Here is a 72,089-nt window from a genome sequence, read left to right on the forward strand (position 1 = left end):
AAGACAGAACGGCCCTGGGGCTGCCAGCAAGACACGGAAGAAGCATCTGATCCCAGGGACTCGAGCGAGCCCCATGGAATATCCCTTTGAACAGAGCCTGGTGCCGCAGGAGGATTTAAACAGAGCTGGGCCGAGGGCAGCCAGCAGGCAGATATGCGTGCACCGTGGGAAGACCCACAGAGCGTCCCCCACGCCATTTGGGGGTGTCACAGGAGACAGGACTCAGTCCGTCAGGGGAGGGTTGCAGGGGACCCTGAGTGTTGAAACTCTCCCCTCCTTCTCCAAACTGGAGGTCGGAGGTCAGAGACCACCATCCCACTCCGAGTCGAGCAGCACAGTGCTTCAAAGATATTTTTAAATATGCTATCAATATATAGTCACTGGAAATTATAAATTAAGATTGGGACTTCTGCCTTTCCTCAAAAAAAAATTTTTTAAAGTGTGGCCCCATGGAGATCCCTCACTGTCAGCCTGACCAGAGTCAGCGGCAGCCCTGGACTGCCCCTCCCCCAGCCTGCCCTCGGAGCCTGGTTCCTGCAGGTCAATCACTGCAGTCCCTGGCATTCCCTACTGTCACCCACCAGCACACCCACAGGGGGCCTGCTTTCCCCTTGCATCCCGCTTCACTGGGGTTCCTGCCCAGGCCCGAAGACATTTGGGGTAACCCAATCACAAACACCACCTGGGTGGGGGGAGCCTTTATCTCCCTCTGCTGACCCCCTTGCTGGCCCCGGAGTCGTGATCTGGAACATGCTACATCTTTTTTTTTTTTAATTTAAATTCAATTAATCAACGTATAAAGTACTATTTGTTTTAGGGGTACAGGTCTGTGATTCATCTTACATAACACCCAGTGCTCATTACAACAGGTAGCCTCCCCAGTGTCCCTCACTTGGACATCCCATCCCTCCATTCCCGTCCCCTCCAGCAATTCTGTTTGTTTCCTGAGATTCAGTCTCTATGGTTTGCCTCCCTCTGGTTTTGTCCTGTTTCATTTTTCCCTCTCTTCCCCTACGTTCCTCTGCCTTGTTTCTTAAATTCCACATATCCGCAAGATCATGTAATTTTTCTCTGACTGCCTTATTTTGCTCAGCATAACACCCTCTAGTTCCAGACACGTCATTGCAAATGGCAAGATTCACTTTTCTGGTGGCCGAGTAGTAGTCCACTCTCTCTACACCACAGCGTCGTTATCCACTCATCTGTCGATGGACACCTGGGCTCTTTCCATAGTTTGGCGATTGTGGATACTGCTGCTATGCGTTGGGGTGCAGGTGCCCCTTTGGGTCCCTACATTTGTATATTTGGGCTAAATACCCATGGGATATGGTCCATCTTTATACCTTCTCAAACCTTTTTTCCCCAAACACAACCACACTCACCTTCCCTTGGAGCCGAGGGTCCATACTTGAACCCCGACTTGGGTGAAGTCTAAGGCTGCCTCCCAGGCTCTGAGCAGCACCGGCCACCCCACTCTGGTGTGAGTTTGCCTTGCCAGGAACAGAACTTATCAACCCCTTCCCTGACCGGGTCCACCGCCAGGACCACAGTCCTCAAAGGACATTCTGCGTTTCCAGCCCTGACCTCTTCCCCCTCCTCCGCCGCACCCCGCCGCACCATTTCACTTCTTTTTCCCATGAACTCCCAGTCCCAGAAGTATTTGGTTGGGTTGAAACTTGGCATCAGAGTCCTGAGCCTTAAGGCAAACATTTGTCCTAGAATTGCTAGAAATCACTTGGCTTCTCTTAGCGGCACAAAGGCAAAACCCAACAGCAACTCCCTTCCCTGCTCCTTGCCACGACCATCTCTCCCCCCCACCCCCACCCCCAAGCAGCTGGGTGAATTAGAGGCTCCTGGGATTTCCCTGGGCAAGACAGGAGAACCTCTCCAGACACACACTCCACAGAGTCCTGGAAAGCTCCGGAGTCGGTGAGTCATTGGCCAGGCCTGCAGACGAGTTCGCGTGCCCACCCTTGTCCCTCACAGCCTTTGCTGGCCCGGAGCTACCTACAGAAGTTAGGGGTGGGTTTTCACTCACTGGCCATGCTTTGTTTGGGGGGGGGGGGCTGGCCTGGGCCGGAGGGGCTAAGTAATGACACAAGGTGTCCCTCGCTCACTCGCCAGTTCTCTCCTCCATCCCCCGCCTTCTCTCTCCATGCAGCTTCAACGACTTCGGGCTTCACCTTCACGTGGGCGTTGTCTCCGACTTGTAGGAGCTCAGGGAGAAGCGCGGGGGCAGGCGGAGATGCAGGAAGGCAAAGCCCCGTGTAGACTTGCTCACGCAGTAATTCCCACACCATCCAGACCCCCACTCATCTGTTTCTCTCCTCGTTTCCACGCTGACCCGTGTTAGGAACGTGCCCACGGACACCTTCCTCCGTCCGCTCGTTGACTCCTCTGTTCGCTGGCTCCCTCCACTCCTTCAAAATCTCACCCACATGTTCACTCAGGAGGAGGAAGCAAGGGATTCACCTCATGACAGGGAAAGGAGAGGGGAGGTTCTCCGGGGTCGGGGGGACGGGAGCAGACGTCAAGGCATGCAAGGGCAACAAGAGAGCTTCCCCACAAGGGCCACGTCCAGGGGCATGGGGGAGGTGGGGGGTGGGAGACTCACCAAGGCAGAGGTCGGGGGGAGGGAGATAGTCACTCAAAGTGAGCAGGCTCCCGGGCCAAGGAAAGGAAGTCCCCACCTCGGCTGGCAGCTGCCCAGTGAACAAATGAAAAGGCAGGAGGCTGGGGGGTCCTGGCTAAGGTCATGGTATCTGGAGCCCCAGGATCCCACACACAGTTCTGGAACGGCCTCTGAGCTGCTACGAGGCCTTGGGGGACTTACCCAGCCTGGGTGAACCTCCCAGGCAAGCGGGGTCACGACTCTCCCGCAGGGTTATTCTGAGGACTCCCTGGCGGAAATGAAGGACGTCGTGCAGAGACGGGTGTGCTTAGCCCTTGCCCGTGTTCCGGTCGGGACCCCACTGGACCCGAAGTCCCCTGGAGGGCCAGAACCCTGGGCAGGCCTGGCTCCCTGCCGTCCGTCCGGAACCTAGAACAGGGCTGGTACATTGTGGTGCTCCGTAAACATTTGGTGAATGAATGAACGAGCTGGGGAGGGATCTTAAAAATTATCAAGTCCAGTCATCTTCAAACTTTGCTACGGTCAAGGCCCCACCAGGACTCCCTCAGAAGGTTCAGAGTCATGTCCCCCTCGACCCGAGCACCTCTGTCTCTGCCTGTTCACTCACTGGGCTTTTCTTTCAAAATTTAATTCACAAAGTGGGTTCCCTTTGCTCTAAAAAAAAAAGAGTTTAAGAAAGACAGTCTAATGCTCTCCTTTTAAAGATAGGAAATGGGAAGTCAGAAATAGGAGGCAAGGGCCCGGGATCTCTCACCAAGTCGTGATGGGGCCAGAAGGAGACCCCAGACTTACAGACCCCTCGTCCATGGAACCTCCCCTCCCTCCCACTGCCCACCTTCCCGCGGCCTCCCCTCATCTCAGGATTGAGCCTGCGGGCATCCGGGAGCCATCTGCCCTCCAGTCCCCCTCCCACAGGACTCCGAGGTTCCAGACAGAAGTGTAAGTTGGGCTGGAAAGGAGGTAACTGGGCCAGGTCGGAGGAGAGGGTGGGGGGCGGCCAGGTACGCAGCGTCTCCTCGGGTGGAAAACTCAGCTGGAAACTCCACGGGAGAGCAGCTCACTCCGCGCGGCCAGGGTGCTGGGTTTTGAAACCCTATACATTTTTTAAAATCTATAATTATGTGGCACACACCTAATTAAAATGGACTATAATTGTTGAAATATTTTATTGAAGTCATTTTTTTTTTTCCCAACGACAGGTTTAACAGATGATAAAACTTGTCTTGCGGTTTAACGGGAGCTGCCAAGAACCCCGGGCAGAGTACAGGGGTGGGGCTGTCCGACGGCGGACAGTCAAACCCTTCTGAATGCCAGCATTCTTTGCTAAGCACTCCTTCTGAAGGCTTCTCTCGGGCCCCATGCCAAGCGCTCGGGACGGAGACAAATAGCCTGGGTGGGTGTTTTGTGCACAAAGATGACTGAGGTTTGCTTGAGCTGCACGGAGATCCTTTGAAATTGTGCTCCCGGGGAGTGAGGGCAGCTAAGATCAGAGGGAACTGTTTATTCCAAAGCACAAGGAGAGGAGTGTGATCTTCACCCCACTGGCAGGCAGCACCCTCCTCCAAAAGTCCCGGTGACCCACCCGTAACAGACCTCGGCAGCTCAGGACAGCTGGGTCCTCCCTTCCTTCAGGGAAGGGACGGATGTTTCTCCAATAATGCCTCCAACAGCAGCTGCCATTCCTGACTGTCTCCCAGGTGCTCTGTGTTTTATATGCTTTGTTTCTAATATTTACTGCCCACTTTATAGACGAGGAAACTGAGTCATAGTTTAACTGCGTGGTTTCAGGGCTCCCCGTAGTGTAAGCGTGGCCTGGGTCCTAACCCCAGCTCTGTCTCACCTGGAAGCCAGGGTTTCTCCACTCCTGGGCTCTGACTCAGACCCTGACTCAAAGCAGCATCTTCATTATTAAAAAGACTGAATCAGTCTGGGGGAGGGAAGGGCAAGAAACCACACTCCAGGATCTGGGGGTTCCTGTCTGCGAGCAGCGTGGGGAGCGATTGCGCTACAAGATGAGGGCCCCGTCCCCTATCCAAGGGACCAGAACAAGGGCCGGGCTGGGGACCAAGGGAAGACTCCCTTCCATGCTCTGGCTAAGAACCCATCCTGTCACCCAGGACCAGTCCCGGTAGGAGACTGAGCAGACGGAAACAAGGCCCACTGGTGAGCCAAACACTGTTCTCGAGAGTGACAATCTGCCTCTTCCTAAGTTCCTGTCCCAACTCAGCGACTGTACCCCCAGGTTATAGGTGACCAACAAGTCAAGAGGTGAGTGTGATCTGATGGGATGTTACTAAAACAAAGCTTCAAAATTACCAGGATGAAAGAAAAAAAAATCCTCTTAGAGTTTCTCCACTTTTGTGGTTCTTTTACTTTAACAAATGGAAAAAAAAAAAAAACCTGATTCCTTCTTATTCTCCTTATTACCTTTGTTCTGCATGTGTTGTCTGCTTTCCCTCAGCTTCATCCATCCTCCTCTTAGAGCTCAATTTTTTTAATAGACCCCGTGCCAGGTGTCCGTCTGTCTCTCCATTCATGCACAGAGGCCGGAGAAGCTGTGGGCTTCTAGAAAGTCTCCGTGCTCCCTGAGAAAAAAAAACCCGCTCAAGGCTGTGGCGTGCACGCAGGGAACGGTGTCCGGTGGGGCCTGGCTTGGGGCCTGAGAGCCCTCCATCCGGGCCACCCCGCCCACTGTCGGGGGACGGTACAGGGCTCTCTGTGCAGGCCCCACTCTGACAGCTGTCGGGGAAGGGGGGTTGTTTGTACAAAGCAGAATGACTGTGTCTAAATCCCTCCCTGGGGCACTGGTTCCAAATTAAAATGTGGCAGGTTTGATCCCTGCCACCCCACTCTGCCCTGCAGAACTTCCCCTCTCCCCCAGTCCCGTCCTGGTATTACCACCCTGATGAGCACTTCCAACTGCTCCTAACCCGCTGGTTACCCAACCGTCCCTCCCCCTCCTCTCTCCTCCCTCCGCCTCCCTGACTCCTGCCCCACCTGTTGGATCTGTCCATTTCCATATGGTGCAGGGAGGAGTGGGTGCTGCCCTGCCCTCCAACCCTCAACCCCAGGAGAGCAGCAAGGGGACCATTACTTCATGGGATTAATTCATCTGTCCTGCACCCCCTGCCAGCTGTCCAGTACCACCGCCTCTTCAGCTCTGAGAGATAGGTGTCGCTTTGTGCCCATTTAAGAGATGAGGACACTGGAGGTCAAGGAGGTCACTGCTCAAGGTGACAAATGGCTCAGCTCGGGGTGGGATGGCATTGACACTTGGAGCCTCTTATCCTATTTACAGTAAGAACGGCTGCCTCTTGGAATATGTCTTCTGGCCTCGCCGGACACTCTGCAGGCAGGAGCATCTCCCTAGAAGGACCCACAAGGTAGGCAGCTTTGCCCCACCTTCTGTACTGAGCCAAGGACGTTGGGAGTTGGGACACTTCCCACTGTGGCCTGAGACCCTGGCAGGCACTCATCTGTGAGCCAGGATCCTGTGGCTTTGCACCCCTCTCTCTTTGCCCCCCTTGGGAGACCCAGGAAAGGAGGAAAGTCTGGTGGCCTGGCAGCAGGGATCCTCAGCCTGGTGCCGTGGACATTTGGGGTCAGACAGTACATTGTCAGAAGAGGCTGCCCTGTGCCCTGTGGGATGTTTTAAAGCACCCCAGGCCTCCAGCCGCTGCCTCCTGACCAGAAAGTACTGACACCCAAAAATTTCTCTAGATATGGCCAAATGATTCCCATGGAGGGCAGAATCACTACCCATGCCCCATGCCCGACTGAGAACCACTGCCTTATAGTTTTGTTTTCCTTAAAGGAGGGATATGCTATTTCTCTCAAGGGCATTTAGAAACTCAGCATAGGTAGTGCCCAAAAACTAAGTAGCCCAGAGTGTGGCCCAAGAAACACCAGCCAAGGGGTGCCTGGGTGGCTCAGTGTGTTGAGCCTCTGCCTTCGGCTCAGGTCATGACCTCAGGGTCATGGGATTGAGCCCCACATCCATCTCGCTCTCTGCCCAGCAGAGAGTCTGCTCCCCGCCCCCCGCCTGCCTCTCTGCCTGCTTGTGATCTCTCTCTCTGTCGAATAAATAAATAAAATCTTTAAAAAAAAAAAAAAAGAAAGAAACACCAGCCAAATGTGGTGGCATTATTATTATTATTATTATCATTCGTCTGTGATTTGTAGGTAAGAATGAATCTCCACTAGCTGGTGATGGAGCCCTGGCGGGTAGGTGACAGGACCTCACAGTCGGAATCCTGTAGCTGACACACCGGACACATAGAACAAGTCTGTTTGCCCTTTGGGAATTCTGTGTTCCCATATCTAAAATGGGAAGTCCGGAGGATGTGATTTCTCATACTAAACCTAGTATTTCCAGATTTCCCAGATTCTGCCATTCTGGAACAATGTTGTCACTCAGCCCTGCGGTACAAGGGCTCCAGGCTCTGTCCACCTGGGCTCAGTCCATGGTCTGAGCCCTTACACTGAGCCCTTACCAGCTGGGTGGCCTCAAGCAGGCCACCTACTCTCTCCATGGATCTGTCTCTCTATCTGTAAGACTCAGAGATCATCTCTGCCTCACATGGTTGTCACAAGCATGAGCCGAGGTGAGGCGTACACTCCAACGGCGACTGGCACTCAACGCCATTAGAATTAGTTATTACCATAAGTATTTAAAAACCTGGCAGTATTTAAAAAACATGACCCTCCGTCCTGATCCCAGGCCCACTGAACCAGATCTTCCCAGTGAAAGTATGTGTGCGTATGTTTTACGTTCTCTCCCAAATGATTGTGAAGTAGTGGGTCATTGACTGGAATTTAAGAACCACTAAAAGTTGTATGAAATTCTCTGATGTTAGGAATGTTTCATTAATGTTTTGAGTGCCACTGGAGGGGAGGGGGCTAAGTGGTACAAAGGTAAGGAATGCACTCTGTCCACAGGGAGCTACCACCTAATCACGCAAGACCAACTCATAAGCCAGATACATAGCCCAAGTGGGCCTCTGTACCCAAAGCCACAAAGAAGTCTGGGATATACGCTTAGACATGGTAGAGGAGAGAGTGTGACCAACAGGACTGTCCATTACGGTTGTGCTGGTTGTTGACTATACTAAAGTACCCAAGAGAGGTGACTTTATCTAATTCAACAAAAGCTACATAGGACCAGTGGAAGGCCTGGAGGTCATTGTTCACCCAAGCCACCCTGGAGGCTCTGATTCACCCATAAGTATCTGTTTCCCTGCCTCCTTCTCTGGGGAGCATTTTCCAGGACCCCACAAAAGGAACGGACCCTTGTGCCATGCTCCATTAGAAGCTTGCCTTTCCCACCCTCAAATTGCATTTGAGTTCAGGTTAATGCCTCCCCCCAAGAGATTATGAGCCTTTTGAGGGCAGGTACTGGATCTGATCTTATTTTATTATTATTTTTATTTGTTTGTTAATTGGTTGGTTTGTGTTTCCAGCATTGAACACAAAGCCTGGTACAAAACAGATGCTAAGCAGATGCTGGTTTGAATGAGTGGATGGTTGGACGAACAGATAATTAGATAAATAAAGACATGAATTCCAACTGATTCAGAGGGCCTTAGTGAGCACTGTGGGAAGGAGCTATGGTGCAAATCAAGAGAGCCGAGTGCAAGCTCAGAGGCCTTCTTGGAGGAGGGCGAAATGTGCCTTGAAGGATAGACTTTTTTGGGGTGGGCACAGACATAGTGCAGAGGAAGTGAAAGGAATATTCTTCAGCTATCTCATGCACAAAACGTGAGATGGGAGAAGTAGAAGACATGGGGAGTTGTTAGTGAAGGGTTCAAGAAATGCATGGTTTGACGGTTGCCATGGCAACTTATTCTTTGTTTGGTATGGAAGGACGAAGTCAACACTTTCGTGGAATTTGCAGGAACCATGTTGCAGCATCCTGGGGGAGTCAGTCCTTTGCACTCTGGATTCAGTGATTTCGTCCAGTCTCCCATGGGTGTTGAGCAAAGGGAGAATCATGTGCATAAGATACAGAGGAGTCAAGGGTACCGGGGGGGGGGGGCAAACTCACTGCTCTGCAGGTGTGTTATGCTAGTGAGGTTCCTTCCCAACCTGACAGACCTGGGCTCTGACTCCTCTTGCTGCAAGAACCTGGACAAGCTGGATTCACCTCAGCACCTCGCGGATGTAATATAATGCGATACAGTGTAATAACTATAATACAATACAAATTCCCATCCCTGAGCACTCAACAGTCCATTGAATTAAATGCAATACAACGTTGACTTTGAGGGTCATTAATCCATGTTGGGTCTCTTTCCCCAGAACATTCCTTTAATGTCCACTCAGCTGAGTTCAGGAATCCATCCATCTCCAAACCTCAGAGATAACCATGGGTATTAAAGCTGATGGAATCTTCTCTGAGCCAGTAATCCTATCAGGGAACCTGCCTTTGGATTTGTCCAAAAGGCAAAAGTGTGCCCAGCCATCTTCATCGTGGTGCTGTTCTAATGGAAAATGCAAACCATGTAGGCAATTGTGGGACATGTAAGAGGAACACTCCCAATCGAGACTATTCTGCAGAATGGAAGAGTACGAGGCAAAGGGGTTTAAACAACACTGGGAAAGTTTGCTGTAGATTTCACTGGGAAGCTTTAAACAAAATTCATGATCAGTTTCATCTTTGGGTTGTTTTCTTGACTACGCAGAGTTTTGTCTTTTTTGTGTCGATAGCCTCAAAGTGGAGCCCTTGGGACAACTTCCTCCCTTAACCCCAAAGCAGACCCAGTTCCCAAGTGCCCTGTACCACAGTTAAGAGCATACTCCTGGCAGGATGCCGCAGGGGTGACAAGTGTGGCCCCTGACTTTGTCACACTGGCGTACTGCATAAGGCCGAGGGCCAGTTCAGTGCCCCCCAGTACCGCCAGCGGCGGCTTTACCCCCACCCTCACGCCCTGGGCTGTGGGGAAGTGGGGACAGCAGGTGTGCCCTGGCCAGGAGCAGCTCGCCCTGCAGTGAGAGAAGAGGGTCCCCCTGCAGTGAGAGAAGAGGGAGCGATGTGGAGAAGCCACCAAATCTTGAGCCTACCCTCCCTGCATCTTGCCTCTCCCTTGCCTGAGTTCAAGTCCTCCCCAGAAGCCAGGACGCCAGAGCCAGGCGGCCTCAGAGGGAAACCCCACGCTCCCAGGACCTGCTGGGTGAGCCTGGGCAAGTGCCATGACCTCTCTGTGTCTTCGTGGCCTCATCTGGGGAAGGTGGATGGTGTCTTATCCTCCTCACAGGCAGGTGGGGTTCCTTGGTCTAGAAAGCTCTTAGAGCATGACCCTTGGCAAGTGCTACAGGAGGGCTTCTTTCTACTGTGGGTTCAGATGCAGCTGAAATAGACTATCTGACTCCGGATCACACAGTCTTCCCCCACGACCCCACTGCCAGATGTCCACAAATAACTGTGAACCAAGCTCCTCAGAAGGGCTGCAAGAGAGGGTCAGAGAGCGATTCACAGACCTGTACCCCTGGGGATAAAAATACATTATATGTTTATTAAAATAAAAAAATTAAAAAAAAAAAGAGAGGGTCAGAGAGGACGCTATCATGCCTGCCCCTGGGGTTGGGGACAACAGGAGTGCTGGAGTTTGGGAGCTTTGGGTTCAAGTTCCGCCGCTACCTCTTATGATGGTCTAACCCTCCTGGCCAATATGCCTGCACCTCAGCCTCTGTGCCCGAAAGCTAGGGCTAGCTTCCACCCGCTCACGGGGACGTTTCCATCAGCAATAAGCACGCATCAGGTGAAGTCCAAGAACTGGGTTATTAAACCCACACCAGACGCCACAGGTGTTGTGGGGACAATCAGATGAGACGTGAGGCAAGCACACGCCCGTGTGAGGCATCACCCAAAAGACTCAAAGGGGAAAGAACAAAAACAGCTCCCTGGAGAAGCAGGGGGTCGAGCCACACTGCAAGAAAACAGGACGCCGGGCCACCAGAGACGAGGGGTGGCGTCCTTCTGAGCAGAAAGGCAGCTTGGGCAATGAGCAGTCCCACAGGGGATCTTCAAATGGTCCTGTTACTAACAGAGCATCCCGGCATGACCAGGACGAGCAGGGGGTGGGAGAGAAGACTGAGGCAGGGAAGAAGGGAGACCGACAGAGGGAGAAAGAAGGAGGGAGGGAAGGGCAGAGGGAGGGAGAAGGGAGTCTGGGAAATGTTCACGTCCAGCCCTTTTCCCAAAGCCCCATCTGTGGCCAGCGCGATGCTGACACGGCCCCCCCCCACCGCCTGACCCCACACAGAAGGCCCCTTGTTCCACAGCCTGCTACGCGTGCTCTCCGGGGAACGTGATTACAAACCTCGACACTCCCGTTTCACCCTTTCAAAGGGCACTGTTGCCACTCAGGCGTCTGCTTCCCTCCCCTTTGGGACATAATGCATCCTGCTCGCCACTGAGAGATTTAGTGTCCCCCCAAACCCACCCTGAAAAAAAAAAATGGAGCTTGAGATTTTAATTCCTATTCATGTCATTTTACAATAGCTTCATTCATTCCTACTGGCTGTATGATTTTTTTTTCTTTTAATTTATGGAGTACATTTGTAATGTATGAATTAGGGAAAGGAAATGTTCTTAGAAAGGTCCCAGAGAGTAAGCTGTCTCACGTCTGATGACTGAAATGTGAGTGTCAAGGAAAGAAGAGTGACATGAATGCAAGGGAGATGTGTTCTGGCCCAAACTGGCTTCCAAAGTGCTGTGTGACTTTGAGCAAGGGACTTAACCTCTCTGGGCTATGTGACTGTCTGAGGAGTGGCTTTCCACTCTCATTAAACGGTGTCTCTGTCAACCATTACAGCAGCCCTGTGGGTTAGGTGATCACTGGGTCACTGTTGTAATTGGTATGGAGAAGCTCCCTTTGGGGGAACTGACCCCAGACCGCAGCCCCCTCATCAGCTCCGACTGAGAAGAGAGCGAGGCTGAGCACCCCCGCCCTGCCCCCACCCCATTGTCCAGCTTCAGCTGCCAGGGCCTCTCACGGGCAGAGGCATAAGTGAAGAAATCCAGTAAGCCTGGGGAGGCCAACGTTTTGGCCTCATAAAGCCCTTTTCCTAAACAGCTGGCCACAGCTGTCCAGAGCTAAGACTTACAGCAAATTGGCCCGCAGCCCTGAAAACTGAGGGGCTGGGGTATGGGGACCCGAGTGGGGAGAGGGAACAAAGGCGTCCCTGGGAGAATGAAAAGAAGCTGCCCATCCTGCCGCTTCCTGGTTGCGAGGCCTTTTCTCTCAAGCCTTCGTTTCCCCAACTGTAAAGGACAGATAACCCTTCCCCCGCCATTGCACAGTGATGGCGAGGCGGAGAAGGTGGACATCAGACCTCCCAGGTCAAGGTCTGGCCAGGAGTGTATCCTCAGTGGGCTCCCCTCAAATGCCCAGCACAGGCTGCCCTCCCCTCACCACTATTGTAAAAATCATCCGTGCCCTCCCCACCCAGACCCCAAGGACATGCACACCTGTCTCCCTTCCATTTCTGTCCTCAGAGACACAGTACCGGCTAGTGGCTACTGGCAGCTCTGCCGATGGCCACCCAGAGTGACCACTCAGAAAGGTGGTGCTTTTCCTGCTTTGCTGTAGCGGGTTTTAGCTTGACGTCACTTCCCTAAGTTCCCGCCACAGTTTGCAGCAGAAGAACAAGAATGGTGTGGCTGGTCTAAAGGTGCCCACAGGCACGTCTTGGGGTGCAGAAGGAACAGATTCGGTCGTTCCTGCCGATGGTAGAAAACCATCCGTCTGTAATGACTCAGTGTCCTCTGATTTTAACAGGCACCTTTCGGGAAGAACCCAGTCCAATCAGGGTTTTCCCCATTCCTTCTGTCCAGGAAAGGTCTGAGGGACTAAGAGGGAGAGGTCACTCTGGCTTCAGGGGAGTCCAGGCCCTCGGGGTCCCCATGGACATTGGTGAGCTTCTGTGGTTCTCATAGCCAGTTTCCGAGGCCCATGGCTGCCTTGCTCACTTGTTCTTCATCACAAGGTCCTCTTGTCCTGGGTCTGGGCTCCCCTGGGTCCTGCAGCCCTCCAACAGCTGCCCCCCATACCTCAGGGGGCTTGGGTCCTACCAGAAGCTCCCCAGGCAGGTGCCACATAGAGGTGTGTGGGACTGAGGCCAAGAGATCCCTCGCACAGCCTCTCCAAGCTCTGTGCCCTGTGGGGCCTCCTCCTGTCTAGATCGTGAGCAGAGAAGCAAGTCATGGGTTCTCTCGGCCGGCCCCTCCCATTCACCTGGGGGTGCTCTCGCGGTTCCTCCCCAAAGAGGTGCAGTGTCCTCTGGGTGGACCTGCACCCAACTGAAAGTCGGGGTCTATAACACTATGCAAGGAGAAAATGTCTACCTACCACAGCGGCCCTATAAAGGAGACATTCTCTTGTAAAGAAGACATCCTCAAGCTGGGCAGCCACTCTGGAAAACAGCATGGAGTTTCCTCAAAAAGTTGAAAACAGAGTTACCCTACAACCCAGCAATTGCACTACTGGGTATTTACCCTAAAGATACAGATGTAGAGATCCGAAGGGGCACGTGCACCCAAAAGTTCATAGCAGCAATGTCCACTATAGCCAAACTATGGAAAGAGCCTAGATGTCCATCAACAGATGAATGGATACAGAAGATGTGGTCCATATATACAATGGAATACTACGCAGCCATCAAAAGAAATGAGAGCTTGCCATTTGCAACGACGTGGATGGAACTAGAGGGTATTATGCTGAGTGAAATAAGTGAATCAGAGAAAGACAATTATTGTGCGATCTCTCTGATATGAGGCATTTGAGAGGCAGGGCAGGGGTCGTGGGGGGTGGGGAGGGAAAAAAATGAAACAAGATGGGATCGGGAGGGAGACAAACCATAAGAGACTCTTAATCTCAGGAAACAAACTGAGGGTTATTGGGGGTTGGGGAGGAGGGATAGGGTGGCTGAGGGTTGGACACTGGGGAGGGCATGTGCCATGGTGAGTGCTGTGAATTGTAAACCTGGTGATTCAGAGACCTGAACCCCTAGGGCAAATAATACATTATATGTTAATTTTTAAAAAAGGAAGAAGACATCCTTCATCACCCAGAAAACATAAGAAAGCCCTGCAAGGTGGAACAATCCGTCCTCACTCACAGTCAACAAGTGGGACGACCAGGACTTGCCTCCAATCCTGTTACTTCCTGTTACTACCTTACTTCCAGTACACATCCACGCCGGTATCCCCAACTCCGCGGTGACAACACGGCCCAAAACTTCACTGGGTCCTCCTCCTCCATGGACACAGCCCCTCCTTCTCCCACACTGCAAACCCCCTGTTAGGTCAGAGTTAGCAGAAAGTGACCCGAATGGAACCACACACACCCGACGGACAGAAAATGAGATGTAAAATCCTGTCGGCCCCTCTGACAGTCAAAGTAAAATTTTATGTGAGCAATATACCCTCGCTCTGATTACCATGCAGTATAATTTTATTCTGGTTTTTCTGGGCCCGCTGAACCCCTGCTCTTTTAAGTGTTCAAATGCTCTGCTTGCCAAGATAAATGATTATAATTGACAGGGCATTGTCGATCTATAGCGAAGCCGATTTCATTAAGCATGCCAAGGGCCGGCTCTGGGGGCAGGTAGCTGAGCGGAGAGGGGTTTTGATCTCACCCTCTCCCTGTAGTACAGTCCACACTGCACCAAAGGCTGGAGGGCAAGAGAACAAAGGGAGCGTCATGTCTCTGAATTCAAATCTTTCGCTTTGAAATGAGGCGTCCGGAATGGCCAATAAAACTGTGGAAATGGATTTCTGGCTGCATTTGATGTTAAGCCTTTAGTGTCAAGCGCCAGGTCTATTGGTTGCCTTTCTATCCCCCCTTCCCTTCTCGCCTCCTTTGGCTCCTCCTGCATCACCCCCATCTCTGGACGGCCTTGTGGGGACTTTGTCTTTTCATAAATAGTGTCTTGGAGTTGGTGGAGAGGCAGTGGCATCTCATTTCTGCTTTGACATGAGAAGAGTAAATTAAGTCTTAACAGAATAAAGACCTGCTCTTGTGTCTGTAATAGAATCCATCTCATCTAGGCTGATTAAGACCCAGACTTCTCCCACTTCAGTCTTAAATACTGTGTATCAAGACATGTCCACGTACGGAGTCACCCTCCTTTGCCACGGAGTTATCGAGTCATCATTTCCCGCATCCCACCCATCCCTTCCTACCTGAAGAAGGCTGGAGAGAAAATCCAAGGTTCAGAGCTTCCTCCCTAATCACGTGTGACCAGATATCCAGGATAGGGGGACGTGCTTTCCTCTCGAGCAGTTCACCTAGTCCGTGATTGGGAGAGAAGGACACGGCCTGTCCGTGGCAATGTCCTGGCTGTCATCCTGCGCTGTTCTCGAGCTGAAGGGCACAGGGAGACTAGTGTGCAGCCTCACCCAGCCTGCTTATATCCTTGAGCTGGTTCAAACAAATCGACCCCATTTACATAGTGCTTTGTGGCTCCTGGTAAGAGGAAGGACCTATGAAGTGAACAGCATATAGGATATGGAATCCAAAAACCAATTTCCATTCCTGATGCTGCCCCAGCCAGGGGACCTTGGGTTACTTTCTTCACCCTGAAGAAATTTTATTGACATCTGTCAATAAAATCAGGGCAGTAATTCCTCCCCGGTCCTGAGCTCCAAATGAGACTAACTGTAAGAGCCTAGTTTAAACTCCAAACCATAGAGTTAGCATCATTGCAAGAATATCATATATGTTAGAGTCAACCCATGGGGAAAGGATTTTTGCCTTCCATTCTTGGAGCAAGGAAACTGAGGCAGAGGAGCCCCTTGTAGTAGCCATAGAACCAGGCAACAGCAGAGTTCTGTTTGCAGGAATAGAGCCAGCCACGCAGGCTGAAAACCATGAAAAACTCCAGATATAACATATAAGACATCTTCTTAAATGCTTTAACAGCTAGTAAGACAGTGGGAAGTTAGGTCAAAATCAAAATGGAAATGGGAGGAAAAAAAGGATCTGTGCCACCACTTTAGCCCAGAGGACATCTGGTATACCCGCAGAACCCGATCTTGCATTTTAGACCCTCAGAGGGGACAGGGGACATAAAGCAAAACCCAGAGCCTACTCAAGGTGGGGAGTCCAAGAGAAGACCTTCCTTATGAAAAACCATAGTTTCCAAGTGGGTTAGGACAAAGTAGATGGAAACACACACACACATAGACACACATACACACAGAGAGAGAGAGAGAGAGAGAGAACAAAGTCCTAATGCTCAACAGAGAAGTCCTTAGATTGTCAACCAGGGACCTGTAATACAGCCCAGCCTCCCTCTCTAGCCTCATACTCCTCTACTGTCTGATTCATCATCAGCCCCCGAGCTGTTCTGATACACTGCCCCAGCTCAGCTGTCCATTTCATACCTCTCTCCTGCTGCACCTCCCACTGGCTGAAAAATCACTGGCTGACAGATACTCCTCTCCACACCCATCCCTCCTTAGCCACACACCCCAGCTTCACTCTACATCAGCCCCTCCCCACATCAGTTAAATTTCTCCTAATCAGACCCTTGAAGGGAAATCAACCTTGTCTGCTTAGGCGTTAGGCTGTCTACCAATAAATCAATCAATCATAGGCATGTCTTCGAGAAATAGTTTGTTCAAGGACTCTAACCATGTCTGGGAGACAGGACAGGTCTGAGGTGTCAGTGGGGAGACATCCTCACCTGGGGACACAAGCTCCTGGCCCCAGCTTCTGTCTTTGCTGGCCCTGGCATGAGAATAGTCCTTTTCTCTGGTGACTCTTCTCCTTTCAAAGAGAGCTGAGCCTTAGATGCTGAGAAAGTAAGGATGGTTGCACCCCCTGGATGCTCAGCCTGGCCCAGAGCAGCAGAAGCAAGGCCCTGTGGGGTCTCAGTCTCCCAACATGCAGCCAGCACTCCAGCCACAACACACTCAACCAGTGGGAGGGCCCGTCCCACACTTTGTGCTTGTTCGCAGGCGGTAGCTTTGTGCTCTAGTGGCAACCCTGCAGGGGCAGGGCAAACTTTATTCTGTCCATTTACAGATGAGAACACAGCCTGACGGGGAAGTCACCAGGTTCAGTGCAGGAGAGAGCTGGTAAGAGGACCAAGGCAGATATGACAAAGTATGCTCAGACTCCAGAGAAGGGCAAGTCACAGTAAGTTGGCTTCTACACTGACTTCTGCCAGTGGAGCTCTCCTTCCCACACTTAAGTCCACTCAGTGTCTGTACCAGGTGCACCCCAGCTTCTGTAAAGTGAGGTGAGTGGGTTTCCTCTCCCTGTCGCTGAATGGATGGGACACTCAATAGGGACAGGAAAGGGATGGAGGCCAGGAGGGAAGAAGTGCTTTATGCTTCAGCCTGGATGAAAAATTGTTCCTGGAATCTTTAAAACATCACCTGGAGTTGGGGGGGGGGGTCTGATCTGTTGTTTGTTCTTAAGAAGATTTCAATTTACCCTTGTAGAAAGAAGGTAATACTTTTATAAAATTAAATTAAATTAAAATAAAGTAAAGTAAAATAAAATAAAATAAGGTAAAAATACCAGATAGGTTCCTCTGGGTCTAACAGAGGCCTGCAGCTTGTATTTGTGAACCACACTATTTTATATTCAATTCAACATGGATTTATTGAGCACCTGTTGTGTACCAGACACTATTCCAGGCTCTGGGGTGCAGTATTGGATAAAACACACAAAAATTCTTGCTCTCATGGAGAACACAGATGATAAATGTAGGTAAGTAGGATGTATGGTACAAACTGGGTATAAAATGGTATGAAGAGAAACAAAACAAGAAAGGAGGTGAGGAGAGTGAGGAGAGCTGTGAATGAAAGTATAGTAATCAGAGAAGGTCTGTTGACAAGGAGACATTTGAATAAAGACTTAAAGAAGACAAATCAGGAACCCTTCAATAAAGGGCATTCCAGGCATACAGAATGGCAAATGCAAAGGCCCTGTGGAACACAGGGAAAGAGAGAACTGGGAGATGAGGTTAAGAAGTGGGGCCTTGAAGAGGTAAGATAACTTCAGAGGAAGGAATCTACATAGTGATGTAGTTCTAGGATGAGGGTCTAAATCCAAGAGTTGGCATAAAGTGTGTGCAAACCCGACTACCTCAAGAGGACGTGGTAAGGCAGATTGAGAGTAGATGTTCCGTGAACCTGGCATTAGTCAAGAATAAATGGTGAAAATACTCCCGGACAAGGAGGTATTGATGGGTTCACCCTCAAAAAGCAGGGAGGCCATTCTTAAGAAGGGTGGAATTTGGGCACCTGGGTGGCTCAGTTGGTTAAGCATCCAACTCTTGGTCAGCTAAGGTCATGATCTCAGGGTCATGAGATTGAGCCCCCTACAGGGCTCCACATTCAGTAGGGAGTCTGCTTGAGATTCTGTCTCTTCCTCTGTCTCTACCCTCAGTTGTGCATGCTCAATCTCTCTTAACTCTTCCTAAAATAAATAAATAAATAAATAACTCTTTTGAAAAAAAAAAAAGAAGTTTAGGATTTTTCTGGAGAGAATCGACATTTCTACCATCATTTACTTTGACAAGAAGTCTGTTCTAGAAGAAAAAAGGACAGGACAGCCAGACTTGGACTGGAGAGGAGAGAATGGATTCTTCTCTCTGGGCCCTAAGGAGGTGGAGAGGGGGCATTGGCTGATTCCCTGCAGAAACAGAGGAGGGCCCTCCCACTGTGGGATCTGAGCTGACTTCAGGACATGGCAGCAGGAGGGAGACTTGTAAGGAACCCAAGGATTGTGTCAGCCTACAGATGCCTGTACATTATTCCACACTTCATCCTTCCCTCCCACCATCCCCGAATTTGAAATAAAGCTTGACCAGCCTCTGTTCTGCCTCTGCTTGCCCAAAGGGATCTGTTCATGGACAGGACCAGAGGGAGGCTTGCACATACCCGCAGATAGACAGAGGGCAGAAGTCTGGGCCACCCTGACTGAGATGCCCAGAGGCCACCCTGACTGAGATGCCCAGAGATCATTGGGACAGATCCAGGAAGTATAGAAACCCTTTGCACAACTTTCAGGGAGACGAATAAAAGACAGGAGTCCTTTGGTCAGGCTGAAGAAAAGCAGGTATCACTGTAACCTGAAAAGTAAAAGCATGGCCAAATAAATGCACTCTCTCTCCATTCTGAGACTGTTAAAACGAAGACAAAACACTTAAAAAATACTAAACACTAAAAAAAAAAAAGCATAGAATTCAACAAATCTCTACAAGATGGAGAGAAAGAGAGGAAGATGTGATGGAAGAATCAGAGCAAAGAAGCCCCATTCCAGAACATTCAGAGAGATGGTGGGCCTAGGAAGCCCTGATGGGCTCAGAACAAGGAATATCAAATACAAGAAGGCAGGAGTGGGATGTAGGGTTGAAAATAACCCTTGGGGGATGCCTGGGTGGCTCAGTTGGTTAAGCAGCTGCCTTCGGCTCAGGTCATGATCCCGGCGTCCTGGGATTGAGTCCCACATCGGGTTCCTTGCTTGGCAGGGAGCCTGCTTCTCCCTCTGCCTCTGCCTATGCTCTCTCACTCTCTCTCTCCCACTCTCTCTCTGACAAATAAATAAATAAAATTTAAAATAAATTAAATTAAATTAAATTAAAAAAAAATAACCCTTGGATCCAGACACTTATTTGCCAATCCCACACACACAGAAAAAAAGGGGCCAATATCTATTTCCATTTAAAAAATAAAAAGTGGATTGGGGCACCTGGGTGGCTCAGTTAGGTGTCTGACTCTTGATTTCAGCTCAGGTCATGATTTTAGGGTCATGGGATCAAGCCCTGCCTTGGACTCCATGCTCAGTGGGGAATCTGCTTAAGATTCTCTCTCTCTCTCTCCCTCTCCCTCTGTCCCTCTCTGCTTCCCCCAACTCTCATGTGGATAATCTTTCTTTTAAAAAATGAAAGGGGAAAAACTAGGAATGTTACTATAGCCAACCACATGCCTTTGTACGTCGTTGAAGGAATACAAAATGTATAGATATGTGATTGAAATTCATAAAGGCAACTGATAGCGCAACTAAAAGTTTGTGCATGTTCATGTGTGTGTGTTTATACCTAAAATGAGGTGGAGGGAGGAGGTGTGGTTGCTGGTGCAGATGACTAGAGGATCTCTTCCAGAAGAGGGCTGATACACGACATCCCAACTTGACCAATCAAAAATAACAGTATCAATGCATTTAACGTGTGTAGACAGGGAATTTGTCACCAAGACAGAAGCTATCAAAAAGGGTTAACAGAGACTATGGACTCTGAAAAACAACCTGAGGGTTTTGAAGGGGCGGGGGGTGGGAGGGTGGGGGAACCAGGTGGTGGGTATTAGGGAGGGCACGGATTGCATGGAGCACTGGGTGTGGTGAAAAAACAATGAATACTGTTACGCTGAAAAGAAATAAATTTTTTTTTTTTTAAAAAAGGGTTAACAGAATTAAAAGTGTTTGATTTAGGATTGATGTGAAGGGGTAATGTGGCCAAAGACTATTACTTTTCATTAGAAACATGTCTCTGCTCTTTAGTTTCATTAAATCACACATGGGTATTTAATAGGTACTTTTAGATAACATTTTTAAGCAGGTTTGACTTTGTGTTGCAGTCACAGGTGATTTGAGACTGGGATGCGCCAATCATACTTGTGATTCTTGAGATATTATCAGCTGGTTGCTGCTGACGGCTTTGTCACTTTTGTGGAGAAATGATTTTACACCAAAATCTAGATTTCTCTGTCTCACTCTCCTCCCAGATCGCAACCAGAAAGCAAGATTTACAGAGAAAACTAACTCAAAAGCAGTTTGAAAACACATTTTGTGATATGAATACCCCCACAAAAATCCTACCACTTAAGGATTCACTCAACTATCCGTCAGTCTCGGGATGCCTACGAAGAACAATGATATTTTCGATACAGAATCCATTTCAGTGACACATGGGTTTTCTTCCCAAAGGAAGGACACAAAGGAAAGATACCAGTCTAGAAAGCTTCTGCAGCGCACCCTCACGCACACCTTGGTTTTCACCCACTGTCTACAGAGAGGACCGAAACCAAGGCGTTGGGAATTGTAGACCCAGCTGTGTTTCATTTTCGCTAGCTGTTTCCCCTAAGAAAGTCACACCTCTGATCTGGACTTCGGTTCTTTCAAATTCTATTTGAACAACAGGGTTTGGGACAGTTGGAGTGTACAATATCAGCCCTTGTTGCCTTGAGCTAACTGGTCAACCCAGTGTAGGGAGGGGAGAGCTATCCAGCTCCGAAGGCAGAAGAGGCAAACAATGTTCTCACAGAGGACACCTGAAGCCTCAAAGGACAACCTACAGGATGCACCAGGGAGGCAGGCGGCTGCCTGTCAGGCAATCCCATGTGGTGGAAAGATCGCAGGCCTGGGGGTCTGGAGACCCAGAGTTTAGTTCCAGCTCTGCCAAAGCGTCACCGGATGATCCTGAACAAGTCCGTACAGCTCCATGGGCCTCGGTGTCCTCACTGGGAAGATTAAAAGGTTCAGCGAGACAATGCCCGAAGTCCCTTCCAGCTCCAACACGCTCTCATTCCATGATTGCGTGACCACCAAATAAAATCAAAATCAGAGCTTTTGCATCACCCCGTGTGTTGGCGAAGACAGGGAACACGCCCATGTGTACATGAAAAAGCCTCCGACGCTGGGTGGTTCAGCTTCTTGTTGTTGTTGGGTTGCTGGTTTTTTCATCCTTTCCTGAGCTTATCTGCCTGGGATCAAGGGCTCCCTCTCCAATGCAGGTGCTTATCTGCCTGCGGAGGCCAAGGGCGCACCTTAGTAACCCAAAGTTTGTGAGGCAATGCCCGTGCCTCTGCCACTGCTAAGCCACCACCTCTGGCTACAACAAGGCGTCACCTGATAAACAGATCTGCTGTATACATGTCTGCCTGGGAAGAAATGACACCGCCTGCCAATCTGCTCCTGCCAAGGTCTACGCACGGCCATCTGCAGGGTGGATCTGAGTACAGGGAGACATTGGGCCATCCAAGATGCTGCCAGACTTGGGGACAGAATGGGTGGGAGATACGGGTCCTGTGGATAGGGGTTTCCTAGGCACTTGGACTGGAGGGCAGGACAGAGGCCTACAAGCTGTGAGAGGGGGCCTCCTGGAACACCAAATTTAGGCTTGGTGTCAGTGCATCAGGGGGAAATGGCCTACATATCTGGATATTTCTAAATCCTGGGATGGCTCATTCTTCGAAGGAAATTTTCTTGAGATCTGATAGTCACTAGGCATTGAGGAAACAGGTGAATCCCGATATCTAGGTCCTTCCCATCAAAGAGTCCTCAGTATGTATCCTTTGAATAAATACCCAGTAGTGCAATTGCTGGGTCATAGGGTGGTTCTATTTTTAACTTTTTTAGGAAACTCCATGCTATTTTTCACAGTGGCTGCACCAGTTTGCATCCCCATGAACAATGTAAGAGGCTGCACCCCAATGTTCATAACAGCAATGCCACAACAGCCAAACTATGGAAAGAGCCCAGATGTCCATCAAACAGATGAATGGATAAAGAAGATGTGCTAGATATACACAATGGAATATTACTCGAACATCAAAAAGAATGACATCTTGCCTTTTGCAACAACGTAGCTGGTACTACAGGGTATTATGCTAAGCAAAATAAGTCAGTCAGGGAAAGACAAATACTATATGATTTCACTCATATGTAGAATTTAAGAAACAAAACAGGATCATAAGGGAAGGGAGGGAAAATTAAAATAAGATGAAAAGACAGGACACAAACCATAAAAGACTCTTAACTCTAGGAAACAAACAGGGTTGCTGGAGGGGAGGTGAGTGCAGGATGGGGTAGCTGGGTGATGGGCATTAAGGAGGGCACATGATGGAATGAGCCCTGGGTGTTGTATGCAACTGATGAATCACCGAACTATACTTCTGAAATTAATATGTTAGTTAACTGAATTTAAATTTTAAAAATGATAATGAAGTTCAGAATAAAACCTTTCCTTTTAAAGAAAAAAAAAGAATCTGCAGTCTGGTCATGAGGGGGAAAGGACACATAAAGCAAATAATCACAGTACATTTTATTCTTTCCCTTATCTGGTAAATATAACATGAATGCCTAGGGAGTGCAGGCACCATTCTTGGTACTAGAGGAATTCAAGGAAACAAGAAAGGAAAGATGTCTGACCTCTCAAGCCCACATCCCCACCTATATTCTGCCCATCTTCTGAGGATAATGACCACAGTTGGCGGAGTGCTTCCTGCGGACAGGGCACTTTGCTAGAATTCTGCATTTGTTAGCAACAGTCACCCCAGCGGTAGTGATCACTGGGCATGATCACAACTCTTTCTATTCCACGTCCAAGGAAACTGAGGTTTGAAGGTCAGGGTCTTTGCCTGAAATGACTCTGACAGTAGGTGACACTGGACCTGGGGCTGCTGATCTCCACAGCCTGACTTCCTTTTACCACATTGTTCTGCTACATCTCAGTCTTCCCAGATCCAGAAATGTCCTTCTCCATGCCCTTGTTCTCAGCCTGCTCTTCCCCTCTGTCCTCCCGTCCAGGGAATGGCATCACCTTTGGTCAGTACAGCACAGGTTGTGGTGCAGTAACAAATAACCCTAAACACCCATGGCTGCAGGTGACACATACTTACTTCCCACTGACACTCTGGTGACATGGGTCACTGGCCACCGTTACTCAGGTGTCCAGGTTGATGGAATTTGCAACTCAGTGTGTATCCCTGGTCACCAGAATTTGCATCTCAATGTGTATCCCCAGACATCGTTACTCAGGTGTCCAGGTTGATGAAATTTGCATCTCAGTGTATATCCCTAGTCACTCAGTGTGTATTCCCGGTCACCCCGGAGCTGTGTGGGGCTGGAGGACCTTTCATCAACCGTGAGCTGTGATGTAGATCAGTTCCACTCCCAGCCCAATGGCCAGAACCACACCAAAGCTCATGCAAGGAGACTGGATGCTGGGAAGCAGTAGGGAAGACCACCAACATCATTATTGATGATCACAGGTTCCCCGAGGGGGAAGCATTAGTCTTCTGGGATTGCTGAATGCTTTTATCTCCCTTAGCCAGGAAGTAGGGGAACATTCCTGACTCTGGAATTCCCTCAGAATTGCAGGACTTGGGGGGGGGGGGGCGGGTTACTTAACTTCTGTGAGTCTCTGCTGTCTGATCTGAAAAATGGTGGCAATAATGCCTATCACAAAGTTAAGATGACAATTTACAAGCTGATGTGTGTAGGCTATGTTTGGTAACTATTGGGTTCACTGCTTCCCTGCCTTCCCACTCCTACCACCATCTCCCTTAGAGGTCCTCCGTCCTCCACTCTCAACCCTGAGCCCGGTGTCTCTCACTGGAACTCCTGCAACATCTGCTGATCCCTCTACCTTGAATTGCATTCTGTCCTCCACGCAGTGGCTGACCTCCCTGAGCCACAAATCTTGTCCCATTGCTTCCCTGCTCTTAATTCTCTTATGGTCCCTTGCAGCATTCATGATATAGTCATACCACAATCGATCCTTCCAGGTTTCCAATTTTCCCACATCCTTTCCATCTTCCATACACTGAACCATTCTCATTCCCCAGTTCTTCCCTGACTTTTTATACCTGCACATCTGTTCAGAGTGGCCTTTTCCCTACCTCATCTGGAAAACTCCTATTCATACTTCAAAACTCAGCTCACATGTCACTTCTCATAGGAAGTCTTTCCCAGCTACCCCAGTAGAGTTCATAACCTTTCACCTGCTGTTGGTCTCTTACTGTTGCCTGAAATTGCATCATCAGCAGTCCACTCCCTTGAGCTAAAGTTTCTCCACTCAGTCCTCTTTCATAATAACAGAGTGCAAAGAGCCCAGAAACAGCAGACCAAGGCCTGAGTCTGACCTCAGGGCTCTTCCAAACCCTGCTTTGTAATCTTAGAAACGTCATCTCCTGCTTGCTGTTCTCCCACAGTGGAGTGGCTACGGAAACACCTCGCCCTCCGCATAACCACCACCTGCCTGGAGCTCTTCCCATCCAAGGATCCATCTGTTCCCAAGGTGACAGACACTGGCAATGACTTCACCCTGCAGGAGAGCGTCCTCCTTATCCACTCCTTGGGATGACCTCCCTATTGCAGAACTAGGATATCCTGAGGTGTTGCAGTTGTGCAGAATTCCCACGGCAAAACTTAACACATGTTAGTGGAGCAACACAAAGTTGGAAGGGGATGGTTATTTCCTCCCAAACAAGCCCCATGGTGAGAACAGGAGCTTTTGTCCTTACACCCTTAGATGTAGAGGCAGCCAGAGCTATGGCAAGACTTCCCATCTGTCCACATAATTCTTTGGCAAGTTGTCCTCACCGAGATAAGGAAACAGAAGCACAGATGTGATGTGGCTCACTCGGGGTCCGCCTGTCATTGCAGGTATGGGCAGAAACAAGCCACAAGAGTCCTTCTGGCTTTCAGGCTTGTTACTGAGAAACCCATTGACAGGCAAGCCAGGCAGCTTGACGATAACCCACAGGGATGCAGGTAGCTAAGAACTGGCAGGATCGTGCAGAGGAATCTGCTCAGCCATGGAGGGAAATGAACCGGATCTCGATCCATCCACACAAACGGATCTCCAGAAATACATCAGTGGGGAAAAGAGAGGTAAGTTGCTAACGGTTCTGCACGGTATGTTATATATAATATTGCTTATATAAATACGTAAATGTTTAATCACAAACACATTAATACATATTTGGGGGGAGATGTGCATAGCTTTAAGTGGCTTGGAAGGAAGAACATCAAACTCTTAGTAACAGCTGCTTCTGCGGCAGAGGAAATGGACCAGGATGGGAATCATGTTGGGGGAGGGGTGCGCAGCTGTAGATTTATCTGTACAGTCCTTGTAGTTGTTAATGTGTCTAGTGTCCTCATAGATGACTTACAGAATACTGTCACCATATGCATAGAAAAATAACTGAAACGAGTATGGAAAAGGGTAAATTGTTAATTCTGGGTGGTAGAAATATGAGGTGATTTTAATTGTTTTTCTTTTTTTAAAATTTCAAAAAAAATACTATGTAAAAAATCCTGGCTTCAGACCCCATCTGCTAACAAGCTCTGAGACTCTTGGCGACCCTGTGCCTCAGTTTCTCCATTGGTGACTGCAGGCACGGGGTCAGGCATGCACTCAGGGAGCTCCTCGTTCTCAGCTCTATGAGCTCCGCACACAGGCAGGCCAGATCCTTCTCTAACCAGGTGATGTTTCCAAGTTGGACTGAAGATCAACCAGATGTTTCATGCAGAAAAGGTATGGATTGCGCACAGACCAGCTGCCGAAGGCAAGAAAGAAAGGAAGAAGAGTTGGAAGAACAATGTACTTAAGTTAAGGTCCATGCTGAGAAGCAGCCATAGAGTCTTGCCAACACAGGACTCAACTCTACCTCTCTTCTGCCTGCAAGTGGGCGTGCACACACACACACTCACACATACTCACACACCCCACAGCAGGGCTGTGAAAGTGATAACTCAGACCTCAAGCCTATCTCTGATGAATGGACTCCAACGAGTTCCACGATGTCTCGATCCAAGAACCAGGTCAGTCTATTAGGAAATACTGTCCTCTGGGTTCACCCCACCCTCTCTAGCGGCTCTTCCCCAGGGCACACATGCAGAGCAGGTCATGTTTCCCCATCTAGTGGAGTCAAGACAATGGAAGCCATTCCTAGGTCCCTGTCCCCACACCACTACACGATCCTCACACATACCATCCGGCCATGTAAAATGCTCCAGGGTCCTTGATCCCAGTAGCCACCAGCCAGGGAGGAAGGAAAGAATGTGGCCCTCCTCGTCCCCAGAATAATGGATGTCAGCTCCCTGCCCTGCCTGGCTGGCACTGGGCTGAGCACACCATGTGCTTTTGCTCACTGGTCTTCCCAACACCAGATGTCACATGCAGAAATCCAGAGCTCAGGAGTGCTCTGTCCAATCCTACACTCTGCCCAGCCCAGGCTGGAAACCTGGCCCCAGTTCAAGGCTTTTGCCCTGGACAAAGTGGCCACCTTCAGGCCATTTCCATCCATATTCCACTCTCAACATTCCGAGACAAGAAGCAGCAATCATTCAACCATGCCCAGATCTGCAGGAGAAAAAAGTGCGCTTTGGAGTCACGGAGCCAGCTTTTGCAATGCCCTGTCGTCCGTGTCTGCGGAATGGCACGAGGATCCTCACTCGACAATGCTCTGGAGATAATCAAGCAAGAGAGGAGGTGTGAGAGCTCCCCAGAGCGAGAAGATGCTTAGCCAATTCCTCCCCGTTTGGGGCAGGCCGAACACGGTCACAGCTGCCCCGGCCCCTTCTCTCCCAGAGGCTCAGACAGACCCATAGGTTCCAAAGAGAAGCAAACTTAATGTTCTGCCACTGGCTGCCTCGGGTCTGCGGAGTTGCAGGATGTGGTCAGCTAGAACAGCAAGGCACGTATGAAAGAGCTTCCCAGAGGCCTTTGCAGCAAAGCCACAAGTTGGGGAGATAATTTGTTGCCTTTGCTCTCTTTTCATAATGCACTCTTACAGCTACCAAAAGGAAAAAAAAAAGGCATTTTCTTCCAAAATACTCTTCCTTCTCATGAAAGGGTAAGCATGGAAATTATTAGGCCTGAGAGGCGATCTGCTGTGCCAGCTTTGAAATCTCACCAGGACATCGGACAGTCTGCATTTAGAAAAGAATCTGAACTCCTTTATGAGAGTCCGCTGGTATTTGTGGAGTGTAAATCATTCGGGCATGGAGGAAAAACAGAACGGTTTACAGCGGCTGCTCGGACAAAACAGCACTTTGGTGAGCTTCACATAAAATGAATCCAAACCATTTTTTTCAAGGTCCCCCAAAACATAGGAGGCTTGGAAATTAACAGAGGGCTGTCCTTTAAAAAAAAGAAAAAAAACGTACTTGGGGCTTTCCCAAACCCCAATGTTTGAAAAACATTTTTAACTCTGGCCTGACAGCCCAGCCATTAACTCTCCAGCTAAAAGTGGACTCTGGGGGCCTGTAGGAGAAGCTCATACACCCCAGGGGTGAAGCCCTCCTGGAGGGGTCCAGCCATCTACAGAGACAGCACTAGAAGGGAAAGTGGCTCGGACACCACCTCTCACACTCATCCCTCCTCCGTGTCAAGCAGGGTGGCTCTGGGGAGCAAGCAATTCCTTTGTGGCACAAGGGCAGTTTTCTGCACGTGAACATTAGGGAGCCTCTTCCCGGCGGCTCTCCTTCAGCAAGTGCCTGCCTCCTCTGCTTCCCCGTCCGTCCTGCAAGACCAGGATTCGTCTTGTAGCTGGACGACCGGACAGGAGAGGATGGAGCCCAAGGCTCTTGAAAAGTAGCAGACGTGAATGATAGGAACGGGCCCAGGGAAGGAGGGGACAGGAGGCAGGCACAGCTCTTGAAAAGTAGCAGACGTGAATGATAGGAACGGGCCCAGGGAAGGAGGGGACAGGAGGCAGGCACAGAATTCAGCAACCCCCTCACCCCCTGCAGGGAGTCAGGAAAGTGAAGGGGGCCCCTGTCAGGGAGCAGAGACCTTGTACTCAAAGACTAATCCAAGAGGAAACGGAAGGGGACAAGAGCCCCAAACCTGACGGGGAGCACAGGCCCAGTCCCCTGGTCAGTCGACCGACACTAAGAGCCTGAGGGTTGTGCATAGACTTGGATAGGAGTGCTTGGGGAGCACCTGTCAGGAGGGTGGCAGAGGAGTTGAGGGAAGCTGAGCTGTGATCCAGTTGCAAGAGGAGGGGCAGCTGATGCCGCCGGAAGCCCCGGGTCCGGGCTGGACCATCGGGAATGTCACATTTGCAGGTGAAGGGGCTGGGCTTCCATACCTGGCGTTCACCAGACATCTCCCCGGATGAGGGCCTGTCACCTTGGGCAAGGAAGTTCCTTTTGGCTGAGATGATGTCCAGAGATGATCTGACCGTCACGCCAGGCACCTGAGCAAAGGAGTGTCCCCGCCCTGAAGTGGGCGCTGGAACAGCTCACCGCCCTATCAGCTACGCTTCCCCTCTTGTGCCGCCTGGACCACCCGCTTCAGATGCACGGCTTGCTTTCCCTGGGAACCGCTGTCCCAGGGTCCTGGCTGGTCTCTGTTTCCTGGGAAAGCTTGTAAGAGGAAGGCTAGTAGGGCAAACTATAGCCACCGTGGCTGCCCCGGCTTCCTGGCCACGTGCTGTGCTCATCAGTGTCCCCTCAGCTCCCCATTCTGTACTGCTCTTACTCTTGGCCAGCTCTCTACCAGTCCGGTCCTGCAATGAAACGCCCCATTCCGCCAAGAGAAAAATGTAGCTTAAGGAAGCAAGGTTGGGCAGAGGGAGATGCTGAGCTATGATGAGCTCTGCTCCTTCCTAATTAGGGATCAGACCCTGGCATCGCTGACCTGCACACTTTCAGAATTCAATGTCTTCTGTAATATCCTGCTGATCTTATAATTAAGACTTGGGCCTGGTCCTCAACTTTTGTGCCCTCCAGGAGGATGAGTCTCCTTATATGCTGCCCTCTGGCCCTCACATTTACCCTTTAATTGGTGCTTAATCACCCTTAGCCTTGCATTGTTTCTGTAATTCATGGGTTGCCCCCAGCAACAAGCATCCAGTTCCATAATACTTCTCATGACTTCTCCCTCCTTCCACCTGAGAAATTTCACCTGCCAGTGCGTCTCCTCCAACATCCCATCCCACATCCCCACCAGAAAAAGATTTAACAGCTATATCATTACAGCCTTCCAGTGTCCATCCATATGGCACCGACTACCAGTGATGGGGTTTTCATTGCCAGTCGGTCAGCAGGCGATCTGGCTCCAAAATCCTACTGTAGAGCTTGTGTCCTAGGACCTCTCCATCAAAACTGGTTGCTTGACGGATTCCCAGGTAATAGCCTATGGAATGAAATGTACATGTGAGAGGTTTGTTGAGGTGAGCTCATGGGATCTACACCTGTAAGAGAGCAAGGGGAGAGGGACTGAGCAGAGGCCAGCCACAAGAATGGCATCAGCCAGTCCCCTGGGGAACTTCAAGTCTGGGATAACCACTCAGATGCCCTAAAGAGACATGAGGGTGCCAGGCCTTCATATCCCTGTATGCTAGAGTCGCTACATATGGGATACCTCTCGGGAGGAGGGGTTTTCAGATAAGGTGGTTTCCTTCAGCCAAGAGATTCCCAGAAAGAGACACAGCTCTGAGCCAGCCCTGGCCAATAGCCCCGGAGCCAGGAAATGAGTTCCTTGGTCCTAAAAGTGTTTATGTGTCATAAGCCACGGTGTCCCCTACACCTAGTCTGTCTTCCCCAGCAGATAAGACAAAATCCATCACATAGCCATACAAGGAGGTGTGTAATTACAAGCCCCGTGTGGTGTTATGGCGGCGCTCTGAGGTGCGGATAGGTTCACAGAGCCACAAAGCCCCAGCAGTGAGTGACTCTGACTTCATCTGGAGGGTCAGAGGAAGTTTCCAACAAACAGAATTTGAGCTGGCCCATCCCCGAGGAATGAGTAGGCAAGACACCAGTGACTAGAGGAGGGGAGGACCAGGCAGACATGAGCCAAAGTCAAGGTACAGGAAGGAGGGAGACATCCTTGAAGAAGAACGAGAAGGTCCCGGTAGCTGGACAGGGAGCAAGGGAAACCCTGGTCTCAGGTGAGGCCGTGCAAAAACGAGAGAGGACCACGTCATGCAGGCCCGGGGGCACGCTGGTGGAGATTTCTATCTTTATCTTAAGAGCCACCAGGGATCAGTTTAAGAAGAGCACCAGCCTATGGGCATGGCACACAGGTCACTTACTTGGGCTCTCCAGAGGACATGCCACTGCTGACTTCAGCACTTGGAAAGGTGGATCCGTGCGGTGGTCACCACTCTCTGCTCCAGAAGTGAGCTAAAGTGACCTCAGACAGCCCAGGACATGGTTGGGGGGAGAAATCAGCAGGAACCCCGGTCAAATAGGCACCCAGGAAGAAGACCAGCCCGAGTCCTAGAGGAACAGGAGAAGGAGAGAGGAGCAGTCGCCAAAATCAGGCTTGGGTGTGGCTGCTTGTGGGTGGGAGAGGCCTCAGGGAAAGGCACACTGAGGCTTGGGGACCACCGTGGCCATGGAAAAATGCACCGGATGACCCGAGGGTGCCACGGGGACCGCCAAGTCCCAGCAAGCAAGTGGATTCTGTAGAGGAAGGAGAAGTAGGCTGTGGGGACCAGACCCCAGAGCATGCTGGGCACTGGGCTGAGGAGCCTGCCCCTCACCGCGTGGGAGGTGAGAGCTGAAAGCCCTGCTCGTCCTCATGTGGCATGAAAGACGGTAGCCACGGGCATCCCGCTGGAGTCCTGCGGTTAGCAGAATAAAGGCCCCTGAAGAGGCCACGTCCTCATCCCAGCACTGGTGAGCTTGTCACTGTAGATGGCAGAAAGGACTTTACTGATAGTGGTAAGGCCCTTGAGATGCGGAGATCATCCTGGTTTATCCGAGTGGCCCGGGGCAGGAGTCAGATTCCGAAAGAGATTTGCAGATGCTGCCTGTGCTGCTGGGTTTGAAGATGGGAAAGGACACTGGTGGCTTCTAGAAAACAGAGAAGTCAAGAAGGTGGACCAAAGCCCACGGCATGACTCTCGGATTCTGCTGGGCGACGTTCACACCGAGAGGAGGAAGAGGCCTCAGAAGGGCGCTCACAGGCGCTCTCCCCCATCTCCTTCGGGACCTCTGAGGGCTGCGGACACAACTAACCTCTGTGGCTCACTCAACACCCTCAGTGTTTCCCTCTACCTGAGCCAGGTGAACACAGGAGCAAAGGAAGAAAACCACAAGTCCTAACACAAAGCTTTACCCACACGATATAAGAGGATCCTTGCTGGAAAGTCTCGGCCCTTCGGGATGTCAGCAACCTCGTGCCCAGAGCCCAGACTGTCCCATCGGTGAGGGATGAAGGGAAGGCGGGAGGGCCAGCCACAGACCTCCGTTGCACCTTACAAAGCTTCCCACCACGGACAGGCTGAGAAGCAAGGAGGCTAAGTGTAGGCCAGTGACCTCACCTCCCAATGCGGGGTGACCGCAGGATGAGGCCCCCTGCTTCTGCACCTTTTCTGCTCAGGTAGGATCTCCCTCAGACAAGAGCTGGCAGAGTCGGCTCAGCTGGTGTTGTAGCTCCCCGTTAGCCTGTGCCCAAGTCAGCTTCCCTGGTGATGGGCCTCCCGCTCGCCCTCAAGCCCTCCTGACTCGGGCAGCCCCCAAGCACCACAGGCATCACCATACTGCAAAATTCCTTGGTGAGACGTGTTCCCCTGCCTTCCTTCCATCCTGCCCACCCATGTGGGTGACCAGATGTCTGCTTCTCCTCAACCCTGCTAATTGCCTTCCCATAACTGTCCTCCGTTTTCTCTTCTTTTTGGTGCACTGGCTCCCCAGTCTGAAGTAGCACAATGCCTCAGGCATAGGGAACAGTGCAGAACAGCACATGCTTCCCTCCCCCTCGATCCAAGTCCTAAACCCCCTGTAATGCAGCCTCAGATCCCATTAGCTTTTCATGAATTGCCACATCATCCTGTTGACCTATATTGAGGAAGATCCCCTGGCACCTGTCTCCCACCACTACCAAGGTGACCCACCCCACCCTGACCTTGCACTCTGGTTATGTGAACCTCCATGAACAGCACTGTACTTACCCAGCCTCTGCAGCATGTAGGGTGCTGTGGTCATAGGTTGTTGCTCTGCTTCCCCAGTAGGTCTGGGTTCCTCCAGGGCAGCAGCCCTGTCTGAAATGACAGACTTGCCGTAAAAAAAAATTAGGAGCTTGGGGGCTCCTGGATGGCTCCGTCTGTTAAGCGGCCGACTCTTGCTTTCAGCTCAGGTCATGATCTCAGGGTCGTGGGATCGAGCCCCTTGTTGGGATCTGAACTCAGCACAGACTCCTGGAGATCTGGAAATTCTCTCCCTCTGCCCCCCACCCCCACCCTCAAATAAATAAAAAAATAAACAAATAAATAAATAATACTTTTTTAAAAATTAGGGGCTTGATTATAGCCAATGAGAAAGGGGGGAGAAGAGAAAGAAGGGGGGGTAGGAAGAAGGGAGGCCAGGAAGGGCTGTGAAGGCAGGAGGAGATGGAGAATCGTGGGAAGAAGAGAGGAGGGGACCCTGCGAAGGTGTCACACCTGGACAGGTTCATGATGGGAGGAAGCCAAGGTGACAGGGGGCCTGCAGAGACAGGCATGGCTGAGGGCATCAGGTGGGCTCAGGACCATGGGAGTCCAGGGCTGGGTCAGGTGGAAGTGTCCATTGGAGGGTCTAGACAGCAGAGTGAGAAAGGGGAGAGGTACAAAGATCACATGACACAAAGGTGAGCAGTGCTCTGGGCAGCACTTTGGTTCAAGGCAGTGCTGTCTGGTCTGGCCAGTCTCCTGGGAAGACACCAGGGCTCCTCTCTGATGCAGTGGACATTGGGTCTCTGGGCTGCAAAAGCACAGGTTCAGTGCCAGGAGCCTGGGCCAGGTGCCCTCTCTGTAGGGTCCATGCAAAGAGAAGCTGTAGGGAAGCCAGGACCTGAGAAAATGGAGGACAGGGTGTGGCAAAGAGGGGAAGGACAGAGACTGGGGAATCAAATGAGATGATCTGTGTAAAGCCATCAACATGGTGCCCACCTCTCAGTAAACACTAAATGGTGACAATGGCAGTGGCAGGTAGAAGGAGGGAAATCAGGAAAAAGAGGCAGAAAGAAATAACTAGGTATCTGCTGCGAGTCTGCCATGTGCCCTGGGCACCTTCAACCTGCCCTCACCTTCTGTATTTACATTAACCCTGCTCAGTGACTTTATGGGATGGGCAGACTTAACCTCATTTTACTGATGCGGAAACCAAGGCACAAAGGGTGAAGACAATGCCCAGCTAAACATGGGCGGGGCAGAAGCCAAGGTCTCTGTGATTCTAAAGCTCCGGCCTTCCAGCGAGGAGGAGAGATGCACAAAGTATGGGATGAACAGCCCCGGGGTCCACCAGGCTAGACACGGAAAACCCAAACATACATTCTGGCCCTGGGGAACTTCCAAAGTTACAAGAGGGAGGCAAGAGGTGGTCAGAACAAGAATCCCATCTAATGCGGACCACGTCCCAGTAGAGGGTACATGACATCCTGGGACCACAGAGGAGATGAGGAGGGAGGACTTCCTGGAGGAGGTAACATTCGAACTGAGCCATATGATGAGAGTCCATTTTCCCAGAAGATGGAGGGAAATTTGGTTTAAGGCAGTATTTGAAAACTGGCAGCTCTCTGACCATGTTTGCTACCCTCCACCCTGCCCCTAATTCACCCACCTCCCACCGCAGAGTCCAAACCAACAGTGGACCCCCTAGTGAGTCCAAAAGTACCCACCTTCCTCAGTCTTTGTTCTTCCTTCTATCCAAGAAACTTTCAGACTCCATTATCTCTACCCGAGGACATTCAGTCTCTGGCTGGAAAAAGGGCTGTTTTCGCCAAGCCGTCCACTGGCAAAGGGCCTCCCCCAGAGGACGGAGGGCCTCCTGGGTTTGAGCAAGGGCATGCATCGATCCACAGAGCACAAGAGGAAAAGAATAGTATCTCACCCAAATCAGTTACGTAATTCTTAAAAGGCAGCTCTCAAATAGGAAGAGCATTTATCTATTATGACCATTTTCCATTTTTAGTGGTAATTGAAGTTTTTCATTGGCAGCTCATGCTAAAAGCACCAACACATTGTGATCTTCCCCGCCCGTTCGAATGCAATTAGAGAGTTTAATCAAACTCCACAGCAAATGCAGTGCCAGCCAGGCTATTTTTGAATTTTTCAATCTAGAATCATTTGAGGACTTTTTAATTGTTAGTTGGGTTTATTTATTGAACTCAGGCTTAAAAGAAAAATAAACAGCAAGGAGGCAAGAAGTGGCTGGAAATGCAAGAAAAACCCAATCCGTGCAATTTAATAAAGTCTGTCCTTGTTAGCGCCAGTGGTTGCTAAACTCCAATGAATTCAAATTCTAACCGGGTCTCTAAACATCACATTATTTACATCTTTCATCTATTATGATATTTCAAATAAGATTGTTGTAAAATTGCCCCAACTTTGGGCAACTCTAGATCATAAAATAGGAACATTATTGCATTAAAGGAGAGGAACTGTATCTCATTTAAAACACATAAGCACATAATTTCATAGATGTATATCTGTAGCTGGATATATATCTATGAACAATGAAATTGCCCCAAAATTAAAAGCCTTCTGGCTATATATTTGTAAACACAATCAGATCACAATCCAATTAAGGGGCTCTTTTGAATTAATGTGCATCACATGGTCTTCCCAACATTACATTTATAACTTTCCTTTCGAATAGCTCACTGCCTTCTCTTTGTCTCCATAAAAATGCAGGGGCTTGTGTGTGTGTTTTCTTGTTTCCTTTGGCTAATGCTTTATGTAATCATTCTTGTTTTTAAGGCAAGAAAATTGGATCATAATTGTGAAAAATACTGAAAGAAAGAAAGTCACCCTTTTATACCTGCATAGAAGGAGAATCTCCATCTAATTTCTCATAACTTCTGGCATAAAACACTTTGCATTTTAAAAAGAAACTGTCATTTCACTCATTTTTATGATTCTGATAATGAGAATGGGACTTATATTGTTAAGCTGGAAAGTGCAGTGATTTTATATGCACATTAAAAGGGAAAGACCATTCCCTTAATTTAGATCATTTAAAACAAAACTTTCCAAGTGACAACCTTTTAGCTCTAATTCATTCATCTATTACAGTTCAGTACTCGTGGGAAAGTCATTCCTGAGACACAGGGTTCAAAATGAACACGTCTTCCTCTTTCACAAACAAAGTCACATCCAGGGGGACTGAAAAGCTGTGTGAGTTTATTACAAGGCATCCCAGAGAGTCTGATGGAAGGAGTCTACACTGAGAGTCAAAAGATCTAGTTACCACCTCTGCTCTGCCTCGTGTGGTGTTTCCAAATGCATAAGGGCCACTTTACTTCAAGTGCCCAAAAGCCAACTCAATAAAACAAAAAGAGGACTCATTGTCTCATGTATCGCCAAAGTCTATAGTGAAAAGATTCATGCATGGCAGGATCCAGGAGCTTCAGCAACGCAATGGAAACCTAGTCCATCTCCAGTTCTCTGCTCTTTTTCCCCTGTGTTGGCTTTATTCTTGGGACTCCTGTGGTGGTCCTTAGCAGGTAGAGGCTTCCATCACCCTTACTGCTCTTACATTCACAGATAATAGAATCCCTCTTTACTTGTCACAACAGAAAAAGCCCCAGTGTTCACTCCCATGGGCCATCAAGAGTCATTACCCATCCCTGAACTAATAATCATGGTGTCCAGGGCAATGGAATGCACTACGAGCCCATGTCCCAGTCACATGCACAATCTTAGACTAGTGGTATAAAGTAGACACCATCTAAATGACATGGATGGAGAGAGAGGCTACAACATATCCTCAGATGTGTCAGGTCCTCATAAAATAAAAAACCACTAACTTAGGAGACAAATTCTAAAGTCCATTCCTAATGTCCTGGTTCCCACACATTCATCTACAAATTAGGATCTTGGTTCAGATTTCTGGTTTGAAGGTTAAACTCCTTTGTAAGTCTTTTGAACCTCTGTTTCTTCATCTGTAAAATAGGTGTGACACTACTGCTCTCACAGATTGTTATTGAGATCATGCATGTGAAGATATGAGTTCCAATAAACAATATTCTACAGTACTAAACTTAAATTGCACGTTATTATTATGGGATACTTTGGGAAATGAATCTGCAGATGACACTAAATCGATATCTAAATGAGTCACAACAGATGCATTTATTTTAATCATACCTGCCTCCGGGTCTGACAATTAACCAAGGAAAGGGGCATCAGGGTCCATATGGTCATCTCACCATCATTCAATAAATGCATCTTTCATTATTAACTTACATGGGTGTGTGTTTGTCCTTTACTCCTCTGTATGGCTCCATTTCCTTTAGACTTAACTTGAATTGTAAAGCAATTCAAACATTCCTGGGAAAAGATGCTGGGGATAGGTAAAGTCAATTAACAGCCATGATTAGGATCTGAGTCCAGAGAATGGCAGCTGGATAGGCAACTCCCTCTTAGAAAGATAATAAAATGAAATTAGCTTTGCCTTTTCTTCCATTATGATAGCTTCATTTTCTTTTTTGGAATATTGACTTTATTCACTTAATAAATTTAACATATGATCATTGTGAAAATACTCAGCAGTGCAAAAAAGAAGAAGAAGAAGAAGAAGAAGAAGAAGAAGAAGAAGAAGAAGAAGAAGAAGAAGAAGAAGAAGAAGAAGAAAGAAAAGAAAAAGGAAAAAAGAAAAGAAAAGGTACAGAGAGGCAGTGGGGGAAAAATTATTCAAAATTCCACTACTCAGAAACAATGGTCATCAATATTTGGTAAATATCAACCCATTCATTATTCTATGTATAATGATAGATAAAAGGAAAGGGAGATAGAAAAATAAAAGAAAGATAAGGGGATAAAAATAGGAACATATTATGCTCACTATTTTTAATATTTTCAAATACTAAATTCTCTTTTACTTGAATTTAACAGAAGAAAAAAGAAACTAAAATTAAATGGGAAGACTTCTTCCAGATCCATTTTCTTCCCTACATAGCATATAATCCTTCCTAAAAGATCCCTCTAAATTAAGAAAAGAGATTATAGTACCCATTGAGCTAGAGTCATCTTTAAATTACATTTTAATTTTAGACTATTAACTCCCTGCTATGAAGGAGGAGGAAATTAACATCATACACTTCCCCTCTCCCTACCACTCAACTTCCGTTAGCAGTTTACCTGTTCTCTAGCTTTCTGATATTTACATTTTGTTCAGTGAACAAGATTTTAGTTGGTCAGTCTCGGTCCTGTATTTAATGACGATGTTCCCCATGTAACCACAACATCATCATTCCTGAACTCCTTATTTTAGTTCATCTTTATGTCATCTCAATTTAAAGTATTAAATAAATTGGGGGGGTTCTATTGGGGAACTGAACTGTGTTTAGTTTCCCCGAAAGATTTGTAAGTATTGCAGACTGCAAGTTTGTGTATGCTTGTCAGTACTTCCAAAATCTTTACATCTGAAAGACAGTGTAACTTGGCTTAAAATTCATGGAGTACACCTTTTATTCCTATCTTCACCACTTTATAGGTTTTCAGTTCTGGCACTGACTATAGCTGTGGAACCTTCTAAGGTAACCCTGCCTGTTTTTGTCCTTTATGCCTTAAGATTTGCATTTTCTCCTAGAAGTCAACAGACATCTTTCCTTACTCATGATATTCAGTATTTTTCACAAAGGTATATATTGGTGTTGCTTATTCTGTGTCACGTTTTCTTGGGACATGATGTACCTTCTGAGCAGCCCATTACTTATTTCAGTGAAGTTTTCTTCAGTTATATCACTTAACATTTTTCTGCATCACTTGTTCTGTGACCTTGTCCTATGTATTTTGTCTGCCTATCTATTATAAAGATATAGCATTTTTATAATCATTTAATATCCTTATGCTTTGAAAATGGGGGGTTTGGTTGACACAGTAATTGGTGAGTTGCATAACTGGCATTTGGGGGAATGAGTGTTAAAAATCCTAAACATCCTTCAACATACAGAGTCTTCCCCCATGATGACTATCCTGCTCAAAATCCCAATACAGTCTATTAGAATTAGTGCCCTTGATGATGTTTTCCATGATGTTCATTCTAATCTTTAAAGATTCTAACAAGACCTTAATTTGTGTTACATTTTTCTTCTGCACATCATTTTTTTCCTCGAGTTCTTTTCACTTTTCATCCTCTTTTATTGTTTTATAATTTCTCTTTGGTGCTCTACCTTAAAAAAAATCATACTTCCAATATATTGTTAATAGTTATGTTTATCAATTAGTTGTTATTTTATTATTAACTTTTACTGTTAGTATGTGTCTACCTTTTCCCACTATTTTCTTGGGACAATTAATGCTGTATTTTCCTCTTATCTGACTTTTGATGAGGGATTTCTATTCATCCATTTTATGGTTATTTTATTTTTATAGTATGATATAGGTCAAAGGCTGGTTCCTCTATGTACCTTTTTGGATTGAATGGAGCTAGTCATGTGCTGACCGGGGCAGAGGGGAGAAGGTAATGAATTGGTCATTTTGGAAGCCGACACAGACTGCTGTGTGGAACTCCTCTGTTCTTACATGTGATTTCCTTTACCCTGAGGTGTGTCTCTACCCTGTTTGGCTTGCAAGAAGGGCTTGCCTTTACTCCGGGAGGTCTCTGCATTTGACCTTGCATTACCTGCCTTTCTGTTCTCATCCACATCACTTTATATCCAACACTTTCCTAAACAAAGAGCTTTGGTCCAGGGCATTAAAAATGGCATGTTGGTTCCTCCTGTCTCTCCACCCCCCATCACTGCAAGATGTCCAGCTGAGTCTACAGGGGGACATCGCCTGCCCATGCCCTAGATGGTGCTCTTATAACTGTGGGTCATTGACTGACTATCCCTTTGAACACTGGGTCACTTACTCAGGAAAATGTGTGTCCTGCTCAAGGTCCAAGGAGGTGGGTGCCAACTCTGGATACCCTCCTGGTATTCTGTATTTTACAGGTTTTGGAAGCTATGCATTATGTCCTATGATTTGGGACTGACTTTCCCTTGTTTTTAAGGAAGTGAAAAGTTGTTTCATTCCACCCTTTGTTGTGTGGGATACATTTTGAGGAGCTGGCCGGTTAGCTCAGTTGGTTAGAGCGTGGTGCTGATACATTTCGAGGGATAGTAATAGGGAAAAATGTCCTATACCAACTTCATTAAAAGCCTGGTTTGAGTCTTGTTTAGAAAAAAAAATGGTTTCCAGTTACAAAGTGTCTTCATGATCTTAGATCCATTTTCCCAGTTGCATGACCTAAATCCTCAGTTTCTTAACTTTATCTCAAGTTTATCTGTAAAATAAGGAAAATAATCCTTCTTAAACCTCACCAAGTTGTTCTGAGAAGGAAGTAGATGAATTCATGGAAAGAGCTCATCATAGCCCATGACAGCCAGCAAACACTCAATAATATCTCCTAATATCATTACTATTATCCTCACAAGTCCATGAGATCAGTATCATTGTCTTTCTTTTGCAGATGTGAACACTGAGACTCAGGTTAAGTGACTGTCCCAAAGTTTTACAGTAAATCAATGGCAAACTAGTTTTGGAAACCCACACCCATCCTCTACCATGTCCCCAGAGTTGAAAAAATGACCTGGAGAGGACTCTTCGCCCAACACTTTCAGATTCACTAGAACTTTGAATTAAAATGTACCCATTTTGTGGATGAGAGAAACCAAAACTGAGTTGTCTACCTGAGTCACAGAGTCAGGACTGGAACACTGACCTTCAGCAATCCAGTGCACACCACATGGAAAATGCAAAGGCACTAGTTGACATATGCCCAGAATAGGATCTGCAACTGGACATGGGGACAGAGAAGGAGAGGAGAAAGGAGGTGACAGGAAGGGAAGTGGGTCCTACTCACCGGTGTGACCATAGATGAGTCATTTCACCTCTCCGAGCTTAAACGCCTCAATGGAAAATGGGAATAAAAACTGTGTTGTAAATGTTATATGAAAAATTTTATCAAACAGAATCTACTCTTAGGTACCTGGGCGGCTCAGTCAGTTAAGCATCTGTCTTCAGCTCAGGTCATGATCCCAGGGTACTAGGCTCCGTGCTCAGCGGGGAGCCTGCTTCTCCCTCTCCCTCTGCCTGCCACTCCCCCGCTTGTTCTCTCTCTCTCTGTCAAATAAATAAATAAATTCTTTCCAAAAAAAAAAAACAGAACCTACTCTCCTATCTCAGTTTTATTTCAAAAAATGTGTATCCATCAGTATGTGCATCTCAGATCTATCTACTTACCTGTCTAAACATTGGGAGAACACAAACAGAACATACTTATGTGTGTGTTTCTGGGTGGCAAGGATACAGGTGATTTTAATTTTCTCTACGCATTTCAAACTTCCCTGTAAAGAACATGTGTTATTTATATTACCAAGGAAAACACAAGTCTTACAAAAATATTGATCTTGCAGGGTTGTTGTAAGATGACTGAGACAATGAGGGGATGTGAAGGTGCCAGGGTCCTGCACTCTAGCAGGCAAGAATTCATCTCCCTGTCGCTGACCTGTGACCCGGGCACACGCCTGCTGTCCATCCGTGAGCTTCCCGTCTCTAGCAAGCTGAGTGGGATGATGTGGATTCCTGCTCGGCATGAGGATTGAATGGGATTCCTTACTTAAACGCAGGAGGCCAGGCACACGGTAGTCACTCCCCAAATGTCAGTTCCTTTGCCTTCACCGAAAATTCCAGCTGGATCGTCTGCGAGCCTTCGAGACGTACGGGCCAAAACTGCAGCCAAGAACTCCTGAACAATACTGTTTATTTATACAGTAGGAAGATTGAAATCGTTATGCTTTGACTGGCAGGAGCTATTTATAGGCCTTGTTCCCAGCGAGCTGTTGGGATCAGGGCACTCCTCAACAAATTTACCAACTCCCCGGCTTGGCCATAAAACTGCATGGATATCTGTGTGGGCCTCTGCTTCCCAACCACATGAAAGCGGAATTCCTCCCCTATTCCATTAAGCTAAAATCATTGCCTGCAGTAAACAAGGCACGAGAGGGAAGGGCCAGAGCAAACCCTCCAAAAATGAGGGGTGGAGCTGCGCGGCGGGAGCAAACGCCGACCTCCTCCTGCTCAGCTCCACACGTGGAGTCCGAGGGGGGCCACTGCGGGCTCCATCAGAGTCCTGGACGAGGCCGATCTTTCTGCGAGTCCGTCAGCGTCTCTCCCAGGTGTTGACGGAGCGCAGATCCCGGGCAAAACCCTGGAGCGAACACTGTGGGTGTGAATGGATAAGACTGGACAGTGAGAGACTGAGAAAGGGCATGCCAGGTAGAGGAGTCAGAGCGGGCACAGCTGGAAAGGCTGGAACAGTGAGCGGCAATAGGATGGACAAACACTAGGACCTTTGTGGGAGCCACCAGGAATACTGGCACACCACGGACGCTCTGTAGAGGTTGACTGGACGGATGCTGATATACCTCGGGCCAAATTAGGATGCAAGGGGGTTTCTGGAAGAGAGGAAGTCAAAGCTTTATTTCTGTCCTCAAATCTTTGGCCTCTCCAGTGTGTTGAGCTGTGCAAAACCACGCGAGGTTCATTCCTGGGGCAATCTGGGACCCACAGAGTCCTCCCTACTTCCAGGCCAACTGAAGACATTTTTGGGGAGCCTGGAGGACCCATTTGGAGCTTGTACGCTGCAAATACCTTAGGCCTACTTTTCAAAGTCAAGGCATTGAAGAAAACCCAAACTGCTTCTCTAACATTTTTCTTTGCTCTCTTTCTTTCTTTCTTTCTTCTTCCTTCTTTCTTCCTTTCTTTCTCTTTCTTTCTTTCTTTCTTTTTTCCTTTCTTTCTTTCTTCTTTCCTTCCTTCCTTCCTTCCTTCCTTTCTTTCTTTCTTTCTTTTTAACTTTCCTTTAAGTTCAATGTGTGCTTCCATCCAGGGGAAACGCAGACCACATGTTTTTAATCCATCGACCCTTAAATCATCAAAATGTAGGCTGATGGTGTGGAGGCCAACAGGAACAGCAGATCCTTTTAAAAATGTCCTTCTCTTTCTTGAGCAATCAGGAAGTAGCCTTTTTCCGAGAGAAACCAAATTTCAACTCCAAAGGGGCCGCAAACTTCAGCTCCAAGCTCAGTACCCTCAAAAGCCAAGCAGACTCAGAATTTGGCACAAGTGTGATTGTGATTGTGGAGGAGAAGGTATTTGTGGTGTGAGAGGCCATGTCTCTTCTCCTGCCCCATTCCTCTGAAGACCCAAAGGAGAAAGGTAGGAAAAGGGAGAGGAAGAGCCACTCATTTGAGGAGACAGGACTAGTGAGTAGGGACCCAAAGAGGGAAAAGCAGACTCTGGTTTCCCCTGTGTGACCTGGGGTGGGTCACTCAGTCTCCATGTCATCCTTGGGCAAGTGGAAATTAATACCAGGTCCATGAGGCAGTGGGAAGGAGGAACTGTTCAAAAAAGGGGGGGAAATAAATGAAATAAGATGAAACAAAGCAAAATGCATGTAAATATACATCAGGAAACACACCCGGCCAGACGGAACGTCATTCACTTTCTCCCACACTCAGGACCAAAACCCTGCCCCCGCCCCACAGTCACAGGACCTCCAGTCCACGTACCCACCCATCTGCTCTCTGTCCTGTCTGGGACAACATCAGCAGGGATTCCACAGCCAGGCCACAACTGGGCCAATAGATAGAGATCAAGGGCTACTGTGGCCCGAGGACAAGAGTTTACTGTGTAATGAACATGACTACATACCCCCTGGCACCTTACACCAGAGCTCCTCGCTAGGTAGTAACAACAGCAACAACAACCGATGACGGTCTGTCCCCAACACCCTCAGGTTTGTTTGTGGACCTCGTCCCGTGTGCCCCATTCTGTCACTTTCCCAGGGCCGAGTTCTGCGTATGTGCCATGATGACATGTGCGCCCCCTCCCCTGCTCCCTGGCCAGAAACAGGTGGACCCCAGCTCGTGATCTCGCCCAGGGGCACGTGCTGGAGAGAACTGTGTTCGGTTGGAGGGAGGTCTGGATGGGCAGCATCCCCACGTGCCTTCCAGTCAGCATCCCCCTCTCCCCAGCAGCTACAGAAGTCTGGGAGAGCCTGTCCCTATTAAGTAATTTGCAGTCTGAAAAATAAAACTGGATAATAGCACGGACCCTGGAGTCAGACTATTTAGGTTTGATTCCTGGCTTTCACCTGAGCTGTGTGGACTTGATCAGGTTATTTGACATCTGTGGGCCTCACAACCCTCCTCGGGAAAACTGGACACCAAGAGTCCCCGCGCGATGACTGCTACGACACTAAATTAGTTGGTCCACGCCATGCACTGAAAGCAATCCTCAGCACACAGTGCCCCCCAAGTGGGTTTGCCAGCAGCAGCAGCGGCAGCCGTGGCCCAGAGTGACAAAATCTGTGGGCACAAAACAAGGGCACGACCCGGAGTGGAAGTTCTCAACAAACATCATTGTCTCCTCCCCACCAGCAGCAACTCCAATGGTCCGGGGAAGCCTGAGATCATGGACTCTGGATGCTAGGAGCAGGTGAGGTCAGATGTCCAAATACTGCCTTTGGGACATCTCACCTCTTTCTTCTCTTTAGTTCCCATCAACAGCTGAGCCTCCGATGCTTTGAAATCTCCTAAGAAGATTTTCCCACGTATGTCAGCAGCCCATCTCCCCAGAGCTGGCGATGCAGAGAGAACATGTTCTCAACAACCTGGACCACCCACAGCAGCGTCCTTGACCAAGCGGCCCCTCCCATCTGCTAATTGGGGCTTGGAGAGGAGGCCAGAGGAAGGTGGGCGGGGTAGGTAAGCGAGAAAGGGAAGGAGATGGGGAGATAAAAGGGACGTCGGGCCAGGAGGCACTGGAATCTTAATCTTTTAGTTCTGCTGTCCTGTCCAGAAATGAATCATCACTATCTGGTTAAAAAACGTTTTGAGATCCCAGAAGAAATTTTGTGTTTAAAAAAAAAAAAAATTAAAAAAAAAAAACCAGGTCTTACAGCCAGAAGAAAGGATGAGCAACCCCATATCTTGTCCCCTAGCATCAGAGTCAGCCAAAGGGATCTCACAGGAGCCAAAAATGACCCTGCATTTAAAATCTTTTAAAAGTTTTTGGAAAGTGTTGCAATGCGCACTGTGTTGGGAGCAGTACGTCACCCTGACAGTCAGTCGGGAACAGCTCTGACCAGAGAAAGAGAAGTGAGGGCAGTCAGCACGGATCTCGTCTTTCTTGTTGCGGTGGTGGGGGTGAGCGCAAGTGCCGACGGGCCGGCTAATTTGTATAGAGATGAACAATCGCCTTCTCCTATTGCCTCGTCCTCGTGCAACAGGGCAGGTCTCAACATCAGGGTGAGCCGGGCAGGCAAGGGCTAACCGGGCTGCCCAAATGATCAGCCAGAAAGAGAAGGAGCCACCCAAGCAAACTCGATGTCCAAGCTCACACGTGCAGAGAGTTCCTGGTCCCATGGAGGAGCCAGGACGCACGGGGCACCGGGCACACACTAAGACCAGCAGCAGTCAGAGACGTGTGGGCACCACTGGGTGCTCTGGGTGCTCCGTGGGGAAATGAGGGCAGTGTCACATGGCACAGAGTCTACCCCTACCCCAGGCCCAAGGCAGGAACCAAAGCAAGTCTGCGTCCAGCTGAGTCTGAGCAGCCCCCTCCTCAGCGTCTTGAGCCCTGTTTCCCAGAGTCTGTGCTCTCTCGCGATTTGGAAGAGAAAGAGAGAAGGGGAGAGAGACCAACGGGGACAGAGAGATGGGGAGATGGAGAAAGGAAAGAAAAGAGAGGGGATGGGAAAGATGGGGACAGGACAAGAAAGGGAGGGAAGGGAAAGGGGGAGGAAGAGGAAAAGGAGAGAGGAGGAAAGGGGGAGAGGCGGGCAAGGGAAGGGAGAAAGGGGGGCATTAGAGGGGGTGGGGAGAGGGAACAGCAGGGGAAGGGAAAATCGAAGGAAGGCAGGGCTTTGTGTGGTCAGACAAGCTGGGAAGCTGGAGGGTCAGACAAAACTCCCTGTACTGTTACGCTGCAGACCTTCTCTGTGCCCTTAAGATGCTGGCTCTCCTCATAAATCTCCAAAAGTAGACAGCATCTGCAATGCTCAGCAGAGTACTTCCCCACACACGTCCTTCCGGGCACACACTGAAAGGCACTGTCACGGCCCCAGGTGCCCCAGTGGACCCCTGCCCACCTATTGGGTAAACCTCAGCCACAGAGGGGCAGGAGAACTCCTCCTCCTATGGCCTGGCAGACCTGACATGCCATCCTGGCTAGGCCACTTTGAGCCAGGTCATCTTGAACATCTGGGCTGGGTCACTGTGGACAAGACGCCTAGCTTCCCTCCAGGCCCAGCTTACTCATCAGGAAGGATGGGGTAATGAAATCCTGCCCCTCGTGAGGCCTAGGAGGGGAAGAACTCAGCTAGTGGACGTGAATATAAGTGAGGACCTTGCCCCCTTACACACAATCATCGCCTCCTAGAGCCTCCTCACCTGTTTTGGTGGTCCATGGAAGGGTGCCAGCCAGTGACAAGGAGAAGGACTTTATCAGGACTTGTACCTCCTTCTTTCTAGAAAGACCAAGGCAGGTCTGGACCCGGGAAACCATAACTGGCCTCTCATCTTCGTTTGAACCTAGCTTTCTCCATCTGTCAAATGGGTCTACAGAGTCCTCCCTCCAAGGCCTCAGAGATGAAGAGGACAGGAAGTGAGAACTCAGTATGTCAGCCACAGATCGTCCAAGTGGCCAGGAAGGAAATGGGCATTTTCCGAGGGGCGGTTCTGGGAAACTTGCAGGACCTTTGTTCAGGGCACCCGTGGACCGTCAGTGTGGTCATCCTGAGGCCAGGCAGAGGGGACAATTCAAGGACAAGGACCATCACGCATGAGGATACAAATGAGAGGGGAAGGTGGTCTTACAAACACAAGCAGATGACGAATCAACCAATCCAGAAATGAGGCCAGGATTGATGGCAAAATCCTTTCATCCCTCCCAGAAAATCTGCCATATTTTATAATTCAGCATGTCCTCAGATCCCTCCAGATGGAACCAGAAACAGATACGGTTCTGAGCAGCACAGCCCTACAGCTTACACACAGCAGGACCCACTTTCTGCTGGGATAGCCGTTCTGAGCCCCGCAGGTGATCCAAGGAGGCCCCAAAGGGCAATGGGAAAGAATTACAACAATCAGTTCAAATCCAAGCGCCACAGCTTAGAAGCTAAAGCCTCAGTTGGGTCACCATCAAGAAGGCGTTGTCAGCTTGACAGGAGATAAGCACAAGGGTGCCCAGCATGGTCGTCTCCCCCAGCTCGGAAGCCAAGGGCTCAAATCCCAGTGCTGAGCCTCCTGGGGAAGCTCGACGGGCCCCATCAAAGGTCTTGGCAAACCACTTAGGCGTTTCCAGGAAAAAAAGGGAGCCCAGCTTGAGGCCATGGAAAGCACGGTCCCCAGTGTTGAGTCAGCCTTGAGTCATGAGCTAAAAACAAGCTTTTGCCAATTACAGCTCTCGGCAGCCATAATTAATCCAGCGCTGATGAAAACTGTGTTTTTCACTCAACAGAGGAGGGTATTTCAGGTAATTAGGCATAACCTCATGTATTCGTAATTTGCCTTTCCACATGAGCTCTGGCCGCCATGTCCAGGCGCTACCTTCAAAGAAAACTTACACCAACATTAACTGACAAGATGTGTCTGATTTCAGAAGATTATCCTTCACCCTTAAGTATGTTGAATGCAAAATGCTAAATACACAAATTTTTAACTGGTTTTTTCCAACCCACCTACGGGAGCCTCTCTCTCTAAGAGAACCTCCGCACACGGGGTGTGAAGTCGCCTTGCATTTGCTGATAATTCTGCTCTGAGCTGGTCCTGGAGCAACACATTCTGTGGGCTGGAAAAAGGTAGAGATGTTGCGTTTTGATCCATCCTTCATTCATTCATTTGTTCACCACACTGTTACAGGGAACCTGCTATGCTCTGGGCTCTGGGCTGAATGAGAAACTGGGAAGCCAGCTTAAGAAACTGCAACTGGAGATGGTGGCAGAGACCAAGAGCAATCACTTCCTTTTACAGGTGGGAGCCCTGAGGCCTAGATGTGCCCAAGTTCACCAAGAAGTTGATGGCAGAGCAAGGAAGAAAAGCTGGGTCCATGCCTCCCAGTGAGCTCAGGAGGTCATAGAAGTCCCCGCCGTGCCTTCCCCTCTTATGGGAGACAAAGGCAGCCCCTTCAGCTTCCCTGGGCACACAGAGATTTCCAGGTGTTTCTCAAGGTAGACCAGGTGGCTACTTGCAGAACACGGTCTTCCCTGCCAGGCCCTGCCCAAGTGCAGGACACTCCCAAGAGAGGTTCCCCTGGTTCCCATGACTCAGGTGGCTCTCCCAGGACAGCTCCGTTCTTCGCACTCTGCTGATGTTGCAATGCCCAGCCAGATGAGGCAAGAGGGACCTTTAGTGTCTGCTCAACATTTCCTGAGAGCCCGGGGGAAAGTGCCAACAGCCAGAATTCCTAACAGCTGACTCCAAGCTCCCCCAGGTCCCTACCCCTTTCTCCAACATCAAAACCCCCCTTCCTGTTCCTTTAATTTATTGACCTCTACAGAGAAACGCAAATAAACATAACATCTGTGCTGGCTGAGCAGTAGCATCTGGGGAATGAGGGATTGGAGACCTTAAGGGATTTCCCAAGTTCACCTGAGGAGTGAGGGCACCCCTGGGTCTGGGCCCAAAGGACGCCCCAATAATAACAGTAATACTACCACTGACTAACAATGGGCATGTATGTGTGCTGACGCTGTGCTCAGTCCAAATGGGAAAAACTCACCCGATCCTCCCAGACCACACAGAGAGGGGAGTGGTGCTCAAACCCGGGCTCTGACGTACGAGGATGCCTCACTGCTGGGCGGTACCACTAAGTCCAGTCCCAAGCCCACGTGCAGTGTTGCATGCTGGGTGGGTCACTTCTCCTCTGGGAACTTCACATTTCCACCTGTTAAATGGAACCAGGATGGCTCCCTCAGGCTATGGGAACTGAAAGCTTCCCAGCATTCTGATGCTTCTCTTTCCATCTCTACCTCCAAAGCCATGGCTTGCTGGTCACACACATTCCCAGAGCCTGGATTTGTACATCAGTCCCACAGACACAATGAAGAACAGCTCTCTGTAAAGGCAATCACCATTCTGTGGGCCTGAAGGCAGGTGGGCGAGCCGATGAGCCCCTTCACTGTGCTGGGCCCTTGGCTCTCTCCTGTGATCAAGGACCCTGGGTAAGAGCGACCACTCACGTCCCTTCCACTTTCACCACGTTATGGTTCTAAAATTCAAAAGTTGTTTTAAGTTGCTTATTTCCTGATTTAGTAGGCCAGAGGTATAAATGTATTCACTTCCCCCTCTCAAAAAAAGACAATAAGAAATCTTTTACTGAGCACCTATGTATGCCTAAAAAGATACTCAGTACATCTTAGATAAACCCATTCATTCACTTCTCTGATTTGTACTTTCCCTCACAAATAACTGAATCTACGGGTGGGTGGTTGGAGAGATGGATGGATGGATGAATGGAAGGATGGATGGATGAATGGAGGGATGGACAGATGGAAGGAAGGAAGGAAGGAAAGAAAGACAGATGAAGGGATGGGTGGATTGGTAGATGGGTGGAGGACAAGTGGATGGATACATGGATGGACGGGTGGATGGACGGATGAATGGATGGATGGATGGACAGACAGACGGATGGATGGACGGATGGATTGACGATGGATGAACAGACGGATGGACAGATGGACGGATGGATGGATGGACAGACAAGTGGACAGACGGATGGATGGATGGATGGATGGACAGCTGCATGTCCTATACCCATAGCATGGTGGATGTGGATGGATGTGATGGATGTGCACCTGGCATTAGGCACACGGATCCCCAGCTGGCACTCTCACGACCACAAGGCGCCACCTCTGGCTCTCACCATTGAGCAAGTCCATGAAGGTCTCTGAACCTTCATTCCCTTCTTTATACAATGGAACCACCACTGCCTAACCACCCAACCCAGGTGGTTGTGCAGATCCAAAAGGTATGCCTGGCATTTAAAGACACAGGAACTACCACCATTATTGCTGATTTTATCATAAATAGCCTTAATTCACAGGAGAGGGTGAGCACGTGTCAGAAAAGGCTAGACAAAGCATGGCAGTGCCCAAAGGAAATGACGTCCGCCCCTTCTTTTTTGGGAGGTGGGTAGCATTTGAGCACAGTCTGTTTCAGAGGGGACTCGTAGGTATAGATGCAGGAGTAGGGGTCTTTCAGGATGGGGGGGCAGCAGAAAGGATGAATGGAGGAGGGAGATTGGGGGTCAGGACAGGAGAGGCTGTATCCCCTATTCCTTCCACCAAAGGAAACATGGGCAGCGCAGGCAACCGTGTACTTGCCTGCATGGCTGAGGGGAGCAGCTGAAGTGGGAGACGTTTACCCCTTGGTAGAAAGTAGACACCCCAATCATGCAGAGATGTGAATCCCAAGCTAAGAAGCTGGCATTACCTTGTCAGCCAGGGCAGCCATGAAGGATTTTGGCCAGAGAAGTGTACTAGTGAAAACAGGCTTTACAAAGAAACATTTCGTGGTGGTGTGAGCCAAAGAGAGAGCAGGAGGGTTCAGGATTCCTGGTAAGAGAAGAAAAGGGCCCAGACATCATGGTTGTAGAAGGAACACAGGGATGAAAAAGGGATTGTGGGTGGGAACCCAACAGGCCCGCTGTGGGGCGGCGGGCAGACCACCAGGCACTGGCCAAGGCCAGGTGCCAGGCCTGCAAAGGAGGAGCTGGGTGGGAAGGCAGACGCTGAGCTTGGGGTAGGGGCACATGCTGTGAGCTGCAGGTGGGAACTGCAGGTGTCCCATTCTCACCAACAGTGGAAATGTGGGGCAATAGCCTCAGATGGAGGTCAAGGCTGGAGACGTGGGGTGCTGCCCTGTGCCTGCCCAGAGCTGGGAGCTGGCGCCATGAACATCCCTGGGGCAGGAGTCAAGGCAGCCCAGGCCTGGGGGGAGATGGGCCTCAGGGAAGCAACCGGGCCATGGTCGGTGACACTCAAACTTGTACACCAACCAGCCTTTCCTTCAACCTCCCAAATAACAATATTTTATTTTACAATAAAAATGGTGTGTGTGTGTGTGTGTGTGTGTGTGTGTGTATGTGTGTGTGTTATGTACTACTTTTGAGACCCTCTGGATACCTTGTGGTCTGGTTGCAAAAAAAAAAAAAGGGACATCCATGGATCCTTCATATCAGGGCTTCTTGGCCTCGGCAATGCTGCCAGTTTGAACCAGATAATTCTTGGGCCAGGGTGGGGGGCGTCCTATACGCTGCAGGGAATTCAGCTGCCTCCTACCTCTCTACTGGGTGCCAGAGCCCACCCCGTCCCCAAGTGTGACAACTAAGAAAGTTTCTGGACATTGCCAAAGGTTCCTAAGCGGGACAAAATCACCCAGTTGAAAACCACTCTCCTAGAGTAAGAGATACTTTCAAATTCAGACCCTCAAGCATCGCATCTAACAGACATTAAGATTTTTAAGAATTAAGAATAACAGGGGTACCTGGGTGGTGCCATGGGTTAAGCATGGACTCTTGGTTTCGGCTCAGGTCGTGATCTCAAGGTCATGAGATTGAGCCCCACATCCAGGTCTGCATTCAGTGTGGAGTCTGTTTAAGAGTCTCTCTGCCCCTCCTCCCCCATCCCCCCATTTCTCTCAAAATAAATAAATTGGGAGAAAGAGAGAAAAGAGAGGAAGGACAGGAGGGAGGGAGGGAGAAAAAGAGAGGAAGGAAGGAACGAACGAATGAATGAATGGGAGGTGAGGGAGGGAGGAAGACAGTGATCATAGTGAGGGCTTTGCCTTGATCCCCAGGACAGAGCTGCTCTGTGCTCCCCAGCTGGGAGGCCTCTGGCAGGTGGCGGCAACTTACCCCTGCCTCGGGTGTTCATCTGCAGAATGGGAAGGAGGAGAACAGAATGTCCCAGGGGAGGGACTCCCACCCACACCGCCAGTCAGAAACATACAAGGCCTTCCCCAGGAGGGTCTGGGTCACGGAGCTGCTACTGTATTCTGGCTGGAGCGCCGGGCCACTGAGCCGGCAGGGAGGCCACTGCTCACAAAAGCGGTTGGGTCTGGGTGAAGCAAAGCTGAGACCCGAAGGAAACGCAGGGCGGTGATCCGTGCCCTCGACTGACTGACAGAGGAGCCTCACTTTCCAGAAATCTGCCTTCCCCGGCACAGCTGCTCCACGTGCGGTAAGGGGGCTCAGGGGCTTCCGTATGCCTGGGTTTCGCGTGTCTGGAGGCAGCCGGCAGGGAGGGACGGGGCGGGGGGGGGGGGGGGGTGGGCAGTGAACGTCCAGGCTACTCCGTGGAGCTCGGCCAGGCCCTGCGAGGCCTTGGGCAGGCGGCAATCCCGGGTCATCGCAGCTCTTCTTAGGAAATTGCTTGGCCAAGTGCACATTGTCCAAGACAGGTATTTTCAGGCGGATGGGAGTGCGGGTTGGCAGGAAGGAGCTGGCCAGCAAGAGAATCACAGCGTTGCAAAACAAGGAGACGCCTGAGCAATCATCTACTTTGCTAGTGGCCAAATCCGGGCCCGGAGACGGTGTGGAATCCTGGTAGCACCCGGAGAGCTCCTGCCATGCTCACTTCTCCCACGAGGAAATAGAGACCAGAGAGGCAGAGTCACTCTCCTGAGACCTCAGCTGGCAGGGATGCACTTGAACGTGTGCCGTGTCTTCCTGACTTCCGAGCTGGTACCAATTGCCTGGCATCTCTTTCCACCCGGCTTTAGGGAGGGATTTGGCTGGAGCCATCCCCTGAGCTCTCACAGAGTCCCGGGTCAAAGCTTTTCTGACTCAAAGCCCAATCATGTAATCCCAGCTGGCTTCTGACCCCCTTCTACTGGGCAATGCACAAGGGAAAGAGGCACTGGGTAGCATGGCCAGTGGGTCCAGTCGAGACGCAAGGCACATTAGAGTCATTAAAAATCATTAGGATGGTTGGGCTCTGAGGTCAGAAAAGCAGGATGAACACACTCCGGAGGAACGAGTTCTGCCTCTCCCTGCAGCTGCTCCCACTCGTCCAAGCCCGGCACCCAGACAGCCAGGCTCCCGGGAACCTGCCCCTGGGCTTCGGCTCAGCTCTGCCGCCTCTCCAGGCAACATCTTCAAAAGCACATTGGAGATCTGCTTGGTTCTTCGTTGTGTTTTTCAAATGGACCACCCAAAGGGCCACCCAAAGAAGCGTCCTTGGGTCAACTTCCTCGGAGGAGCCCCCGGAGCCCACTTCCCATCTCTGGTGCAGGAGGAGAGATGCACCGTTCCTCTGGTTGTGTCAGCTCTTGTATTGTCACCAGAAGACACCACCAGTCACTCAAGCGCGAGAACCACATCTCAGTAACAGTGGCTGCTCCCATCGTCTCCGTGCGCCAGGCACCTTAGCATTTTACATGCGGGATCTTTAATCCCCACCCACACTCCTGCAAGGGAAATATTATCCTGATTATGCAAATGGCCTGCCTGGGGGCTGCTGGGTGGTGGTGACTTGCCCCAGGCCACTGTTAGTCACCCGCAGGGACCCGCACACCTGAGTTTGCCCTTCTGGCAGCTCCAAGCCCCTGCCCGACACCGGCCCTCACACAGAGTCGCCGTTCACCACTTGGTTGCAGAAGAGGTAAAGGAGTGACTAAATGCATCAAATAAATTTGAAAACTTAAATTGCTTTATTTGCATGGTGGGGCTGTGAGGAAGAAACAGACTGTTGATTAAATAGTCTCCTGGATTTCTGAACTCCGTGAAAACAATCTCGAAATAATTTTGTGACTTTTGGCCCATTCTTAACACAACAAAAACATTTTAATTAAAGTTGATTCCTGAGCCAACTTTTCTAAGAGCTGGGAAGTCGTGTTCACTGAGCATCTACTATGGGGACACACGACACTCTGTACACCAGCACACTGGATCTTCACAGCTACCCCGGCAAACGGGCACTGTTACCAGTTTCCAGAGGAGGAGACTGAGGGTCAGAGTGGTTACGTGACTCGTAACTGAGGGTACACAGCGAGGTGAAGCCAGGAAGGTCAAAGGCCAGAACTGTGTGTGAGTCCACACCTGACCCTCAACCCTGCCCACGAGTACCCTGTCATTCCAACGGAGCTTTGTCTCCTAACTTGGCCGTGGGTAAACGGCACATTTCCAGCACCGCCCCCCCAGCCAGCGGGTCTTCTGCGTGTGTGCTCAGGACACCAGAGAAGCAAGGACGCCTGGAATAAATAGAAAGAACCCAAAAGTCTAGAAAGACGCTATTTAGATTTCAGCCTTCAGAAAACGTTTAGTGGTATGAAAAAGAAAGGAAGAAAGGAAGGAAGGAAGGAAGGAAGGAGGGAGGGAGGGAGGGAGGGAGGGAGGGAGGGAGAAAGGAAAGAAACAGACTCTTGTGGTTTTAGTGTTGACTACTGAACGCAGGTGGAGGGTGCGGAGGGCACATCTAAAACTCTGTGGTATCTAGGGCCGCTAGAGCCAGCCTTGCCTCTCCCAACAAAGGGGCCTTCCCCCCACAGAGAAGTTTCCAGTGGAGGAAGGGAGCCCCCAGCACTCGGCTCTTGCAGGAGGGTCTGTGTGTCTGTCCATCTTGGATCCGTGCACCCAAGCACAACTGCCCCCGTGAACCCAGTCCAGGCGACCCCGACCCTGTGCCGCCTGCATTCCTGCACCAGGACCCGCAAAGGCAGGCTGCGGAGCCCGGACGCGGGCCCCGGAGGCCAGCCCTGTGGCACGTCAGGGGACGTGGCCGGGACCTGGCTACTCCCTCCAGTGCACTTGGAGTCACTGCGCGAATTCCCGGCCCTGGAACCGGGCAGACAATCCCCTGTATCTTGCCACCTTCCTACCCAGGCTGCCAGGAGCGGCCCAGACTCACTCCGAGATGCTGAATAGGCCACTTGTTGTGAGATCAAAGGACCACCTGTGGGCAGCGCCCCTCTGCCTGGAGCAGGCCTAGGCCTCGTCCTGCCCCAGCACCTGCCTTCCTGCCCGCCAGACCCCAGGCTTTCCCACTGGGCCCGGGCCTCCCTACGCCCCCACCTCCTGCTCACAGTTCCCTTTCTAACAACGCCTAACCACCTTCCTCAGACGCCGTGTTCTCACAGGTCTCCACGCTCCCCCGTCTGCTGTTCCTGTGGGGCGTGCCCTTCCTTGCCTTCTGTGCCCGCATAAGGCTCAGGCAGCATCCCAGGCAGGATTCCTGCCCCAGTTCCTCAGGGTGGCTCAAGTCTCTGGGAGTGCAAGGCACATTCCATCACCACTGCCCTGTGCCCCCGGCCTCACTGGCCAAAGCAGTCCTGGAGGGCAACCCCCCCCCGGCCTGTGAGTAGCCCCCAAGTCCTGGGTAGGCCGCCATGCGGTTGGCAGCCAACACCGACGGACTGGAGCAGGAGACAGAGAATACCGCCAGCACGTTCTCCTCCAGACAGACAGTGAGGAAAGAGAGAGAGAATGGACACCGCTTGCAAACATACCTGGAAACAAATTTGGGTACAACGTGGGGCACCTGGGTGGCTCAGTCATCGAGCAGCTGACTCTTGATTTCGTCTGGGGTCATGATCTTGGGGTCACAGGATCAATCGAGCCCCACGTGAGGGCCCGCACTCAGAAGGGAGCCCGCCTGTCCCTCTCCCTCTTCTCCTCCCCAACCCGCCCCAGCTCATGTGGGTTTCAGCCTCTCTCTCTCTCTCTCAAATAAATAAACTAATTTTTTTTTTAATTTAGGTGCAACATTTAAAATGGAACTCCACCTTGACCCAGTGGTCCCGCTCCCGCTCAGTCCAGCCACAGTCTTCCAGGCGAGGACTGCGGCCCACCAGGCTGACAGCTGGTGCCCCTCCAGTTCACACAGAAAACACGTCATTTGGCAGAACGCCTATCTGGTCATGTCACCCGCCCCCAGGGAAGACGTGCCAGAGTCCCTTCCCCACCGCTTTTGAGGAACACAGAATCTCTACCTTGGCCCCCAAACCTGAAATCCAGCAATCCTGATCCCCATCTTTTTGGCATTGAAGCATATGGCTTTTCCTGCTTTTCTAGCTTCTTTCTCACTTTCTCCCCTGAGTCACCGATGCCTTCCCATGATTTCGCCCAGCCTCTGGCAGTCACAACAAGCCCGGCCTCAGGCTTTCATAACTGCCAGGTGGGGAGAAAGAGTGGACAGGCGGTGAGAGGGCATTTGGCCTGGGATGACTGGTGCGCTGGATAATTTCCTCAGCCCGTCTCACACCAGTCTGGCCCCCACGAACTCTACACCAGCCACGAAGCCCTCCTTCAGTCTCTCCAGCCACAGGTCCTTTGCACGTGCTGTGCTCTCCTCTACGGGTATTCCCACTCAGTCTTGTCTTCTTACCTTCAAGGCTTTGCCTGTGGCTTTCACTAACAGAAAAGACCTCACGATTGCCAGCATCCCCAGCTCTTTGTGCTTTGATAAATGACTGGTTCCGTCACTGGAATGGAAACTCCACGGGGACAGCACTGAAACTATGATGTTAGGTACACAGAGCTGCTTCATGTTTCCATGTGCATGAATTACTATCCTACCTTGCAGACCATCTCTGCGGAGTCAACTCTCAGAGATTCTAGATGGCTTTAATGCAATGACCATCCCCCTCTTCTCCGTCTCTTTGACCCGCGATCTCCCAGGGGTAGGGAGCGTGACTTGCCCACCTGCTTCCCCGCAGCCTAGAGCACAAAGCTTCCCCCACTGGAGATGCTCCCTGACGTTGCTCTTGAACAACTCAAAAGCAGCGGCTTCTGTGCCAAAGGAGTCCTCATGGTCCTGACACTCCATCCTTGTGTGTTGCCCAGAGTCCCCACTCCCCCCAGTCCCCAGCAGACCTGGCCCTTTGCCTCCTTTCGTTTACCTTTGGCCCTGCCCATGGTCCCCCATCCCAGCTTTTCCTGCCCCAGGAAAAGTGCAAAATCTGAAAGTGCAAAATCTCAGCTGAGTCGGCAGCGAATTGCAGCAAGTCAGGCCCCGGAGGGATGGAGACCCTCTCTCCTCCTTGGAAAATGTGTGTTCGTCTCTTGGCAGAGATGCAACCCTCCTCAGATTAGTCATCTCCCTTCACCCCACCCCCCACTGACTCTCCAGCCCCAGCCGGCACCCTGCAAGATGGAGAACGTGGTTTTAAGAATGAGACGTCAAACCCCATGTCAAAGGCAGCTTGCTCACAGAAGGGCTTTGGGATCCCTGGAGGAAAGAGCAGATTGCTCTGGGCCCCCCTCCCCTCAGTGTACCGTCACCTACTCCTGCCCCATTGTGTTGGATACTGTGCTCTGTCATAGGCCAATGGCCCTGCACTCACGCTTGCTCCTTCCGGCAGGGAGTGTGATCTCTTTCTCTTTATGTCCATCTGTTCATTTAACAAAGCCAGCCTTTATTCTGTGCCATGTCCCGGGCTAGAACTGCTAGACCTGCAGACACAGAGGTGAATAAGACTGGTGTCCTCCAGTAGCTGATGATGAAGGAGAAGTGAGGCAACCCCCCCCTTTACCACACAGCATGAAACTAGAGAAGCTACTGAGCCAGCCCAGGAGGGACACACAGGTTGGGAAACAATTCTTAGAGGAAGTAACACCTGAGTGGGGTTTTGAAGGATGCGTAGGAGTCTGTGGAGCCATTAAAAAGGGAAAGTGCAACCAAGGTTAGGAAAAGATGCCGAATAGTTCAGTCTAACTGACTATAAGCAGCCTGGGGCAGTCCCACCACATGAGGAGTCCCATAAAGCATGTTAGGAAATTGATTTTTTTCTTGTTTACATTCCCAAGACTCCAAAGTAGGTCCGGGCCAATGCCCAAGACACAGAGTGTGTTGGGAAAGTAGACATGTGCTATCCATCTCAGTTGGCTCTTCTCCCTACTGTCCCTGTCCCCTACTAGAGTATAAGCTTCTGCTTCCCCAGGTCCATATATGTGTGTATATTTTTGCAAGTCCCTACAGCAATTTACAGCATGTTTGACACTTAATAGACACTCACTCAATATATGCCTTAACCAACAATTGCATGACATTGGGTTTGGCAATGAACTTGTGATAATGGTGGTAATGGGTAGCTTTCACCTGCCTGGAGCTTAGTAACCTAGCAACGTGCTGAGCACACTCCAGGTGCTCCTCGCCTGACACCGTCTGATGTAACCACAGGTGACCTGGGCATTGCCATCTCTATTTTGCAGATGAAGAACCCAGGGGTCAGGACAACTTGCATGTCTCTCAGATGTGTGACATTATCCTTCTACATCGGTTCCCATATCACGGTTTGGGCAAGCTGAGGTCATGTGCCATACCCCAGTAGAGAGCAGTTAATTCAGAAAAATCCCCAAAGCATGAAGACCTGATTTACTTGGCAGTGTTTCCAGCTGAAGAGGGCCATCTCAAAGGTTATGCCCTCTAGGAACTGCCCCTTGGTCACTTACGAGCACTTTTTTTTAAGACTTATATTTATTTATTTGACACAGAGAGAGAGAGAGAGAGACCACAGATAGGGGGAGGGGCAGACAGATGGAGAGGGAGCCCGATGCGGGACTCGATCCCAAGACCCTGAGATCATGACCTGAGCTGAAGGCAGCCCCTTAACTGACTGGGCCACCCAGGTGCCCACTTAGGAGCAGTTGGTACGAGTCAGAGCCGGTCCCATCACCAATCTCAGAGAGTCACACTGTGTCCCTGTGGCTCACCTTCCATCTGCCCCTCCCAATCCACCTCAGGCTCCTCCTGTGAGTGTAGGAGGCTGATCTGTGGTGAATGACAGGCCTCTGGCCCCCCCAGAATCCTCCCTGGGATTCACCAAAGGCCACTGCACCCCTCCCCTCCCCTCCCCCTCAGCTCTCCCCCTCCCCTCCCGCCTCGGCACACAACTCGGTGCTGTGTTTTGCCTTTGGCTTTCCCTCTGCCCTGTTCACCCCTTTGCAAGATGCTACCTCTGTTAAATCCCCTCCAATGACCCAGTTTGAGGGTGCCCTCTTTCCTTCCAGGGCCTAACCAGTACACATCCTGTATCAAAACAACCTTGTTAAAAAGGCCTTGTCAAATAGGCCATCTAAAATGTCCTGCCTCTCTCGGGTGGCTGGTGCCTTTGCTCCATCTGCCTCCTGGGGCACCACCTCCCTAGAGAAATGATTTCCTAGGCCCCCGAGAAATCCAGGTGTGACCTCAGCTTCTGGGGAAGCCAGGAGCCTCCCGTTGTCTGGAAGCAGGAAAGCAAGGTTGACCCCGTACTCCCGGGGACATGAGCTGGCACCCTAGGAAGGACAGGGACGTGTGAGGGTCCCCAACGCACCGGTAACCCCTAGGAGACACTTCTGCAGACCCCTCGAATGGTGAAGGGGAAGCCCACAGGGGAGGTAGAAGAGTAAAAAGGTAGAGGTAAGAATGTCCCTGACACGTCCCCGGGCCCCTGTGGGCAGACACCTGAGGGGCTGGACCAGGCCCCCGCCGCCTACCCACTCAGCACCTCAAGGGAGCTGCGGGAAATGTGAATGTTTCCAAACTCCCCAAGTGATTCCGATAAGCATCCGGGCTGAGTGAATAAGTGACTTGAGATTCCTATCAACTCAGAGCGAGCAGGTCTATGATCTAAGAACAATCAGATCCAAAGAGGATTCCAAGTTCGGATTCCATGCTGGTCCTTGGAACAGCCCAGAGGAATTCGACAGGAGCATGTCATAACCACCTAAAACCTTCTCCTCGGTTTTCCCAGCCACTCTGCACTCAGGAGATGTTTGCCCCAAACTCAGACTTCGTAAAGATCAAAAGATCCCTGCGTTCAGGTTCCAAAGAGGCACAGACCTCATTGCAACGCCCGACCCATCTGGGGCATAAATTCTATTTAAGTTCCACAAAGCAATAAATACATGTTTGAATTTACACCAATATTTATTGGGGTTTAGCAAGAATCTACACTGGTGTATATCTCTGAGTATTATCTACATGTCCCTTACAGAGTTATTAAAACACCAAAATATAGTTTTAATAATCAGTGTGATTTTAATTAACGCACAATAATGATTCCCATTCAATTGGACTCCTTACATTCAGAAAGTAATTACTCATTCACAACACTTAATTTGAAGTGTTACCACAGATTTGTATCTCTTGAAGCCACAAGAAGTTAGATCATAACATTTCTTGTTAGAACTTATAGAGCAAGTTCACTTCAGAGAGAGAATGAAGACCAGGTTCCAAGGAGGAAGGAAAAATTGGAAAGAGCCGGGAGCCCGTTGGGTGGCCTCAGAAGACGAGTGTGGTCTCGGGAGTGAGAACAGCGCCCAGCTTTCACCAGCACATCAGATTTCGGCAGCAGGGCCCAGCACGCTCCCTTGCACCAGGCCCAGGGGTCCCTAGTGTTGAACACTTTCCGTGATGGAGAGCTCATTGCCACAGAAAGAAAGGTATCCTGCATGACCTTGGAAAATCCCTTCTCCTCTCCAAACCTCCACTTTCCCACCTGCCAGATGGGAGGAAGAGAGTCTGGTCAGCCTGCCTGCTTGTTGCCACAAGGCCCAGTGAGCAGCTGACTGGGACCATGTCTCCACAGACACAGGTCACTTCAGACAACTGAGGTGTTGAAAATTCACCTTGGAAACATTCTAGTGCCACAATTCCCAAGGACAATGGTAGAGGGTCCCCCCGGGGCGTGAGGTCCATGGAAAGAGGCAGACACTCTGAGGACTGGGGCACCTCTGGAGTCAGGCCATGGGCAAAACTGTCTTCAGGATCCCTGGGCTTCCTCCATCCTCCCGACCACCCCCCCACCTCAAAGGCATCTCCCGCTGGCTCTGTACAGCGCGCCTCCCAACCACAGCCCCGTGTCAGGAAACGTGGTGGCTCCAGGTGCAGAAGGAACAGAAAGTTGAGCCTCTGGCTTTTTCAAGGTGAAGTCACACCAGAGCTAAAGGAGAGAGCCCGCTTCCCAGGAAACCCTTAGAAACGTGAGCAGGTATGCAAAGGAGAGCTGGACAGGGGATGGCCACTGCGGGAGGGCAATGGACAGAGAGCAGACACTCAGGTCAACCACACCTCCGGCAGTCAGAGAATAGCCTCACTTTAAATATGCGACCTCCATCTGCAAGAAAGACAAATATTTTATTTTTTTAAGATTTACATTTTTATTTGAGAGGACGGGGTGGAGGGCGGAGGGAGAAAGAAAGGGAGACTCCCAAGTAGATTCCCCGGTGAGTGTGGAACCCAGTGCAGAGCCTGATCCCAGGACCATGAGATCATGACCTGAGCTGAAATCAAGAGTCGGCCGCTTAACCAGCCGAGCCACCCAGGCGCCCCGGAAGATGAATATTTTAAATGAGGTATAGATCTCTCCACTATATCTTTTTCACTTATACAAAAAGTATCCCCACACTGACCACTTGGGGCCAAGGTCGAGAGGGGCACCTTACTTGTTTCTGAGCGGTGGGTCTCAACCTGGGGATGATTTTGATCCCCAAGGCACATTTGACTCATGGTACCCTCAGGGGTACCACTGGCATTTACTGGCAAAGGCAGAAATACTGCTAAATGCTGCACAGAACAGCTTCTCGTCCCCAAAAAATACTTGGCCCACTAAAACATCAGGGGTGTTGAGATAAAGAAGCCCTGGTCTGGACCCACACCTGGCCCCCATTTCATTTTTTTAGTGAATAGAACAGGGATGGCAGACATCGTTCGTCTGTGGTCCAATTTGATTTTACCCCGTTAGTATCCCTATAGTTGAGAAGGCTGAGGCCCCGACAGTTAATTATTTGTGGGCAGTTGCACAGATAGAGGCAGAGCTAGACTAATCCCTGCTCTGTCTGCCTCCTGAGCCGTTTGGAAGACACAATGCATGCCCCGGGGCTGGATGCAGAAAGCATCAGGACCACCAGGGCTGTCCCTCAAAGCTAGAACCTCTAGCTCAGCGTGTACTTCAAGCCAAGCAAATCCAGGAAAATTCTTGGATGACTTCAGGTTTCACTGTAAACACAAACCTCAGGCCACTACGGGTTGAGCATTTTCTTGAGATTTTCCATGCTGAACCCATTTGCTATGGAACCTGGTTTCCCCTAGTTTTGACCCCTGCAGAGAGGACAAACTCTGTACGTTCAGCCAACTGTCATCATTGAGAAATTCACGCTGAACACACATGAAAAGTCCAGCTCCTGCGAGGCCCTCAGGAACTGGACGATCCTTGTGGATTGCAGCAGGTGGATTTGGCTACAAGGCGCAAGAAAACTCCATACTGTTTACTTTCAAGGACTAGTCCAAAACCGGGTCTCCGGGCATACATTTTCCTTATATTCTTTACAGTTCTGAAGAGCCCAAGGAAAGAAAGTAAACATACTCATTAAGAACTGATTACCATTTCACTAACTGAAGGAATCGTCCTCCAACATACCGATGGGGCCCACGGAAGGGGCGGGGCTTTAGAGTATCGTTGGTGAGAAGACTGAGGCACAGAGAGAAAGGGTTGGCTCCAGGGGCTCATTGGGCCCCAGCAGACCCCCGATTCCAAGGACATTCCAGAGCAAGTCTACTCTGATACAAGCTGCAGCCTAACATTCTCTTACAGGAGTTTTTTCTAGGCCAAAGCACTAAATAATATCATGGCCGATAGTGTCTCCAACTGAGGAGAGTGAAGGAAATGGGGACAAGTATGGACAAGGGTTCCATTTTCACAGCTATTTCAAGGATACTCTCCAGACTAATGGTACTAAAAGGGCCTCAAAGGGTATCCACTCCAATTCCCATCCCGCTCTACACACCTTGCAGCTGGGAAGAGGGGGACCAAGCACAGTAAAGTTTTGGGGCACCTGAGTGGCTCAGTCTGTTAAGCGCCCAACTCATGATTTCAACTCTCATCATGATCTCAGGGTCCTGGGATCGAGCCCCACGTCAGGCTCTGTGCTCAGCAGGGAGTCTACTTGAGATTCTCTCTCTCCCTCTCTCCTCTGCCCCTGCCCCTACTTTCTCTCTCTTTCTCTCTCTCAAAAATAAATCAATCAATCAAAAAAAGAAAAAAGAAAAAAAGAGTGGTAAAGTTTCTTGAGCAGATACATGGTCATGCTCAAATGCCAGGTGCCCCGAAAGGAAATATTCACATAGGTAAGCATAAGAGAAGTGACAGAGAAAGGGAAGAACAGAACTGATAGAACAGAAAACCAAATCAGCAAAATAGAGTATTGGCTGGGGGAAATCCCCCCATCACCCACAAAAAGGATCCATAGACAAATATGATGAGCAAAATGATAGAAGCCAAGAAAACTCTGTCGTGGTGACCTAGTATCTGTGCAACAAGAATTCCAGACAGCCCAGGTCAGACAGAAGGTCAGCACTGACTTGAGGACTAAGAGAAAAACAATTTTCCTAAGATGAATATCTCTTTTTGTGTTGAGTTTTTGTGTTGTAAGTACTAGACAAAGTTAAAGAGCCCAATGCCTTCCTGATTTCTTCTCTAATCTAAAAGATGCAAACAAACAAAAAAAAAATTTTTAGTAGCATCCTCACTAAGGAAACAATGATTTGGCACCAGAACTTTCCTCCGCATTCCCAAATAACAGAATATGTGAGAGCATTCTCCATAAACTGAGAAAAACAGTCAGTGACCCAAGAATCTAGCCCTGCCAAGAAACTGCTCATTGATGAAGTGAGGAAAAGTGAGGATTTCCAAAAAAGCAAGGAAGTTGAAGGTTTATCCTTCACGTGCCTTTGGAGAAGGAAAAAAATGACCTTGAGAGAAATTCTGTAGACAGCTAAAAACTCTATCAGAATGAACAAAAGCCATGAATACCAGTGATGTTAAAGACATATATATATTTAATCTTACTGATAAACAGTGAAATGCAAATTAAAATAAAGGGGCAGCATGTTTGCCTAGCAAGTTGCCGTAAACCGTTTACTATGGATTCAGAGTTACTGATCGGACACCTCTGAGACCAGATATGTTTCCAAATTTAGAAATGTTCAGATCCTAGAAAGGAACTTTGTTACATGTGGGACACATCAGCAACCCTCCTGCTACGGTGCGTAAGTTTGTACCCACAAAGCTGCAAGGCCCTTTCACCCTGTGAGGGTACAATGAGAAGTCTGCATCCCAGAACCTGATCTAACCATGCAGGGACCCTGACCTCAGACTTCCATGCCCCACTGCCGGGAGAAACAACGGTTTATCGCTTATACATCAGTCAGTCTGTGTTGTTACCGCAGCCTGAATGGACTAAGACACTCAAACCACCCCTCAAAATACACACACACACACACACACACACGTCTAGAGCAACACTTCAAAATCCAATACTATCGCTAGCGGGAGAAAGGAGGAGCAACGTGGCTCAGAGGAGGTGGCTGGGACTTAACCCTGAGCCAGCCTGACTTCAAAGACTCTTCCCATGGCCCAGGGTTTGACTGTGTGTGTCCTTTGTGGGTTCTGCCCATGAAGTTCTACCTTTGAGAAATCAGGTGGGCTGAAATGTGAATGCCAGGGCTGCTCAAATAAGTAAAATCACCATCAGAGGGGGAATGACCAGAAAGAATAAGGGTCATTTGCCTCTTTTCAGTCTGCTGACCAGATTACATATGTAATGCCTTGGGACTTCAGCTGAGCTGAGGGGATGTTGCTGTCCCCTCTGGAGGACAAGAGAAAGGTCACCTGTGAGGAAACCAACCACCGGCACCGGGTGCTAAGAGGACAGAAAGCTCTATCCCCGTTTCTGCAAATCTCGTTCTCTCTATAGAATATGAAAATGGACTTGGCTTTGATGCTGCATAGAAACCCCAAAGTTTTCATTGAGGTATAAAAGATATTAATTTTCTGGTCGCAAAAGTATTTATTCATCACCGCTGGTCCAATGAGGAGCTGTGTTCTCAAGGTAAAAGAAAAATCTTCTCTCCCCCTTGATCAACTGAATCTTGCTAGCAATAAATCACCATTCCTCACACACTGTCTTTCGGTTTACTCATCACTTCCAGGGCTTCCAGGACGGGACATCAGCACATTGGACAGTGGACTGCTGAGTACTGGACAGATTTCTTTATGCTCCTGTAAATATTCCACATAAAAGAAATAATTCTAAATCCTGCCCCCTACATACACACCCATTCCCTTAGAGCCTTGGGGAGCCGTGGAAAGGGAATTGTTTGCAGATTTGTGGAGACTGTGAACTGTCCTTCAAGGAGTGAAGGCGAAATAATGCCTTTCAGACGCACAAAAGCTCAAAGAACTCAGTACCAGCAGACCTGCACTATAAGAACTGTTCAAAGAAGTTGTTCGTGCACAAGGAAAATGATACTAAATGAATATTGAGATCCACAAAAGGAATGAAGAGAGCCAGAAATGGTAACTCCATGGATAAATATAAAGACGCCTTTCTTATTCAAAACTCTTTCAAAGATAATCGACTGCTTAAAGGAAAAATAAAAACGTATTGTGGGATTTATAGCATAAGTAGAAGTACCATGTATGACAACAATAGCACAAAGGGAGGAGACAGGAAATGGAAGTACACGGTTGTGAGTTTCTTAGACCACTACATGAAGTGGAATAATGTCACTTCAAGGCCATGATAAATTAAAAATGCTTATTAAAAACCCTAAAGCAACTACTAAAACAATTCAACAAAAAGTTAAGGCTAATACACCAATAGAGGAAACAAAATAGAATCATAATCAAAATATTCTGTCCAAAGGAGGCCAGAAAAGAAGGCGTTGGGGAGGGGGGGACAAAGAACAAACGAGACCAACAGAACACCAGTAGCAAGACGGTAGATTTAAACCTCACCATATCAAGAGTGGCATTAAAATTAATGATCTAACACAACAATTAAAAGTCAGAATTTGTCAGATTGAATTAAAAACAAGACAAGGGTGGGTGGCTCAGTGGGTTAAAGCCTCTGCCTTCGGCTCAGGTCATGATCCCGGGGTCCTGGGATCAAGCCCCGCATCGGGCTCTCTGCTCAGCAGGGAGCCTGCTTCCTCCTCTCTCTCTGCTTGCCTCTCTGCCTACCTATGATCTCTGTCAAATAAATAAATAAAATCTTTAAAAAATAAAAATAAAAATAAAAATAAATAAAAACAAGACAAAACAAAACAACTCCAAAATCTCTTGCTGCCTACAAAAACAAAACAAAACTTTAAATATGAAGACACAGATTAAAAGTAAAACCATGGGGAAAAATATACCATACTAACACTGAACACAAGAAAGTGGGTGTGGCTATATTAACAGCAGGAAAAGCAGATTTCAGAATAAGAATAACAAAGGGAAGACAAAGGTAATCTCATAATGAAAGGGGTTAATTCATCAAAAGTACATTCTAATCCTACATGACTATGCATTTAGCAACAAAATTTCAAAGTACATGGTACACACTGTTAAAACTGCTTGGAGAAATGGACAAATCCACAATTTTATTTGAAGATCTCAATATCCCCTTTTCAATAATTGACAGACCAAGTAGACAGAAAATCATTAATAATACTTGAACACTACCAACCAACTTGACCAAATTGATACTTGCAGAGCACTTAACCCTTCAGTACCCAGCAGGATGCACATTCTAGGGCAAATCAAACAGTCCCCCAGATAGAACATATTTTGAGCCATCGAACAAGTCTCAATAACTCGGGTCTGACAAAGTATGATCACTGACCACAACAGAATCAAACTAAAAATCAATAACACAAAGATAAGCAGAGAATCTACAAGAATTTGGAAACTAAATAACACTCGTCTAGTAACTCCTGGCTCAAAGGAGAAACCAGAAGGAAAATTAGAAAGTAGTATACTACATCAAAAACTAACGAAGTAGAGTGTGGTGACTAACATAACATAGTAAAAAAAAAAAAGAAAGAAAGAAATATAAGGGCACCTGGGTGGCTCAGTGGGTTAAAGCCTCTGTCTTCGGCTCAGATCACGATCCCAGGTTCCTGGGATTGAGCCCCGCATCAGGCTCTCTGCTCAGCAGGGAGCCTGCCTCCCCCTCTCTCTCTGCCTGCCTCTCTGCCTACTTGTGATCTCTGTCTGTCAAATAAATAAATAAAATATTTTTTAAAAAAAGAAATATATTTTTTCTAAAAAAAAAAAAAAGTAGTACAAACTGAATGAAAATGAAAGCAATCAAAATTTATAGGATACTGCTACAGGGCACTCAGTATGAAACACACAGCTTTAAGTGCCTACATTTGAAAAGAAGAAAGAAAGTTCTCAACTCAATAATCTCAGCTTCTGCCATTAAAAAAAAAAAAAAACCTGAAGAAGAACAAATAAACCAAAATTAAGCAGACAAAAATGAAATAAAAACAATCAGAGGAAAAATTAAAGGAAGAGCAAAACAACAAGAAAAAATTGATAAAACTAAAAACTGGTTCTTTGGAAACATCAACAAAATTGATGAAACTCTAGCCAGACCGACTAGGAAACATAGAAGAAACAAATTACCAATACCAGAAATAAGAGTGGTAACATCACTACAAATTCTACAGATATTAAAAGGATAATTAGGAAACATTATTAAAAATGTTATTGATGTGATAAAGACATTCTGGTGTGCACATAACTATTTTGTTTTTCAAAATTTGGATAGAACTATATACCTATAAAAGGTAAACTTTAGTGTATGTGCCTCATGACTTAAAAAAAAAAAAAAGCATTGTACTGAGTAAAAAAGCTAGATACAAAAGACTGAATATTATATGATTCCATTATGTGATATTCTAGAAAAGTCAAACCGCAGGTGCAGACAGGTCCGTGGTTGTCAGAAGTTTGAGATTAGCTGCAAAGAACTTGAAAGAACTTTTGTGGTGATGAATTTACCTTTATTTTGTTTGTATATTTTGGTTTTGTATTTTGGTAGAGGTTACACAATTTTACACACTTTTCAAGACACATTAACTGGACACTTAATAAAGCTGAATTTTCATTATGCAAATTATAACTCTAAATGAATGAAAGAAACGAAAAAAAATGTTATGCCAATAGAATCAACAACCTAGATGAAATGGACAAACTGCCGACCTACACAAGAAGAAATAAGTTACCTAAAACACTTTAACTTTTAAGGACATTGAAATTCCACTCAAAACCTTTCTCAATAGAAATCACCAGGCCCGGATGTCTTCACTGGTGAATCCTACTTGAACATTACAGAAAGTGGTGATACCAAACTCTTTTGGAAAATAGAACAATTAAAAAAATGTAAGAGGAAGGAACACTTCTCAGTTCATTCTATGAATCCCTGATACCAAAACAGGATTAAGAAATTACAAGAGAAGAAAACTATATAGTACAATATCCCATATGAAAATAAATGCAAAACTGCTTTTCAAAAATGTAGCAAACTGAATCCAATAACATCATGGCCAAGTGGGTTTTCTCCTGGGGAATAAAGGACTGGTTTAATTTCTGAAAATCAATCAATATCATTATCAGAGTAACAGACAAAAAAATGAAAAAAAATATGACCACCTTCATATATATATTTAAAAAGTATTTGGCCAAAGCAAGCATTTATTTCTAATTTTTTTTCAAATTCTCCACAAACTAGAAATAGAAGGGAAGTTCCTCAGTCTAATAAAGGGCATATTTCAAAACATATGCTAGCATAATACTGAATGGTGAAAGACTGAATTCTTTCAGCCCAAGATCAGGAACATGTTTGCTCTCACTTCTATTCACTATTGCACTAGAAGTTCTAAGGTGTGTAATAAGGCAAGAAAAAGAAAAACAAGGAATCCAGATGAAAAAGATGTAAGACTGTTTGTATTCACAGACACGCTAGTCTATAAAGGAAATCCCATGTGATATACCATAAAAGGTGACTATAACTAATAAGCGAGTGTAGTAAGGTTTCTAGTAGAAGATTAACATTAAAAATCAAATATAGGGGCGCCTGGGTGGCTCAGTCGGTTAAGCAGCTGCATTCAGCTCGGGTCATGATCCCAGGGTCCTGGGATCGAGCCCCGCATCGGGCTCCCTGCTCGGTGGGGAGTCTGCTTCTCCCTCTCCCTCTGCCTGCTGCTCTGCCTACTTGCACTCTCTATCTGTCAAATAAATAAATAAAATCTTTTAAAAAAATAAAAAATAAAAATAAAATATATTTCTATATGCTATCAACAATCAGAAATTGAAATTTTAAAAAATCATTTTTAATAGCATTAAGAAATAAGAACCACTGAAGGAATAGTCTAGCAAAAGATGTATAAGCCCCAAGCACAGGAAACTACAAAACACTGCTGACAAAAATTCTAAATAAATGAAGTAACTTATTATAATCATGAACCAAAAAATCCACTCCAGCTTAGATATCAATTCCCCCTTAATTGAGCCATAGATTCAACGGAATCCCAACCAAAATCCAACCCAGCTCTCTTACGGAAATTGGCATACTGACTCCAATACTCTTACGGAAATGCAAAGGGCCCAGAATGGAAAAAACAAAAAACAAAAAACAAAAAACAAAAAACAAAAAAAAAAAAACTGGGTGTTGGGTTATTTTTTTTTTTTTTGGTTTATTTTTGGTTTGGTTTTTTTTTTTTTTTTTTTTTTTTTTTTTTTTTTTTTTTTTTTTTTTTTTAGAGATAGAGAAAGAGAGAGGAGGGATGGGAGCAGAAGCAGAGGGAGCAAGAGAATCTCAAGCAGACTCCCTGCTAAGTACAGAGCCCAACACGGGGCTCAGTCTCAGAACCCTGAGATCATGACCAGAGCTGAAATCAAGAGTCAGATGCTCAACCCACTGAGCCACCCAGGTGCTCCCCCAAAAACAACTTTTAAAAAGAACATAACTGGAAGTCCAACACTAGCTGACTTCAGGACTTACGAAGCTACTGTAACCAATAGAGTGTGGCACCAGTCTCAAGATAGACAAGCAGATTAGACTTTAAAAATAAATCCACAAAAATATGGTCAGTTGGTTTTCAATGAAGATGTAAAGGTAATTCAGTGGAAGAAAGACAGTCTTTTCAACAAGTGCTATTAGTCATGTGCCAAAAAAAACAACAACAAAAACAAAAACAAAACTTAATCCATACCTCACCTCACATACAAAAATTAACTCAAAATAAATGATAAACCTAAAAATAAAGGATCAAACTGAGAAACTTCTGGAAGACAACATATAAGAAAATCTTTGCAACCTTTGATCAAGCAGTAATTTCTTAGATACAACAGCAAAAGCACAATTCTCAAAAGGTTAAAAACAAAAAGACAATTTACCTCAGCAAAATTATGAACTTCTGCTCTTCAAATGACACTGTTAAGAAATTGAAAAGTCAAGCCAACCAAATGGGAAAAAATATTTGCACCCCATATATTTGATAAAGAACCATCACCTAGGGGCGCCTGGGTGGCTCAGTGGGTTAAGCCGCTGCCTTCGGCTCGGGTCATGATCTCAGGGTCCTGGGATCGAGTCCCGCATCGGGCTCTCTGCTCAGCAGGGAGCCTGCTTCCCTCTCTCTCTCTCTGCCTGCCTCTCTGCCTACTTGTGATCTCTCTCTGTCAAATAAATAAATAAAATCTTTAAAAAAAAAAAAAAAAAAAAAGAACCATCACCTAAATATATAAAGAACTGTTGAAACTAAGTAGTAGTAATAAAAACCCTAATTTAAAAATGAGCAAAAGTCATCAGGGAAACACAAATCAAAACCACAGTGAGATACCATTTTATACCAGTTAGAATGGCAAAAATTAACAAAACAGGAAATACAAATGTTGGCGAGGATGTGGAGAAAGGGTAACCCTCTTGCACTGTTGGTGGGAATGCAAACTGGTACAGCCACTCTGGAAAACAGCATGGAGGTTCCTCAAGATGTTAAGAATAGATCTATCCTATGACGCAGCAATTGCACTACTGAGTATCTACCACGAAGATACAGACATAGTGAAAAGAAGGAGCATGTGCACCCCAATGTTCATAACAGCAGTGTCCACAATAGCTCAACTGTGGAAGGATATGAGATGCCCTTCAACAGATGAATGGATAAAGATGTGGTACATATACAGAATGGAATATTACTCAGCCATCAGAAAGGATACCAACCATTTTGCACTAACATGGATGGGACCGGAGGGGATTATGTTAAGTGAAGAAAGTCAAACAGATAAAGACAATTATCATATGGTCTCACTCATATGTGGAACATAAGCAATAGCACGGAGGACCATGGGGAGGGGAGGGAAATCCAAAGGGGGAGCAATCAGAGAGGGAGATGAACCATGAGAGACTATGGACCTGGAGAAACAATCTGAGGGCTTCAGAGGGGAGGAGAGTGGGGGGAGAGGTGACAGGATGATGGGTATTGAGGAGGGCATGTGCTGTGATGAGCACTGGGTGTTATACTTAACTAACGAATCATGAACACTGCATCAAGGACTAATTCTATTCTATACAGTGGCTAACTGAACATAATTTTTAAAAATGGGCAAAAGATTTAATAGACTCTTTACTAAAGCAAGTAAAAGGATGGCAAATAGATATATAAAAAGATACTCAACATCATTAGATATTAGGACAGTGTAAGCTGAAAACTGCAAAGAGCTACGGACCTATTGGATACAATGTTGAAAAGTAAAAAGATGTATTGGATACAAGGTTGAAAAGTAAAAAGACGTATCATACTAAATGTTGGTGAGGATATGGAGCCTTAGAACTCTCACACATCGCTGGTGGGAATGTAAAGTGACACAGTCACTTTGGAAAACGGTCTGGCAGTTTCCAAAATGTTAAGCGTCCACCTCCCATGTGATCCAGCCATTCCACTCTCAAGTATTTACCCAAGAGAGAAGAAAATATCTATCCACACAAAGACTTGTACGTAAACGCTCATAACAACTTGATTTGTAAGAAGCCGTAACTGGAAACATTCCTAATGTCCATACCAGGTGACCTGATTAACAAATTGTAGCAAAGTCATCCGGTGGACGATAGGAGCTGTTCCGGCTAGCAACTGCAACAGTGAATCTCAAAGTAATTATGCCGAGTGAAAGAAGCCAGATGTAGAAGACTACAGATGGTACCGATCCATTTAAATAAAACTCTAGAAAACGCAACCCAATCTGTGCAGCAGACCAGCGGTTGCCTGAGGATGGAGGGGCAGGGGTGCAGTGAGCAGGGAGGAAGAGACTGCAGAGGGGCATGAAGAAATGTTTGGGGGTGATGGATATGTTAACTGCCTGGTTTGTGGTGATGGTTTTCCCTCGTATGTCAAGACACCCAAATGTGCACTCTAAACCTGTGTGGTTTATTGCTTGTCAATTAAACCTCAATAAAGCTGTCAAGGATTATGATGCACACGAGCTTCCTGGACCCACGACCCCTGCCCTTTCACCTGAATTACTAACCTGGGTCTTGCACCAGTGGGAAGTTTCTAATGCATGAACCTCTCCGTGTTTCTACCAGTCACTCTGCAGCACTAGTTGAAAAGAGATCCTCCTAACAGCCAGGGATCCTTGTAGCTGTCTCTGACATTTCCCCTATGGTCCTGGGTTTATATTTGGACTGTCTGCCCAAACAGCTCTAGAATCTCCCTCAGAACCTGGGACTCAGACACAATTGCAGCTCCAGGCTTGCACACAGCATGTGCGCTGAGGTTTGGTAAGCTCACAAAGAACACTGCCCCTCCCTCTACCCAAGGTCAGATTTCCAGCCCTGTCAATGGGCAGGATCTGTGCAAAGTTGGTGCCAAAATGCAGGCATGCACCCTCATGCATTTGTCCCCATAAGAGACCTCCATTTCTTTCTTCAAGTCTTGGTTCAGGCTCTGTCTAAATAATCTTGCTGACTTAACTTGTGGTT

This window comes from Martes martes (assembly GCF_963455335.1).
Source record: "Martes martes genome assembly, chromosome: 7".
NCBI classification, from domain to species: domain Eukaryota; kingdom Metazoa; phylum Chordata; class Mammalia; order Carnivora; family Mustelidae; genus Martes; species Martes martes.